Here is a 72,089-nt window from a genome sequence, read left to right on the forward strand (position 1 = left end):
AAGAATGCCAAGAAAAATGATGAGAAAGACACCAAGAAATATAAGTCTTCCAGACTCTATAATATATCTCTCTAGATACAGATTTACGAGCCTGTAACATAGTATTAATCACAGAGTCAGAGAAACCTCTTTGACCAAGAATCAAGCGTTCAATCTCCATACCTTTAAATTTAAGGATTTGAGATCCTGATGGAAAAAAGGACCTTGCGACAGAAGGTCTGGTCTTAGCGGAAGAGTCCATGGATGGCAAGAGGCCATCCCGACAAGATCCGCATACCAAAACCTGTGAGGCCATGCCGGAGCTACCAGCAGAACAAACGAGCATTCCTTCAGAATCTTGGAGATTACTCTTGGAAGAAGAACTAGAGGCGGAAAGATATAGGCAGGTTGATACTTCCAAGGAAGTGATAATGCATCCACTGCTTCCGCCTGAGGATCCCGGGATCTGGACAGATACCTGGGAAGTTTCTTGTTTAGATGAGAAGCCATCAGATCTATTTCTGGAAGCTCCCACAAGAAATACCTCTGGGTGAAGAGACCATTCGCCCGGATGCAACGTTTGGCGACTGAGATAATCCGCTTCCCAATTGTCTATACCTGGGATATGAACTGCAGAGATTAGACAGGAGCTGGATTCCGCCCAAACCAGAATTCGAGATACTTCTTTCATAGCCAGAGGACTGTGAGTCCCTCCTAGATGATTGATGTATGCCACAGTTGTGACATTGTCTGTCTGAAAACAAATGAACAATTCTTCAGAAGAGGCCAAGACTGAAGAGCTCTGAAAATTGCACGGAGTTCCAAAATATTGATCGGTAATCTCACCTCCTGAGATTCCCAAACTCCTTGTGCCATCAGAGATCCCCACACAGCTCCCCAACCTGTAAGACTTGCATCTGTTGAAATTACAGTCCAGGTCGGAAGAACAAAAGAAGCCCCCTGAATTAAACGATGGTGATCTGTCCACCACGTTAGAGAGTGTCGTACAATCGGTTTTAAAGATATTAATTGAGATATCTTTGTGTAATCCTTGCACCATTGATTCAGCATACAGAGCTGAAGAGGTCGCATGTGAAAACGAGCAAAGGGGATCGCGTCCGATGCAGCAGTCATAAGACCTAGAATTTCCATGCATAAGGCTACCGAAGGGAATGATTGTGACTGAAGGTTTCGACAAGCTGAAATCAATTTTAGACGTCTCTTGTCTGTCAAAGACAGAGTCATGGACACTGAATCTATCTGGAAACCCAGAAAGGTTACCCTTGTCTGAGGAATCAATGAACTTTTTAGTGAATTGATCCTCCAACCATGATCTTGAAGAAACAACACAAGTCGATTCGTATGAGATTCTGCTAAATGTAAAGACTGAGCAAGTACCAAGATATCGTCCAAATAAGGAAATACCACAATACCCTGTTCTCTGATTACAGACAGAAGGGCACCGAGAACCTTTGTAAAAATTCTTGGAGCTGTAGCTAGGTCAAAACGGCAGAGCCACAAACTGGTAATGCTTGTCCAGAAAAGAGAATCTCAGGAACTGATAATGATCTGGATGTATCGGAATATGCAGATATGCATCCTGTAAATCTATTGTGGACATATAATGCCCTTGCTGAACAAAAGGCAAGATAGTCCTTACAGTTACCATTTTGAACGTTGGTATCCTTACATAACGATTCAATATTTTTAGATCCAGAACTGGTCTGAAGGAATTCTCCTTCTTTGGTACAATGAAGAGATTCGAATAAAACCCCAGCCCCTGTTCCAGAACTGGAACTGGCATAATTACTCCAGCCAACTCTAGATCTGAAACACATTTCAGAAATGCTTGAGCTTTCACTGGATTTACTGGGAAAGAAAAAAATCTCTTTGCAGGAGGTCTCATCTTGAAACCAATTCTGTACCCTTCTGAAACAATGTTCTGAATCCAAAGATTGTGAACAGAATTGATCCAAATTTCTTTGAGAAAACGTAACCTGCCCCCTACCAGCTGAGCTGGAATGAGGGCCGCACCTTCATGTGGACTTAGAAGCAGGCTTTGCCTTTCTGGCTGGCTTGGATTTATTCCAGATTGGAGATGGTTTCCAAACTGAAACTGCTCCTGAGGATGAAGGATCAGGTGTTTGTTCTTTGTTGAAACGAAAGGAACGAAAACGATTATTAGCCCTGTTTTTACCCTTAGATTTTTTATCCTGTGGTAAAAAAGTTCCTTTCCCACCAGTAACAGTTGAAATAATAGAATCCAACTGAGAACCAAATAATTTGTTACCCTGGAAAGAAATGGAAAGTAGAGTCGATTTAGAAGACATATCAGCATTCCAAGTTTTAAGCCATAAAGCTCTTCTAGCTAAAATAGCTAGAGACATAAACCTGACATCAACTCTGATATCAAAAATGGCATCACAGATAAAATTATTAGCATGTTGAAGAAGAATAATAATATTATGAGAATCATGATCTGTTACTTGTTGCGCTAAAGTTTCCAACTAAAAAGTTGAAGCTGCAGCAACATCAGCCAATGATATAGCAGGTCTAAGAAGATTACCTGAACACAGATAAGCTTTTCTTAGAAAGGATTCAATTTTCCTATCTAAAGGATCCTTAAACGAAGTACCATCTGACGTAGGAATAGTAGTACGTTTAGCAAGGGTAGAAATAGCCCCATCAACTCTAGGGATTTTGTCCCAAAATTCTAATCTGTCAGACGGCACAGGATATAATTGCTTAAAACGTTTAGAAGGAGTAAATGAATTACCCAATTTATTCCATTCTCTGGAAATTACTTCAGAAATAGCACCAGGAACAGGAAAAACTTCTGGAATAACCACAGGAGATTTAAAAACCTTATCTAAACGTTTAGATTTAGTATCAAGAGGACCAGAATCCTCAATTTCTAAAGCAATTAGTACTTCTTTAAGTAAAGAACGAATAAATTCCATTTTAAATAAATATGAAGATTTATCAGCATCAACCTCTGAGACAGAATCCTCTGAACCAGAAGAGTCATTAGAATCAGAATGATGTTCATTTAAAAATTCATCTGTATAAAGAGACGTTTTAACCTTTTAAAGCCGTTATGCCGTTCCATTCCGTCATAATTAGACTGGGCTTTAAAGCCGTTATGACGGAATGGAACGTCATAACTAACGGCTGTCCTGAAGCCTTCTGTGCTTCAGGGATTTAATCGCGGTCTGGAGGGCGTTCCTAGGATTGTAGGGACGCCCCCCAGATGCGATCCAATAATTGAAATCTCGCGATCGTATGCACGATCGCGTAGTTTCAATTTGTCTACATCGGAACAGTTGTTCCGATGTAGGCACTTTAACCCTGTCACGAAAGGGTTAAAAGATTTTTTATGTTTACTAGAAGGAGGAATAACAGACATAGCCTTCTTAATGGATTTAGAAACAAAATCTCTTATGTTATCAGGAACATTCTGAACATTAGATGTTGATGGAACTGCAACAGGTAATGGTACATTACTAAAGGAAATATTATCTGCATTAACAAGTTTGTCATGACAATTAATACAAACAACAGCTGGAGGAATAGCTACCAAAAGTTTACAGCAGATACACTTAGCTTTGGTAGTTCCAGCACCAGACAGCGATTTTCCTGAAGTATCTTCTGACTCAGATGCAACGTGAGACATCTTGCAATATGTAAGAGAAAAAACATATAAAGCAAAATTGATCAAATTCCTTAAATGACAGTTTCAGGAATGGGAAAAAATGCCAAGGAACAAGCTTCTAGACAAAAAGACGCCCATATTTTTTTTTTTTAGCGCCAAATAAGACGCCCACATTATTTGGCGCCTAAATGCTTTTGGCGCCAAAAATGACGCCACGTCCGGAACGCCGACATTTTTGGCGCAAAAGAACGTCAAAAAATGACACAACTTCCGGCGACACGTATGACGCCGGAAACAGGAAAGATTTTTTGCGCCAAAAAAGTCCGCGCCAAGAATGACGCAATAAAATGAAGCATTTTCAGCCCCCGCGAGCCTAACAGCCCACAGGGAAAAAAGTCAAATTTTTAAGGTAAGAAAAATATTTAATTCAAGTGCATTATCCCAAATATGAAACTGACTGTCTGAAAATAAGGAATGTTGAACATCCTGAGTCAAGGCAAATAAATGTTTGAATACATATATTTAGAACTTTATTAAAAAAGTGCCCAACCATAGCTTAGAGTGTCAAAGAAAATAAGACTTACTTACCCCAGGACACTCATCTACATGTTTGTAGAAAGCCAAACCAGTACTGAAACGAAAATCAGCAGAGGTAATGATATATATATATATATAAAAATATAAATATAAGAGTATATCGTCGATTGAAAAGGGAGGTAAGAGATGAATCTCTACGACCGATAACAGAGAACCTATGAAATAGACCCCGTAGAAGGAGATCATTGAATTCAAACAGGCAATACTCTCCTCACATCCCTCTGACATTCACTGCACGCTGAGAGGAAAACCGGGCTCCAACCTGCTGCGGAGCGCATATCAACGTAGAATCTAGCACAAACTTACTTCACCACCTCCGTAGGAGGCAAAGTTTGTAAAACTGAATTGTGGGTGTGGTGAGGGGTGTATTTATAGGCATTTTAAGGTTTGGGAAACTTTGCCCCTCCTGTTAGGAATGTATATCCCATACGTCACTAGCTCATGGACTCTTGCTAATTACATGAAAGAAATAACCCACCCACCTAACTCAAACCTCAGTTTAACTTATAGCCAAGGGGTGAGGCGTAGAAGGAGAAAAAAAAATCATAAAGAGCAGGAAAAAAAAAAAAAAAAAGTATGCTTACCTGATAAATTTGTGTTTTTTTTTTTTAGACATGATGAGTCCACGGATCTCATCCTTACTTGTGGGATTATGCCTCCTGGTCAGCAGGAGGAGGCAAAGAGCACCACAGCAGAGCTGTTATATAGCTCCTCCCTCTCCAGTCATTCAACCAAAGTTAGGAAGAGAAAGGAAAAGCCAAGGTGCAGAGGTCTCTGAAGTTTACAAAAATGAATAACCTGTCTCAGAACAGGGTGGGCCGTGGACTCATCGTGTCTAAAAAGAAACAAATTTATCAGGTAAGCATAAATTTTCTTTTTTTAAAGACACGATGAGTCCACGGATTTCATCCTTACTTGTGGGATACAATACCAAAGCTAGAGTACACGGATGATAAGGGAGGGACAAGACTGGGAACCTAAACGGAAGGCACCACTGCTTTAAGAACCTGTCTCCCAAAAACAGCCTCAGCCAAAGGTATCAAATTTGTAAAATTTAGAAAAAAAGTGTGGAGAGGATCAAGTTGCAGCCTTACAAATCTGTTCAACAGCAGCATCATTTTTGAATGCCCATGAGGAAGCAACAGCCCTGGTGTAATGAGCCGTAACTCTTTCAGGAGGCTGCTGTCCAGCAGTCTCATAAACAAAACGGATTATACTCTTCAGCCAAAAAGAGGTAGCCATAGCTCTCTGACCCTTAAATTTTCCAGGAAAAAAAAATGACAAAGAGAAGATGATTGACGAAAGTCCTTAGTCGCTTGTAAGTAAAATTTTAAAGCACAGACTACGTCCAAATTGTGCAGAAGACGTTCCTTCTGAGGAGGAGGATTAGGACACAAGGAAGGAACAACAATCTCCTGATTAATGTTCTTGTCTGAAACAACCTTAGGAAGAAAAACAAATTTAGTACGTAACACCACTTTATCCAAAAGAAAAATAAGGTAAGGTGAATTATATTGTAATGCCGAAAGCTCAGACACTCTTCGAGCAGAAGAAATGGCAACAAGAAATAAAACCTTCCAAGATAACAACTTAATATCTATGGAATTCATAGGTTCAAACGGAACCCCTTAAAAGGACTTTAAGAACTAAATTCAAACTTCATGGAGGAGCAATTTGTTTAAACACAGGCCTGATTCTAATCAAAGCCTGACAAAAGGATTGAACATCTGCGACATCTGCCAGACGCTTGTGTAACAAAATAGATAAGGCAGAGATCTGACCCTTAAGGGAACTTGCTGATAAACCCTTCTCCAATCCTTCTTGGAGAAAAGACAAAATCCTGGGAATCTTACCTCTACTCCATGAGTAGCCCTTGGATTCACACCAAGATATTTACGCCATATCTTATGGTAAATCTTCCTAGTTACAGGTTTACGCGCTTGAATTAAAGTATCTATGATCGAATCAGAAAAACCCTCGCTTGGATAGGATTAAGTGTTCAATCTCCAAGCAGTCAGGGTGAAGGAAGGGTCCCTGAATGAGAAGGTCCTTCCTCAATGGAAGTTTCCAAGGTGGCAGGGGTGACATGTCCACCAGATCGGCCTACCAAATCCTGCGAGGCCACGCAGGAGCGATGAGGATCACTGATGCCTTCTCCTGTTTCCCCGGGTTATTGCTTGAATCAAACGGGGATATGCTAGGCTGAAGGACCAAGGAACTGCCCAGGCATCTATCAGTTTGGCCTGGGGGTCCCTGGACCCGTATCTCGGAAGCTTGGCATTCTGACGAGATGCCATGAGATCCAACTCCGGCCGACCCCCATTTGAGAATCAGGTTGGAGAATATTTCCTGATGGAGTTACCATTTCTCCTGGATGAAAAGTCTGCCTGCTCAGAAAATCCGCCTCCCAGTTGTCCACCCCTGGAATGTGGATCGCTGACAGATGGCAAGAATGGGCCTCGGCCCACTGGATTATCTTGGATACTTCGGTCATCGCTAAGGAACTCCTTGTTCCTCCCCGATGATTGCTGTAAGCCACTGTCATTATGTTGTCCGACTGGAATCTGATGAATTGGGCCGAAGAGCATTGAAGATCGCCCTCAGCTCTAGGATGTTGACGGGAAGGAGAGACTTTGGCCGAGTCCATACTCCCTGAGCCTTTAAAGAGCCCCAGACTGCTCCCCATCCTAAAAGGCTGGCGTCCGTTGTCACAATCACCCAAGGAGGTCTGCGAAAGCACGTCCCCTGGGATAGATGATCCAGAGACAACCACCATTGAAGAGAGTCCCTCGTCTCCTGTTCAAGGGTTATTCGAGGAGACAAATCCGTATAATCTCCATTCCACTGCCTGAGCATGCTTAACTGCAGAAGCCTGAGGTGACACTGAGCAAACGGTATGATGTCCATTACCGCCACCATCAATCCGATTGCCTCCATGCACTGAGCCACTGACGGTTGTACTGAAGGGCTCAACCTGAATCCAGAATCATTGATTTTCTGACCTCTGTTTTCCAGATTTACCTTCCACCCGTGAGTTCTCAGGAAGGATAGCACAATGTCGGTATGGGACCTTGTTTGCTGACAAGATGACGCCTGGATTAGAATATCGTCCAGATAAGGTGCCACCGCAATGCCCCGCAGTCTTAGAACCGCCAGCAGAGACCCCAGAAACTTTGAAAATTCTGGGTGCCGTGGCCAGGCCGAAAGGAAGAGCCACAAACTGAAAGTGTTTGTCCAGAAAGGCAAACCTCAGGAACATGTGATGATCTCTGTGGATAAGAACATGAAGATATGCATCCTGTCATAAACTGACCCTCCTGGATCAATGGTACGAATAGTTTCCATCTTGAAGGATGGAACTCTGAGAAACTTGTTTAGACTCTTGAGGTCTAAGATAGGTCTGAAGGTTCCCTCCTTTTTGGGAACTACAAACAGATTTGAATAAAAACCCTGCCCCTGTATCGGAACGGGACAAATTACTCCCATGTAAGAGAAGTCTCTTACACAATGTAAGAACACCTCTCATTTTATCTGGTCTGCAAATAATCTTGAAAGAAGAAATCTTCTTGGCGGGGGGGGGGGGGAAGAATTTCTGAACTCCAGTTTGTATCCCTGAAACACTATTTCTACAGCCCAGGGATCCTGAACATGTCGCACCCAAGCCTGAATGAAGGAAAGTCTGCCCCCTTCCAGATCCGGTCCCGGATCGGGGGCAAACCCTTCATGCTGACTTGGAACCAGCAGCAGGTTTCTTACTTTGTCGACCTTTCTGCTTAGTTCTTTTATCCTGATGGAGGAGATGATTTCCTTCAAGCAAGGTCCAAACAGGTTCTTTCCCTTGTAAGGAATAGCCAGAAGCTTAGACTTGGATGATACGTCCGCAGACCAAGGCTTCAACCATAAGGCTCTGCAGGCTAGGATAGAAAAACCTGAACTCTTAGCAGCCAATTTAGTAATTTGTAGAGAAGCATCTGTAATAAAAGAATTGGCTAAGTTCAGAGCTTTACCCCGATCCTGGATTTCTTCTAAAGAAGTCTCAGTCTTAAGAGACTCCGCAAGAGCATCAAACCAATAACCTGCCGCACTAGTGACCGTAGCAATGCATACAGCCGGTTGCAATAACAAACCCTGGTGAAAATAGATCTTTAAGTAAATCCTCCAACTTCTTGTCCATAGGGTCTTTGAAAGCACAACTATCCTCAATAGGATTAGTAGTTCGTTTGGCCAAGGTGGAAATATCCCCCTCCACCTTAGGAACCGTCTGCCAAGTTTCCCTGACAGCGTCAGCTATAGGGAACCTCTTCTTGAAAATGGGAGGAGAGAAGGGAATACCTGGTCTCTCCCATTCCTTAGAAATAATCTCCGAAGTTCGCTTAGGAACTGAAAAAACATCTGAGTGATGAGGAACTTCGAAGTATTTGTCCAACTTACTCGATTTCTCAGGAACGACCACTAGTGTGGAATCACAATCGTCCAAAGTCACTAAAACCTCCCTGAGTAACAAGCGGAGGTGTTCTAGTTTAAACTTGAAAACAACTTCAGAATCAGTCAAAGGTAAGGAACTCCCCAAGTCAGAAATTTCACCTTCCGATAGACCCTCCATACCCTCCAACTCACAGCCCTGGGAGGGTACGTCCAAGATTGCCACCATAGCATCAGAAACTTCATTGGCCACGTAGTTGTCCTTCCTTTTACGTTTGCCTTAAAGTATAGGAAAGGCAGATAACGCATCAGAAAGTGTAGATGACATTACTGCAGCTATGTCCTTTAACTTAACTGCAGCAGAAACTTAAGATGTACAGGGCACTGCTTGAGCGGGCGTTAAGGGTTGGGACGCTTGAGGAGAAAGCTGCGGCATACTCTGCATCTCATCGTTAGTCTCCTGAGAAGCATCCGCCTTAGACAATTTTTTATCATGAAAAAAATTTCTCAACACATGAGGGACAAAAAAAAACAAAAAAAAACAAAAAAAAAACCAGGAGGTTCCACATTGGCATTGAAACACACGGCACAAGTAACATTCTGGAAATCCTCTAAATCCATGATATAGAAAAAAAACAGTGCAAAGACTGAATTAAATAAAAAAAATATATAAACTGGCCCTTTAAATATTTAACCCACCACTCTTACTGTATTGAAAAAGTGTGCAAAAACAAAAACACCAGAAACTGGCCCTTTGATAAATCCTGAAGAATAACAGGATACTGTGCCTTTAAATAGTAAAAGCAACTATTTTACCAAGCTGGGTAAAAAACGCTTCACTTTTAAAAAATTTTTAACTCATTTGTCCCGCAAGAAAAAAAAACTGACACCTCTTCGACCTCAACAGCTCTGCTGAGGCGCCTACCTGCCACCCGGTCTTCAGACCGCTATTTCCAGCAAGTTTGAGGTCGGGTCTCAGAACGCTATCAACCGCTTGCTTATTACTCAACTATGCGGTTCCAGCGTAACACACGATGACCTGATCTTAGATATCGGAACTCTGGAACAGACAATCACATACACTGCACGGCTTCTCTAGACCCGACTGAAGTGTGCAAAAATTAGCCCCACCCTTTGTGACCGTCAAAATCTTTACGCAGCTTCTCGGTTAAGTGTAATAAAAATAACCGATAGCCCCAAACTTAGCCCAGTGCTGTCATTGGAGCCCATGAGATATAGAATATATATATATATATATATATATATATATATATATATATATATATATATATATATATATATATATATATATATATATATATATATATATATATATATATATATATATATATAGTGCAGAGTCCATTGTGAAATATGCCCCAGAATAACAAAAACTGCACTTACCTTGATGCTGTCCGACAGCAGGACAGCTCCAACAGGTTTCCCTCATATAGCCCTGTGGAAAAAGATAGGGCCTGAGTTAGTTCTTGCTTAGGCCATCATAAGGGCAGCATCACAGTATGGGAGGCGCAGTGAGAATTATGTCCACCAGTTCCCATTGCTCTAAAGCCACCAATAGCTCTACTGTAGAGACTGATATGGCTATGAATGACTGGAGTGGGAGGGAAGGGAGGAGCTATATAACAGCTGTGCTGTGGTACTCTTTGCCTACTCCTGCTGACCAGGAGGCATAAATCCCACAAGGATGAAATCCGTGGACTCATCGTGTTTTTAAAAATAATAATAAAAAAAAAAAAAAACGTTTTATAAAAAATAGCCCCCCCCACCAAAAAAAAAAAATTGAGTGGGCTTACGCCACAATGAAAGAAATTAATCAGGTAACGTTTTACATAAATTGTTATTTCATATAGATGGCAAGAGTCCACGAGCTGTTACTGATGGGATATAATACCCAAGATGTGGAAGTCCAATAATGGGTGGGATAAAAGAAAAACAGCTATTTTCGCTGAGAAATTAAACCCAAAAAGTAATTATTTTCTTAAATTGAGGTATGTGCGAGGTGGGCAGCGTATTTATAGGCTTTTGAGGTTTGCCTCAACCTGGTAGGAATGTATATCCCATCAGTAACAGCTTGTGGACTCTTGTCAGCTATATGAAATAAATCCGGCTCTGAAAAGAGCAGAATGGCACGAGCAGCTAATTACTTCTGCATATGGATCCTCCTGAAGGATCCGAATGCACATACCTAATAGCAAGTACCAAACTCCCATTTTGGGATTACCACACTGTCATAAGCAAAAACCTTATTCAAAAATCCAAAATCCACACACGACTGTTTCCTTTTTTTTTTTATTTTTCTAATTTCCCCTTCCTGCCTGCCTTACATACTATAAAAAAATAAAAAAATAAAATCAAAAGAAAACAAAAAAAACATTCTGAGCTCAAAAAACAAAAAAAAATAAAATATATATAATAAAATCTAAAATACAAAACAAATACAACAAAAACAAAAAACTCCAAGCTCGTGTCTTCCAAGAGTACAGGAATCTGAGCCAGAATAAAATTAATGAAAAGGCTGTTGTGAGGGGCAGCCGAGTCTCTCCGGAAAACAAGCTTCTCCAATAGAAAGAAACCTGCAAAGATAAAAACGCGAAAAAAAAAAAAAAAAAAACACAAAACAAAAAACAGCAGGATGTTCAGACATCACCCCCACCCACAAAGAGAGTAGACGGTGACCCAAGGACATCACTTAATATAGGAAACATTTCAAGAGTAGCCTGGATCCCCTGACCAACAATTGTACAGTTAAAAGGACCCAAACCAAACACCACCCCAGTCCCAAAACACCCTGAGAATCAGGGTGTTAAAAATTCCCCTCCAACCTTACCTAGCAGACCCCACTATCTATATATTATATAGAATGCTTTGAAACATGGGGAGAGGGCATAGGAGGAAGGGGGAGCACAAAGGGACCTCATCTGAAACATTCATAAAATTCTTTCCAGTCTTCATTTTTTTTTTTTTCTTTTGAGTTTTTGCCTTTTTTCAGGTCTTCCTAAAATTATATTTTTAGTAAGGAGAATACCATGACGTCACTCGAGCACGACCCCTGAAAGAAATAAGGCTAGTGTAAAAAAACACATCAGTATAGATAATTTTCCCATTTAGGAACCACCCATATAAGAAAATCTTACAAAATCAATCGTTTTTGAATTGTGGAACACCCATGAATTTAAGTGCCAAAGCACTGCAATGCTAAACCCTCTAATAAGATAAACTACCCCTTAAAATATAATATTTCCACTATATCTAGGTGCAGAGCAGATTGTCAGACCTGTATACGCGTCCCCTCGGTCTTGCGGTGAAGCCACTGTAAAAACGTGATCGAGAACTGTACGACGCGGTCCTTGCCCTATATCTTGCCCGTGGAAAGCCCCTGTCTGTAGAACTGATACCAGGTCTGTTGGTTCTCTTGGGTACCACCTGTGAAAGCAGACTTTGTACAATTCTTCTGTTTTTTCACCATACATACAAATATAATCACAAACATAACAGGATGGGCAAACAATGGGAAGTGGATCTAGATGAGAAAAAAAAGTTAGAAGTTTAATCAGTTCATTTAACTACACTTAGGCAACATTTTGATTCCGTTGTATTTTGTAGGGTTAAGGGAACATTTTTTTTACTGTTAAGGGTACTTGCAGAGAAGTTTATTCTAAAAAATACATTACCTTGATTTGTCGCCCTCTGAAGAGAGACTCATCCAGTGCCATAGATGTCCTAACAGATTCCTTATCTGAAAACTCTATATATGCAAATCTGAGAAAACAAAAGCATACTGGTATGTTGGGAACAAGATCATGCAACTAATAATCCTATACACAACACAGATAAAACCGCCAGAGATGTGTAAAATTCCATACCCCTTTGGATGACCTGTGAACTTGTCGCATAAAATGGTCACCCTGTTCACAGAGCCACAGCCATGAAAATGAGCCTCCAATTCCTCTGCTGTTGCACCATAGTCTACCTGCAAAATTTTGAGAGAAAAATGTACACAATAAAAATAAAAACCATTGGTTAATAGAGCTGCGCATCTTCACTTGTCTCACGATTCGATTCGATTATCATCGTAACGATTCGATACGATTCGATTCTACGATGCATCGCGATGCATCACGATTACTGCCTATGATTTTCATGATCTTGTTCTATTCCATATTTTATATATATATATATATATATATATATATATATATATATATATATATATATATATATTGTGTGTGTGTGTATATATAATAATCTTTTAAACAACTGTGTAAGATGGAAGAGCACTTATAAACATAATGCTACAATATGCACAGAAATGTATGTGTAGATTTATTTTACAAAGGAAAACCAGCAGCAGTGTACTCACTCAAACATTCTCACAGAGTACATGCAGACATCTGAAACCTGACCCAGAGAGCATTACCAATAGACCTCCTCTCACATGTTCCGGTCAGGAATTTTTATGACACCTATCCTAAAGAGCCGACAGCAGCCTCATGTAAACAGTGAATCTTTTCTTGTATTATAGATTCACTGTTTACTGTTGCGGTCTCTGCTGCATGTTTCCTCTGTCAGATCCCTAGCCCAAACGAGCATTTGAGGGTTGCTGTAAAACTTTTGACTTGCTGTATCTAATAGCAACCCTCAAATGCTCCTTTGGGCTAGGGGTCTGACAGAGAGGAAACATGCAGCAGAGACCGCAACAGTAAACAGTGAATCTATAATACAAGAAAAGATTCACTGTTTACATGAGGCTGCTGTCGGCTCTTTAGGATAGGTGTCATAAAAATTCCTGACCGGAACATGTGAGAGGAGGTCTATTGGTAATGCTCTCTGGGTCAGATATCTGCGCAGAGTGCACAGCAAGTCCTGATGTGGTGTAGCTGGGGGCTGTAACCAGATTAATCCTGACACAAATGCTGTCGGCTCGTCTGCTATGTGAGAGAGGCGGGGTCACGTGACGTTGCGCGATGATGTCACCCCTGAATCGATTCTGATCTGCACTGCATCGATGCAGCATCGTTAACAGGCTGCATCGCGATGCATCGCAGAATCGATTATTTTAGGCACCCCTATTGGTTAAGTTACTAGAATTTTAAAACACACGTTAAGAATGAATATGCACCTGATGCAGCCCACCCTATGGGTGAAAAACTCAATTACTTTGTCTATAGTAGACTATAAAAACGTGAACACACAACTTACATTTCCTACGTATATTGACCGGGCATCAGCCTCCATCTTCTCTTCAACAGACATGATGACTGGGCCAGCTAAAAAAATGAAAGAGTCAAACTGCAGTTCTAGTTTTGGTCATTCCACTCTTAGAATGGAGTTTAGTTACACTGTCAACATGGGGGGGGGGGGAGAAGGTACATGGTTTATAGTAGCGTTTTTAAAAGCTGCTACTGAGCATGAGCAAAAAACGCACACAGAATCAACACTTTACCTCTTAAAGGGCCATTAAGCAAATTTTATTTATAAAGAAAAAACTCTGCAATATACTTTATTTTGTCCCTTTAACTCCATTCTGAAGTTGTGAGCTTTTCAGTTCCTGTTTTGAATATATGTTCTGCACTTCCATTTCTCACAGCCATTGGTTACACACACTCTCTAGTGACCTATTTATAACTGTCCCCAATTGGCCACAGCAGAGAAGGCAACCTATGTTAAAACATGGCAGCTCCCATAGTTTTATAGACACTAAACATTTTACAAAATAAGTAAAGATTTAAACTGCTAATAAAGCTTTTAAAAAAATAAAAATCTACATGTTATTCAGACTAATCTTTTCTCTGAAAGCATCATTCTGTCCAGCATTAAGTGTTTAAAGGGACATGAAACAATTTTTTTCTCTCATGATTTAGAAAGAGCATGCAATTTTAAACAACTTTCTAATTTACTTCAATTAACTATTTTGCTTCATTCTCTTGATATCCTTTGCAGAAAAGCATATCTAGATAGACTCAGAAGCTGCTGATTGGTAGCTGCACATAGATGCCTTGTGTGATTGGCTCCCCCATGTGCATTGGTATTTCTTAAACAAGATATCTAAAACATGAAGCAAATTGGAATGATGTATAAAATAGTATTCTCTACTTGAATCATGAAAGAACACATTTACTACCCATTCCCCAGCTTTGCACAACCAGTTATATTAATATAGTTTATAACATTTAAAAATCTAAATGTCTGCCTGTTTCTAAGCCACAACAGACAGCCTCTTACCACATGCTTTTATATTAGCTTTTCACAAGAGACTGCTAGTTCATGTGGGTCATATAGATAACATTGTGCTCTCTCCCCTCTCCCGTGGAGTTGTGGCTGACACTGCACTTACTGGCTAACGTGCAAGTCAATAGAAAATAGCCATGTAATCAGGGGCTATCAAAAGAGGCTTAGATACAAGGTAATCACAGAGGAAAAAAGTATATTAATATAAACATGTTGGCTATGCAAAACTATGGAATAGGTAATGAAGGGATTACCTTTTGCTCTTGGTATCCTTTGTTGTAGGAGCAGCAACGCACTACTGTGAGTTAGCTGAACACATCAAGTGAGCCAATGACGAGAGGTATATGTGCAGCTACCTCACAGTAATTGCTGCTCCTGATCCTAAGTATGCGTTTCAGCAAAGGATGCAAGAGAATGAAATAAATTAGACGTAAAATTAAGTTTGTTTATAACTGTTTTATCTGAATCATGAAAGAAATTGTGAGTGTCGTGGTTCTTTAATGCTACAGAATACAAAGACCTTTTAGACAATAGTGTAGAGCTGCAACAGCTAATCAATTATGAAAATAGTTGTCAGCGAATCTCATAATTGATTAGTTGGTTTGCAATTAGTTGGTCTGTACATGACACCAGCTGCTTCACATGGAATTGGGTTTTATGGTTATGCACTTAGCCTAAAGGACGTCTACAGATGTTTACTTTTCACTTCTTCAGAACAGTATAAGTTAACTACTCCTGGCTCATGTGCAGAAATAATAGGAGTCATCATTTGGATTGTTTACATTAAATCATGTGATTTGGGGTTATGCTCTGCATGATATAGTGCAGAGCTTGTTATTTACACCCAGCACTAGATTAATGGGAGTTATTTGAATTGATGTGCACCATTATCTGTTTGCACAATTATTAGCGTATTGCTTGGTATTGCTGATTATATGTACTGTAAAAATAAATGTGTAAGGCTTTGTCCTGTTATTGATATATATTTTTAAATTATATATTTTTCCCTAACCTTATAGTTGGTTATTTACCATTGCATATAGATATTCAAGATATTTTTTTTTATGTTAGAATGAAGGCTAGGCTAACTTTGTTGAGAGGCCCCTTGTCAAGGTGGAACACACTTAGCATTGGTGAGGAGCTAACAAAGATAAATATCCCACCTTCGCAAAACCCTACTTATGCATCTCAGGTACCCCAACACCATCTGAGCGCCTCTTCTCTGCTGCAAGTAAAATAGCTTGTAAAAAAAAAAAAAAAAAAAAAAAAAAAAGAGAGAGCCAGCCTCAGCCAGAAGCAAGTAGTCAGGTTAACATTTTTGCATTTTAATGCAAAGTTTCTGGAAGAGTGAATAACAGTGTTATAAACAGCGAGTCTCTTTCCAGCTCTACCTCTTTTCAAACAGTTTGTGGTTTTGTTTTATTATAAAAATGTGTTCTGCTGCTTAAAAAATGAACAGTTGTGTAAATGTAAACTTTTAGTCTGAAGTTTATATTTGTAACACTTAGTATGTGAATTTTATTTTAAATATAGGAAACAATTATTGATTTTTTGTATCCGATTAATCGAAATAATAATCGGCCAATTAATCAATTGTGAAAATAATAGTTAGTTGCAGCCCTAATAGAGTGCTTCCACCTATTTGTGCAAGAGTTTGAGAAGACTGTTTCCTGTTCCAGCATAACTGTGCCCCTTCATATAAAGCAAGATCCATGAAGACCCGATATGGAGGAACTAGAGGCCTGTGCAGAGCCTCGACTTCAACCCAATTGAGCACCTTAGGGATAAATGGGAACTCAGATTGTGAGCCGGACCTTCTTATACAAGATCAGTACCCGACCTCACAAATGCTATTTTAGCTGAATGAGCACAAATTCTTATGTAACGCCTAGTTTGTTTTCAGACTAAAGCCCAGATTGGTTCCTCTAAATAAGGCAGATAGGTAAAGTTTGGCTATAGAAAACAATTTATAGTAAAAAATAATGTTTTAAAAGCATTTAATCTCAGCTGTTATAGCAACACAGCAGAAATGTCTTGTAGTTGCAAAGTGTTTGCTGTGCCCTAAACCCAGCAGATACCACAAAAGCTGCATTTCAGCCTTCCAGTATACAACATTTATTTCTAAGAACTTATTGAAGCTTCCACTACCATTCACTCAAGCTCTTCCTAAGTCACAAAATACTCACCATTTCCAGGAGGAGGGCTCATGTTCATCTGTTTCTCAACCTCATTCTGCAGCTCTTTCAGTTTCTCTGCCTCCTCTTCCATCTCCCTAACCCGTGCCTTGATTGCTTCTAACTCCTGTTCATGAAAAAGATTAAAGGACCAGTCAACACAGTAGATTTGCATAATCAACACATGCAAGGTAAGACAATGGAATAGCACTTAGGTCTGAACTTCAAATGAATAGTAGATTTTTTTTTCTGACAATTTTAAAAAGTGGTCTATTTCCACTGCTCCTGTACCATGTGACAGCCATCAGCCAATCACAAATGCATATACGCTTATTCTGTGAATTCTTGCACATGTTCAGTAGGAACTGGTGACTCAAAAAAGTTTAAATATAAAAAAAAAAAAAAAGACTGCACCTTTTTTTTTTTAATGGAAGTAGATTTGAAAGTTGTTTAAAATTGCATGCTCTATCTGAATACTACAAGTTTAATTTTGACTTGAGTGTCACTTTAATGAGTAAAGCACCCAAAACAAACATTTTAGTAACTTGCAGACAATTGTGGGACTATTATCCAGCTTATCAGCACCAGGCCCTCTGACTACAAATACATATAGAAAGATCAGTATCCTGCCAGGAACAAACAGCTCAGTGGCTTATTCTGTCCCAGTTACCACCTGGCAATTTGGGGCTGGTCTGACCTTGTTAGGTGGGATCAGAAATATACTTTAGGAAAGTTCTACTTTGTGAAAAGCACAATTGGGCTAAAAGAGGTTGCTCCTGGGTGGCAACTCGCCATAGAACAAGCTACTGAGCTGGTAGAGCGTTTTTCTTTCTGTATGCATTTGAATTACAACCCTGGGGAGATCCCCCTTAGGGTGATGGGGAAATCAGATATTGACTCCTTGCCCAATGTTCTTAGAGGGATATAGCTCCACCACACTGAACACACACTGACCTTGTTCATACCAGCCCCAAATGGTTCCTGACCTGTTCATATAACAGACCATCATGAGTAGGGACAAATACCATTTTAACAGTCAAGAACCTAAATATGCATAATCATACATAGTACGATAATTATAAAAAGAGCAAATATATGACAAGCTCATAAAGTGTAACATTCATATGCATGAATAGGAACTAACCAGAAAAAAATATAACCAAGATAGATAAGTTAGTTCCTATTCATGCATATGAATGTTACACTTTATGAGCTAGAGAACAGCTCTGTTTAAAAAGAACAGCCTAATGTGGAGCAGCACTGAAAAGTTAAAGTGCTAACAGTTCCTGTTCTTTCTGCGATGACATCTCAGACCACTCTATGTTCTGCCTTGGGGCCCCTCAATGAGGAGATAAAAATAAAAGAACAAAAAACATATACAGTGTATAACGTTAAAGGGACACTGAAACCAATATTTTTCTTTTGTGATTTCGATAGAGCATGCAATTTTAAGCAACTTTCTAATTCACTCCTATTATCAATTTTTCTTTGTTCTCTGCTATCTTCATTTGAAAAAGGTAATTGTTTTTTTGGTTCAGAACTCTGGATAGCACTTTTTTATTGTTGGATGAATTTATCCACCAATCAGCAAGGACAACCCAGGTTGTTCACCAAAAATGGGCCGGCATCTAAACTTACATTCTTGCATATCAAATAAAGATACCAAGAGAGTGAAGACAATTTGATAATCAGTAAATTAGAAAGTTGCTTAAAATTGCATGCTCTATCTGAATCACAAAAGAAAAAAAATGTGGGTTCAGTGTCCCTTTAAGTCTAATAAGGATACTAGTATAAGAGGTGAGGAGCACCCCAAAAATATATCTAAGAGGAGGCTGGATCAAGATTATAACTGTATAGAAAGTAGGGTTGCACCGATACCATTTTTTTATGGCTGAGTACAAGTACCGATACTTGTTTTCAAATACTCGCCGATACTTTTTTTATGTCATGTGACATACCAAACACAATACAGACTAATTATTTAAGATTCCTTCTTTATAATTATAAAAGGACTAATTCAAAAGACATTATGAAATAAAAAAGTTCACTGAACAGGTTTATAAATAAAAAATATTACAATAAAATATTAAATTTAAAGGGGTGATACAATTGGGTTGTAGGGCTGTTATATAACATCAATCTGACATTTGTATGGAGGTTTGACTCTAAGTTGAACAGTCTTTCACTTTCCTCACTACTGCATGGGGCAGAAAGATATTTTTGGGCCATTTTAGCCAGAGCTGGAAACCTGTTTATTAACTGCCCAGTACTTCAGGGGTTTGTCTGAACGAGGTACAGTGATCTCTCCTACAATAATACAAATAACAATTTGTATTGGCAGAACAGTAGTAAACAATTTTACTACTATTTTTAGTTTAGACTCCTCTCCAGTTTAAAATTAAATGGGAACATGCAGTTTGAAAAAAACTCCACAAGATAGCATATGGGTAGGAAGTGGAAGTATCGGTGCATTTGCACGAGTACAAGTACTCATGCAAATACTTGGTATCGGTACCGATACTAGTATCGGTATCTGTGCATCCCTAATAGAAAGTACTAGGTAAATGAAACAGAACTTATTACGACATATCAAGTTAATACTTAGTCACTGTAGAACATATTTCACACAGCTGACTGACAAATAACATCTAGTAAATAGCCATAAGCCACTAGCAAATGACCTGATTAAAGTAATAGTATGCAGTGAAATCTAAGGGGTATGACCCCCAGTATGGTACCAATAACCTGTATACCAGTCTATTCCAGTGCCCGAGTTATCTAATAACACACGAGAACATATATACGGAACATATTTCACACATATTATAAATTAAAGTTAGGCACAGAGTAATGTCACCTTGATGTGCATTTCGCTTCAGCTTCTTTAAAAGGCCTTTTGAAGAAGCTGAGGCAAAATGCGCATCAAGGCGACATTCTGTGCATAACGTTAATTTATAATATATGTGTGAAAAATGTTCCACATATTTTTAGTATATATGTTCTCATAAGTTTAGATAATTTGGGGACTGGTACACAGGTTATTGGTACCGTTTATGAGCTTGGCAGTAGCTCATGATTTACTCTCCTCTTTGGGATTTCCGTGTGCTGGACACTACCTACCTATTTTATCAGAATATACACTTCAGGAAAGTTACCCTTTGTGAAAAGCACCATAAGGCTAACTTGCCATAAAACTAGCTAACGAGCTGTTCGTTCCAGGTACATCGTTTCTTTCTGTACGAAACTCTGACTGCCCTTTAAAAACATTTTTAAAAGTGAAGTCTCCACTGCTCTATTGGTAGACACAAGCATGATGAGACAGACACACAGAGTGTTCGGGGATGCTACTGAGAGCTTTTATCACTCATGTTCAGCTTTCTGGCCTGCTGTGTTGCAACTCTAGTAGACCTTCCCCGATATAGGCCTCCCTGCCAATCTGACCTGCTGGATCCTAGACGCTGGGATGAGTCCAAGGAAGGGCCTGCTGGGAACAGTCAAAGTACTCACAACTCAAGGGCCATTCTCACCCAGACCACTCTAATGGTGACTGTCAGATTTCCAGTGGAACCAACCAGACATCACATCCCCAGCCAAACCTGCTTTCCAGAAAAGCTGTATTATACCACTAGATAACCCTTAACAGTAAAAATGCTCCTGTAGTCCCAATGGCTGCACTTACATTTGCACTAAAATGCAGCAAGAAGGTAGCTGTAACTTGAAATGAATGAAAAGGACATAAAGGCTTTGGGAGAGCTTTACACCGGGCCCCCATTCAATTCCCAATAGTCTTCCTACACGAACACATGACTGGCCCTGATTGACCATGGACACTGCCTCAGTTGGCTAAAAAGGATGGACGTACCATTATGTCACTAGGGTCCTTAAGACCTGGGGTTTTTTCCACAATGTAATTGTATACCCATTTAAAGGAAGGAGTTAAACAACTTGACATCCCACCCCCCTTACACACTTAAAAAAATAAATTAAAAAAAAAAAAAAAAAAAAAAAAAAAAGCATGCCACTACAGCCAGAAAACTACATGCTCTATCTACCCTGCTCTGTGTGTTTAACCCCTGCAAAGGGGTTAAATACAGTAAAAGTTCACCATGGCACCTCAGTGCACTGCTGGTCACGAGCAGACCTTGTAGCGTTGATAACAGGTGAAATAATCAGCTGGATTAGTAAACATGGTTATTTGACCTGCTTTCATCCAAGTAATCTTAAAAACCTGGCCTGTTGGGGAGGCCTGAGGACATGTTTGATAAACAGAGCATGTGATTGTTCCAGCTATTATAGCCTTATAAGAAATCATGAAAATCTGGCCTGTCAGGAGGTATTTAAGAACTAGAGTTGAGACACTGCTTTGCAGGACATGGCATCTATGTGTGTATTCTGCTCCTAAAAGGCTCACTAGTCAGTTCCTACTCAACAGCACCAATGCACTATGGCTCCCAAGTGTGACCATGTTTAACCCTTGCAGAAGCTATAAAAAATAACCGAAAAGCATTTGTACAATTAGGGATGCACCGAAATTTCGGAAAAACGGTTTTAAAATCATTTGGGGGAAAAAGTCATTTTCGGTTTTCGGCCAAGGGCATCCTGAATTTTTGATTTCGGTCTAGAATTTTCATTTCAGTGCATCCCTATGTACAATGATAAAAAAACTCTTTCACTGAGGCAATCTTATTGCTGCATTATGCTATTAATTTAATACAGAGCTACCAGAAGTCGTAATCTTGGATGCTGAAGACCAGGTTAGGTCAGGGTTGATATATTTTAGTTGTAGGGGCCAGACATATATATACATACACACACACACCCAGTGTGACATTCTAGGGACCATGGCTCCTACAATTTGAAGAATCCTAAAATTACATTACACTGGCATTGCCTAAAGGAAGAGCCAAGAGAACCCCTTTTTAAACTCAGAAAACTGGTGCTGTTCTAGGACACCAAAAGCAGCCTAAATATCGCAATCACTCTTGCATATTTAGGGGTAGATTTACCAAGCCCCTACGGCAGCAAGTTCTCGCAAGAACTTGCTCGCCGTGATTTATCAAGCAGCGGTCACTAGACCGCTGCTTCCCTAAGCTATTCGCCACCTCTAAACTGGCGAAATTCAATCTCCTCGGTCGAGTACGACCGAGGAGATTGACAGCTCCTGCCCGCACATGATTGGCTGTGCGCGGGCAGGGGGCGGGATTGCACGCGAGCACAAAATTGCGCTCGTGTGCCATGCCAAATACCTGCGGGTAAATTCACCCCGCACAGGCGAGCTGAGGCGTACAGGGGCGCATATACGCGCCCCTGTACGCCACAGCTATAATAAATCTAGCCCTTAGTTGTCAGTGTTAAAGTGATGGTAAACTTTACAAACTTTTAAAATCAGGTCCTTAATCTACGTGATTTTGGAGGGACTTTAATTGATCACTTCTAATGAAGATGCGCTGTAATGTACTTTTTAATCTAGCCGTTCCATTCAAATACTCCACAGGTTGCCCACTTCCAAAACTCATTTTGTGAGCTTGCAGTTTGAACTGTTATCTAATTTGCCCTCTAGCTGTACACTGATTGGTGAACAGTTCAAACCCTTTAGCTCACAGAAATACATTTGTTTTGAAGTGTGCAGTCAGAGCATGCGGTATTAAAATGTAAGTTACAGCGCATCTTTATTAGAAGTGATCAATTAAAGTCCCTCTAAAATATCACAGATTCTGGCCCCCAATTTTAAAACATAACGTTTACCATCACTTTAAAGGAAAAGTCAACACCTAAATTATTGTTTAAAAAGATAGATAACGTCTTTACTACCCATTCCCTAGCTTTACATAACCAACTTTGTTATATTTACAGTTTATAAAACATTTAAAACTCTAAATGTATGCCTGTTTCTAAGCCACTGCAGACAGCCTCTTGACACATGCATTTTATTAGCTTTTCATATCTGAGCCACATAGATAAGACTGCTCTCTCCAGTGGAGTTGTGCATGACAATGCACTAATTGGCTAAAATGCAAGTCAACAGATATGACATAGCCATATGATCAGGGGTGCTGTCAAAAGAGGTTTAGATACAAGGTACTGAAGAGGTTAAAAGTATATGGCTGTGCAAAACTGGGGAATGGGTAAAAGTGATAATCTTTTTAAACAACATTTCTGGAGTAGGCTGTTTCTTTACGGGGTAGCTGAATCATCCAAACTACAGCAATCATTGTTCTGTAATATTGGAGATACAATTGCTGTATTACTTTATATAATATTGACTTGGGGGGGGGGGGGGTGAAGAGACCCTCTTTGTTTGAGCTGGCAAATATTTATAACCCTACACAATGGTCCGCTATCCACAGCTTCGGGACCACGACGCTACATATTCATTGATGCACCAAAACTAACGACCCCATAGAACCCTGAGACAGCGAACAATCTAAAAGCAAATTCAGCCATTTCTGAAGGCTTCTGGTACACTGCGTGTTAGCTCACGTGCCTCCTCAATATTACCGTCACAGGCAATAATCTCACTGCATCCAGGTGCTTACCGGGTCCTCGATCACAGGAACTCCGCCGATCTCCCCGGGATCCTCCTCTTCTAGCTCCTCTTCTTCCAACTCCTCGAGACCTCCAGACCCCGCGCCTCCAGGAGTGCCCCGTACCCCAGATCTCCTCGCAGCCAACCTTCGGATAGCGGCACTACCTCGGCTCCGCCTGCCCGGTCCCAAAAGCTCTAAGTCCAGATCGTGACCCATCGGATCGTCACCCCCCGCTTCTTGACCCACATCGCTGGTCTCGGCACCGCTTCTCAAACCGTTTTCATAGTCCGAGCCTCGCATCCCTGCAACCGAAGACAACGCAGCCATCTTGTGCCGAGACTAAACACCAGGCCGCAAGAAACACCCTTTAAAAATGAGAAAGGCCTAGTATTAGGTGCTAAATGTGCCACTCAAAATGGAGCAGCCGCTGGTTGGCTAGTTTTGCGCTTATTGTTTCCTATGGCGCCAGAGACAAGTTCCGTTTTTCAGGTGTTCCTTGATTGGAGTTTCAGGGTTGTGCATCAGCGAGAGGCAGGGCCACTGTGGACACGCCCACAATTTTGCCTGCTGGTTTAAAATGACTGTTTTAAAGCGGTTACCTCATGATTCTATTTTCCTTCCTGCCAAAAAGGTTCATTTGAAATTTTGAATATCATTTATATTCTTGTTCTATGTCAAAAACATATCGACAAAAAAACAGCAGCATCTAGGTTTTATAGTTGCCTTTTTTTTCCACCAGTGTCAACCTGGAATTGTAGAGAAAAACTTAACAGAAATAGAGACTTGTTTTATTTACCTATCTACACTATATATATTTTTAGTAGACAACCCAAGGTAATGACCTAGGCCCTTTTTGGTTTATCTCATGCCACTACTTGGCAGCCAAATGAGATTAAAAAATAATTTTTTTCACAATTTGTTAAATTCTCACTGAAATTATTTACACACAACTACAGCACTGCTGAGCAGTCATAAGACAAATGGTTGTAAAAGCTTCTCTAGAGCCCCCTTTGTTCAGAAACAGCAGAGATGCATGGCTTTGCCATTGTTTTTAGCAATTAGAAAGTGGTTAATTGCAGCTGTGCACCACACTTATAAAATTCCAGGTAGCGAAGAGGTTAATAAGGTAGCGTGTACAACTAATTTTAGATGTAGAGTAGAGATTACCTTCCCACCCGACACCTCCCACCCCAATATCTACCTGATCCCTCCAAAACAGCTCAAATCCCTCCCTCATCTCTCACTGGTCACCACTGGCACCTCCTACCATAGCCAAAAAGTCACATACTCATCCTCAGCCCTGGCATATAGTGATGGGAAGTTCGGTTCATTTAGATGAATCGGTTCATTTCGGACAGTTCGATTAACTGAACCGATTCATGAACCGATTCATGAACCGATTCATCAGTTCACTTGAGCATGTGATGCAGAGCTGCAGATTCTCTTACTGCAGACTCTCTGCCCACTGATCCGATGTTTGAATCATTAACCCTTACAGAAGCAGCAGGTCTCAACCTTATATTTATTTATAAGCCATACAGAGTTTTGGTTTATAAATATAAGGTTGAGACCTGCTACTTTTGTAAGGGTTAATTTAGGTGCAGTTGCACTTCACAAAATTGGAGTCACCCACCTAAATGGACATACAAAGGTTATTCATGAAAGTGAAGTGTTAAATCTTTAAAAACACAAAATGCACAGAAATGAAGGATATAAACAATTTACCATCTCACTGATTTAATTCAACACATTTATTTCTGTCACAACTGTTAAAAGTACAAGTCTAAGAATAAGAAACATTTATTATTTTAACAACAAAACGAACCCAGCCAGTACACAACACAGACTGCAGTTAGGACCGCATTACACCATTCTTTACAGCTATGGCATCGCTCACTTCATATACACATAACCGCTCTCTGCTTCCGAGCACAATATAAGATTATCATCAACTCTCGGTAACCATTTTTAAGGCGTGACTCGTGCATTTACACTAAATCTAAAGCAAAGGCACCGTTATTTAGTGTGTGGCACAACTTTTATTTCTTTTTGCCTTAAAAAATTTAAGCCGCTTTTCTTCAGACTTCCAATGCGCGTCTTTTATAATCAATACGGTCCCCAGTTCTGTAGTATAAGTTAGTTACACTGCGATGTGAATAACAGAGACTTTAGAAGTTAAAAACTCCCCAAAATGAATAAACACGCCCTGTTACATACGTCACGAACAGGGTCTTCTATTTGAATCAGTGTACTGTTAGCTAACTGGTTTGCAATGAATCTGTCTGTTAACAGTACACTGAGTCGTTTGCTAACAGTTCACTTCTTTTGAATCAGTGAACTGTTAACAGACTGATTCATTGCAGACGAGTTAGCTAACAGTACACTGATTGAACAACACTGGTAATACGATCCTAGAGTGAGATTCTGCTGTGTGATTCATTAAAGGAGGAGTTAGCAGAGCAGAACTCACTCTAGGATCGTATTACCAGGGCTGCTGATGACTCAGGAACTGAACTGTTTCAAACGAATCAGTTCAGTCTGATGTACTGATTCATTCAGTTCAGTGAAAAGATCCGGTTCAAATGAACGATTCGTTCATGAACCGGACATCACTACTGGCATATACTCCTCTGACACACTACAAACGTAGATGTTCCTGCACTGCTGAGCGACATTGGAGAAAATCCTGTTGTTCAGGTGGCGTCCTTTATTACTAATTTATCTTTAACTCCTACTATTCTGCCCTTAACCCTCTCCAAGCAGGACTACTTCTCTACTCTTATCTCTACTCTTTCTTCAAACCCAAAACGTCTGTTCTCCACTTTTAACACCTTTATCCTCCCACCTCCTATTTCCACTTCTCTCTCAACTTAAGATTTTGCCAAACACTTCACCAACAAAATAGATTTCATCAGAAACTAAATCATCTCCCAACACACTACTAGTCTCCAACCACCTCAACCAATAACTGTTGTCCGAAACCCGCAAAGTTTTTTTTTTGCTGCTACTGAGGAAGAAGTTTCTGCCCTTATATCCTCCTCTCACCTCACTACCTGTCCCCTTTAATTTCTCCCTCATGCCTTAAACATGCACTAATCACGCCTATCCTCAAAAAATCTTCTCTTGATCCATCATCTCCATCCAACTACCAGCCTATTTCCCTACTCCCCCTCGCCTCAAAACTTCTGGAAAGTCTTGTACATACACATTTATCACATTTCCTCACATTAAACTCCCCCCTTGATCTATTGCAATCTGAATTTCGCTCACAACTCTCTACAGAGACTGCAATAATTAAAGGGACACTGAACCCATTTTTTTTCTTTTGTGATTCAGATAGAGCATGCAATTTTAACCCCTTAACGACTGACGACGTGCAGGGTACGTCCTCTAAAAAATGTCAGTTAACGACCAAGGACGTACCCTGCACGTCCTCAGTCTGGAAAGCAGCTGGAAGCGATCCTGCTCGCTTCCAGCTGCTTTCCGGTTATTGCAGTGATGCCTCGACATCGAGGCATCCTGCAATAACACTTTCTGGCCATCCGATGCAGAGAGAGCCACTCTGTGGCCCTCTCTGCACCGGACATCGATGGCCGGTATCGTTGGTGGGTGGGAGCCGACTTGGGAGGCGGGTGGGCGGCCATTGGTGATCTCTGTAAGGTTGAGGGGGGCGGGATCGGAGGCGCGCACGGGCGCGCGCGCGTGCACGGGGGGTGGCGGGCGGGCGCGTGCATGGGGCGGGAGCGGGTGGGAACCGCTACACTACAGAAAAAGTTAGGAGTAAAAGTGTAATTAAAAATTAAATAAACATTTTTTTAAAAAAGCATCTAAGCGATCTGGAAGGGTGGGAGGTTGGTATTGGGGGGGGGGGGGGGGGGGGAAGCTACACTACAGAAAAGGGACATTTTTTTTAATAAAAAAACATATTTTCACTAAAATGGGTACTGGCAGACAGCTGCCAGTACCCAAGATGGCGCACATTAAGTCAGAGGGGGAGGGTTAGAGAGCTGTTGGGTGGGGGATCAGTGAGGTTGAGGACTAAGGTGGATCCTACACAGAAGCATATGTAAATATGCTAAAAAAATGCACAAAAAAGCCCAAATTTTCCTTTTATTTTAGTACTGGCAGAGTTTCTGCCAGTACTTAAGATGGCGGGGACATTTGTGGGGTAGGGGAGGGAAGAGAGATGTTTGGGAGGGATCAGGGGGTCTGATGTTTCAGGTGGGAGGCTGATCTCTACACTAAAGCTAAAATTAACCCTGCAAGCTCCCTACAAGCTACCTAATTAACCCCTTCACTGCTAGCCATAATACACGTGTGATGCGCAGCGCCATTTAGCAGCATTCTAATTACCAAAAAGCAACGCCAAAGTCATATATGTCTGCTATTTCTAAACAAAGGGGATCCCAGAGAAGCATTTACAACCATTTGTGCCATAATTGCACAAGCTGTTTGTAAATGATTTCAGTGAGAAACCTAAAATTGTGAAAAACTTAACGTTTTTTTTAATTTGATCGCATTTGGCGGTGAAATGGTGGCATGAAATATACCAAAATGGGCCTAGATCAATACTTGGGGTTGTCTACTACACTACACTAAAGCTAAAAATACCCCAAAAAGCTCCTTACATGCTCCCTAATTAACCCCTTCACTGCTGGGCATAATACAGGTGTGGTGCGCAGTGGCATTTAGCGGCCTTCTAATTACCAAAAAGCAATGCCAAAGCCATATATGTCTGCTATTTCTGAACAAAGGGGATCCAGAGAAGAATTTACAACCATTTATGCCATAATTGCACAAGCAGTTTGTAAATAATTTCAGTGAGAAACTGAAAGTTTGTGAAAAAATTTGTGAAAAAGTGAACGATTTTTTGTATTTTATCGCATTTGGCGGTGAAATGGTGGCATGAAATATACCAAAATGGGCCTAGATCAATACTTTGGGATGTCTTCTAAAAAAAAATATATATATGTCAATGGATATTCAGGGATTCCTGAAAGATATCAGTGTCCCAATGTAACTAGCGCTAATTTTGAAAAAAAAAATGGTTTGAAAATAGCAAAGTGCTACTTGTATTTATGGCCCTATAAGTTACAAAAAAAGCAAAGAAGATGTAAACATTGGGTATTTCTAAACTCAGGACAAAATTTAGAAACTATTTAGCATGGGTGTTTTTTGGTGGTTGTAGATATGTAACAGATTTTGGGGTTCAAAGTTAGAAAAAAGTGTGTTTTTTTTCCATTTTTTCCTCATATTTTATAAATTTTTTTATAGTAAATGATAAGATATGATGAAAATAATGGTATTTTTAGAAAGTCCATTTAATGGCGAGAAAAACGGTATATAATATGTGTGGGTACAGTAAATGAGTAAGAGGAAAATTTCAGCTAAACACAAACACCGCAGAAATGTAAAAATAGCCTTGGTCCCAAACGGACAGAAAATGGAAAAGTGCTCTGGTCACTAAGGGGTTAAGCAACTTTCTAATTTACTTCTATTATCAAATTTTCTTAATTCTCTTGGTATCTTTATTTGAAATGCAAGAATGTAAGTTTAGATACCGGCCCATTTTTGGTGAACAACCAAACCTGGATTGTTCTTGCCGATTGGTGGATAAATTCACTCACCAATAAACAAGTGATGTCCATGGTTCTGAACCCCAAAAATAGCTTAAATGCCTTATTTTTCAAATACAAATAGCAAGAGAACAAAGAAAAAATAATAATAGGAGTAAATGAGAAAGTTGCTTAAAATTGCGTGCTCTATCTGAATCATGAAATAAAAAATTTGGGTTCAGTGTCCCTTTAAGGTTACTAATTACCTAATTACAGCAAAATCTAAAAGGCCACTTTTCTTTGTTAAAGGGACAGTCAAGTCCAAAATAAACTTTCCAATTCACTTTTATCACCCATTTTGCTTTGTTCTCTTGGTATTCTTAGTTGAAATCTAAACCTAGGAGGTTCATATGCTAATTTCTTGGACCTTAAAGGCCACCTCTAATCTGAATGCATTTTGACAGTTTTTCACCACTAGAGGGCATTAATTCATGTGTGTCATATAGATAACATTGTGCTCATGCACGTGGAGTTACCTATGGGATTAAGCACTGATTGGCTAAAATGCAAGTCTATCAAAATAACTGAAATAAGGGAGCAGTCTGCAGAGGCTTAGATACAAGGTAATTACAGAGGTAACAAGTATATTAATATAACCGTGTTTGTTATGCAAAACTAGGGAATGGGTAATAAAGGGATTATCTATATTTTTAAACAATAAAAATTCTGGTGTTGACTGTCTCTTTAATCCTTCTTTATCTGTTTGCAGCCTTTGACACAGTTGACCACACTCTCTTGCTTCAAACCCTCCAATTTTTCTGCATCTGTGACACAGCTCTCTCGTGGTTCTCCTTTTACCTGTCTAACTGGACCTTTAGTTTAACCTTCTCTGACCCTTTACCACTTTCTGTTGGGGTACCGCAAGGCTCTGTCCATGGTTCCATTCTCTTCTCAATTTATACATCATCCATAGGTTCCTTAATACAGTCCCATTGGTTTCAATACCATTTGTATGCTGATGATACCCGCATCTACATCTCTGCACCAGACCTATCCCCTTTCTTACTAACTTGTGTCACTGTCTTTCTAATATTTCATCCTGAATGTCCTCTTAATACCTTAAGCTAACTCTCTCAAAAACTGAGCTCCTTATCCCCCCCATTCCAAAATCCCAACCCCTTCCCCAACTTTCTCAGTTGATAATAACATCATTATCCAACCCTGCATGCCCAATGTCTTGCCGCCTCCACCTCAAAAACCTCTCCAAATTTCGCCACTTCCTCACACAAGACACAACTAAGAATTTAATTCACTCTCTAATCATTTCCCGCCTTGACTATTGCAACTCCATCTTCTCCGGTCTCCCTAGCTGCCAATCTAAAATAAATGCCTCTGCCAGGCTGATCTTCCTTACACGTCTCTCCTCATCTGCTGCACCTCTCTGCCAGTCCCTTCACTGGCTTCCTCTAACCTCCAGAATAATAAAGCATAACATCCTGACTAACTTTTAAAGCTCTTAACTCACTGATTCGCCCTATATCGTCCTCCTGTTTCCTTTGCTCTGCACATGACCTTCTCTCCTCCTCTTATTAACTCCTCAAACTCCTGTCTACAAGACTTATGCAGACTGGCCCCTATTTGGCGCTAATCTCTACAACGGAACTGCTGAACACACATATATATGATGGGCACTGTACAGCGCTGCGGAATCTGTTGGCGCTCTACAAATAACCGATAATAATAATAATCTATACTATTTTTTTTTTTTTTTTGCCACTGCCTGGGGGGTAAAAGGGAGGGGCGCCCTGCCGATCCCCTGGCATCCACCCCAAGTAAACCTTAGGGAACAAGTTTTACAGCTGGCAGTACTCAGTTTGTAGGGTTTTGGGTTTATATAGATTTTAGATATATAAAAAATTAAAAAATCTGTAGTGTAGTAATCTCCTTTTCCTTTCCATAGTGTATGGAACCCATCCCTCCCCCTCCCTCACTAAGCATTTATTTTTCTGTAGCTTAGGAAATCCCCCCTTTCTCCGATGCCCAAGCCACCCTCCTACGGCAGCATCACAAGCCAATGCAAAAAGTGACAGAGTGTCACTGTTTGCATCAGTAACGTACCTTCATATGGTAAAGGGAGCACGATCAGCGCTCCCTTACCATATGAAGGCATATACCTTCTGCCTCTGGCTGCAGTCCTAGCTATCAAAGCTGACAGCCAAGACCGCAGCATGAGGCAGAACTTGATGTAGTAACTAGTCCAATAGGCTTAAGGACCATTATCATTAAAGGGACAGTCTAGTCAAAATTAAACTTTCACGATTCAGATAGGGAATGGAATTTTTTTTTATATATATATTTATTTATGTTTGGTGGAATGATCCAATTACAGATTAATCCTGCCATATAAAGCCGGCAAGAAAATTACATAAGAAAGAAAAAGGATATGCTCAAATTCGTAAACCATTTGAGAGACAAAATGAGAAAAAAAAAATACATTAAAAAAGCTGACAGGATTATACATTAAATCTACTTATGTAAACATTAATCCACCATTTTTGATGGTTTCAATTCCTGTAAAAGAAAAATAATTACTATTACAAGTTAATAGTTATGACCAGGGGGGGGGATAGGAAAGAGAGAAAGAAGAAAAAAAAAAAAAAAAAAAAGGAAAAAAGAAGGGGGGGGGGGGGGGGGTGAGAAGAAAAAAAAAAAAGGGAAAAAGAAAAATGTCCCCTCTCCTCTTCCCGGGGAATCCCTAACTTTTCCATTCTACTTGGGAAGTTACCAGGCATCCAGTATTACCAAGTCTGTATTCCTGAAAGGGTAAATTAATTTATCTATCTCTGAGGGTGGAAAGGATTTAATAAATGCTGCCCATTTCTGAAAGAACTTTCTTACGTCTTCCTCCTCATTAAGATTTATCTCTGTCTGTTCTAAAATGCATTGTTTCTTTAAACAATTCTTGATCTCTGGGATACTGGGAGTTAATTTTCCTTTCCATTTTTTAAAAATTAAATAGCGGGTAGCAAGAATAGAAAGGATGATTATTTTCCTATTAATTTGTGCTACTTCTACATCGGGCTGAAGAAACACTATGGGGGGTAGTTATCATCGTGTCAACTTTCCTGCCTTCGCCGGCCCAATACGCCCGCCTAAGCTCGCCTACCTTCGCTGCCGCGGACCTGAAAAAATACGCCTAAGTTATCAAATAAAGCTGTCAAAAAGCCGCGGGGCGATGAGCAGCGGACTGTGAGAGTTATCACTCTTCCGATCTCGCTGCTCTTCGGCTTTTTCACAGCTTTATTGCTAGCCTGTCACTAAGCACTCACACTAAACTGCACTGTTCTACCCCCTATACCGGCGCCCCCGGAGCACCCCGCAACTAAATAAAGTTACTAACCACTAAACCGCCGCTCCTAGACCCTGCCGCAACTCTGCTAAATGTATTAACCCCTAAACCGCCGCTCCTAGACCCTGCCGCAACTCTGCTAAATGTATTAACCCCTAAACTGCCACTCCTAGACCCTGCAGCAACTCTGCTAAATGTATTAACCCCTAAACCGCCACTCCTAGACCCTGCCGCAACTCTGATAAATGTATTAACCCCTAAACCGCCGCACCCTGACACTGCTGCCACCTACATTATATCTAGTAACCCCTATCCTGCCCCCCCTATACGGTCGCCCTCTGTAATAAAGTTATTAACCCCTATCCTGCCGATCCCGCACCTCGCCACAAATAAATAGTTTAAACCCCTAAACCGCCGCACCCTGACACTGCTGCCACCTACATTATACCTAGTAACCCCTATCCTGCCCCCCCCATACGGTCGCCCTCTGTAATAAAGTTATTAACCCCTATCCTGCCGATCCCGCACCTCGCCGCAAATAAATAAATAGTTTAACCCCTAAACCGCCGCTCCCTGAACCCGCCGCAACCTATCTTAAATTTATTAACCCCTATCCTGCCCCCCCCCACACCGTCGCCACCTATAATAAATTTATTAACCCCTATCCTGCCCCCCACTACACCGCCGCCACTGTAATAAATTTATTAACCCCTAAACCTAAGTCTAACACTAACCCTAACACCCCCCTAACTTAAATATTAATTAAATAAATCTAAATAATATTTATATTATTAACTAAATTAATCCTATTTAAAACTAAATACTTACCTATAAAATAAACCCTAATATACCTACAATATAAATAATAATTATATTGTAGCTATCTTAGGATTTATTTTTATTTTATAGGTAACTTTCAATTTATTTTAACTAGGTACAATAGCTATTAAATAGTTATTAACTATTTAATAGCTTACCTATCTAAAATAAAGAGAAATTTACCTGTAAAATAAAAACTAACCTAAGTTACAATTACATCTAACACTACACTATACTTTCATAAATGATTCCTATTTAAAACTAAATACTTACCTGTAAAATAAACCCTAAGATAGCTACAATGTAATTCATAATTACATTGTAGCTATTTTAGGATTTATATTTATTTTACAGGTAACTTTGTATTTACTTTAGCTAGTTAGAATAGTTATTAAATAGTTATTAACTATTTAATAACTACCTAGCTAAAAGAAATACAAAATTTCCTGTAAAATAAATCCTAACCTAAGTTACAATTAAACCCTACACTATCATTAAATTAATTAAATAAATTAACTACAATTAAATACAATTACATAAACTAACTAAAGTACAAAAAATAAAAAAAGCTAAACAAAGCCCCCCAAAATAAAAACATTCCCTACCCTATTCTATATTAAAAAAGTTCAAAGCTCTTTTACCTTACCAGCCCTTAAAAGGGGTATGATCAGCCAATAGAATGCGATCTCAATCTGATTGGCTGATTCAATCAGCCAATCAGATTTTTCCTACCTTAATTCCGATTGGCTGATAGAATCCTATCAGCCAATCGGAATTGAAGGGACGCCATCTTGGATGACGTCCCTTAAAGGAGCCTTCATTCGTCGTTAGTCCGTCGGGGAAGAAGGATGTTCCGCGTCGGCGGGATGAAGATCGATCCTGAAGCAAGAAGATTGAAGACCCCGCTTGGAAGATGACATCGCCCGGATGGAAGATGATCTTCAGCGCCGCTTGGAAGATGACATCGGCCGGATGGAAGACTTCTTCAGCGCCGCTTGGAGGATCACTTCATCGGATGGAAGATTTCTTCAGCGCCCCTTGGAGGATCACTTCTGGCGCTCCGGATTTCCTCTTCAGTTCCATCGGTGGCTCGGCTGAGTGAAGACGACTCAAGGTAGGATGATCTTCAGGGGATTAGTGTTAGGTTATTTTAGGGGGGGGTTTGGGTTAGATTAGGGGTATGTGGGTGGTGGGTTTTAATGTTGGGGGGGGGTTGTATTTTTCTTTTACAGGCAAAAGAGCAGTTTTCTTTGGGGCATGCCCCACAAAAGGCCCTTTTAAGGGCTGGTAAGGTAAAAGAGCTTTGAACTTTTTTAATGTAGAATAGGGTAGAGAATGTTTTTATTTTGGGGGGCTTTGTTATTTTATTAGGGGGCTTAGATTAGGTGTAATTAGCTTAAAATTGTAATATTTTTTAAATGTTTGTAACTTATGTTTTTTATTTTTAGTAACTTAGCTTTTTTATTTTTTGTACTTTAGTTCGTTTATGTAATTGTATTTAATTGTAGTTATTTGTAGTTAATTAATTTAATTAATTTAATGATAGTGTAGTGTTAGGTTTAATTGTAACTTAGGTTAGGATTTATTTTACAGGTAATTTTGTATTTCTTTTAGCTAGGTAGTTATTAAATAGTTAATAACTATTTAATAACTATTCTAACTAGCTAAAATAAATACAAAGTTACCTGTAAAATAAATATAAATCCTAAAATAGCTACAATGTAATTATTAATTACATTGTAGCTATCTTAGGGTTTATTTTACAGGTAAGTATTTAGTTTTAAATAGGAATAATTTATTTAAGTATAGTGTAGTGTTAGATGTAATTGTAACTTAGGTTAGTTTTTATTTTACAGGTTAATTTCTCTTTATTTTAGCTAGGTAAGCTATTAAATAGTTAATAACTATTTAATAGCTATGGTACCTAGTTAAAATAAATTGAAATTTGCCTGTAAAATAAAAATAAATCCTAAGATAGCTACAATATAATTATTATTTATATTGTAGCTATATTAGGGTTTATTTTAAAGGTAAGTATTTAGTTTTAAATAGGATTAATTTAGTTCATAATAGAAATATTATTTAGATTTATTTAATTAATATTTAAGTTAGGGGGTGTTAGGGTTAATTAGACTTAGGTTTAGGGGTTAAAAAATTTATTACAGTGGTGGCGGTGTAGTGGGGGGCAGGATAGGGGTTAATAACTTTATTATAGGTGGCGACGGTATAGGGGGGGCAGGATAGGGGTTAATAACTTTATTATAGAGGGCGGCGGTATAGGGGGGGCAGGGTAGGGGTTACTAGGTATAATGTAGGTGGCAGTGGGCTCCGGCAGCGGCGGTTTAGGGGTTAATACATATATTATAGTTGCGGTGGGCTCCGGGAGCGGCGGTTTAGGGGTTAATATGTATAGAGTAGCTTGCGGTGGGCTCCGGGAGCGGCGGTTTAGGTGGGAATAACTTTATTTAGTTGCGGCGGTGTAGGGGGGCAGATTAGTGGTGTTTAGACTCGGGGTACGTGTTAGGGTGTTAGGTGTAGACAGCTCCCATAGGAATCAATGGGATATCTGGCAGCAGCGAACTTGTACTTTCGCTATGGTCAGACTCCCATTGATTCCTATGGGATCCGCCGCCTCCAGGGTGGCGGTTTGAAAACCAGGTACGCTGGGCCGTAAAAGTGCCGAGCGTACCTGCTAGTTTTTTGATAACGAGCAAAAGTAGTCAGATTGTGCCGCACGTGTGTGCGGAACATCTGGAGTGACTTAAGAATCGATCTGTGTCGGACTGAGTCCGGCGGATCGAAGTTTACGTCACAAAATTTTACTTTTGCCGGTCTTTAGCCTTTGATAACTAAGGCGATTCAGCCTCACCACAAATACGCTGCGGAATTCCAGCGTATTTGAGGTTGACGACTTGATAACTACCCCCCTATATATTTTAATGATAGGACCAGAGGGGAAACACCCAAGGAACTATTAATCCAATACTCTAATCTTTGCCAGGTCTGTCTTATCCTTGGGCAGTCCCAGATCATATGCGCCAGATTTGCTGAGGGAAGCGAACACTTGGGGCATTTGTTGAAGTGAGGATTTCGATATCTAATACCTTTGTCTGGGGTATAATATGTCATAAATAATAGTTTGATGTGTGCTTCTCTCCATGAAGAAGAGAGCGTGGCTTGCGTGACCATGGAAATAGACTGTTGAATGAGAGCCGGGTCAAGGTTACCATGGGGAATCACTACCCGCCATTTGGAAGATATCTTTTCCAAATTAAGGGAACCATTAATTGAGATAAGGCTTTGGTATACTGTGGAGATTGACATACAACCATTCTTCACTAGCACCAGCCAATTTTCTAGCCTGCCCAAAGTCCAATTCCATCCGTACTGCCGCATAAGTTCTGTTACAAAGTGTCTTACTTGGAGATAAGCAAAAAAATCTTTCTGGGGAAGATTAAATTCTACTCTGAGTGATTCAAAAGTTTTAACACATTTCCTCTCTTTATCTAAGAGACAAAGGATGTTATCTAGACCAGAATTATGCCATCTTCGAAAAAGTGGCGACTGAAGCCCTGCTAGAAATTGGGGGTTGCCCATTAATGGCATGTATTTAGACACTCTGTTTTCTACCGCCATACATTTGCAAAGCCGCCACCAGGCATAAATCGGGTTAGCGATAGATCTAAATTTTCTCACCTCCCTTGGGAGAGAGCTGTGATTACAATGAATTAATGCTACGGGATAGAAGGGATAGGTGACATTTTGATCTAAATCATTGTTTGTGACATAGTCACTAGAGTGTATCCAATCGGTAACTATGCGTGCAAGAAAAGCATAATTATAGGTTCGGAGATCTGGGAGCGCCATGCCCCCATACCTCCTGGGGAGCAATAGTTTAGATAAGGCTATTCTGGGTTTTTTATGCTGCCAAATAAAACCTCTAAGTGCCGTATTAAGTGACCTAATGTCTTTTGCTTTCAACATTAATGGGATATTTTGAAGGACATAGAGAACTTTGGGGAGGAGAATCATTTTGTAAATAGCAATACGACCCGAGATAGATAATGGAAGATTTTTCCAATTTAACAGGCTATCTCTGACTTTATTTAAGACTGGAAGAATATTTAATCTATACCAAGAGTCAGGATTAGAGGAAATTGACATGCCCAAGTATTTAAAGGACTGAGACACTTCTTTAAAGGGTGAGTTCTTGAGTGAGTCTTTAGTTTGTTTAATCCAGAGGAGCTCCGACTTTGAGGTGTTTATCTTGTATCCCGAAAAGGACCCGAATTGGTCAATAATTGCCAAAAGCTTAGGTATATTCACTTTGGTGTTCATTATATAGATCAGAATGTCATCAGCGTACAAAGCAATTTTTAACTCTTTTTTACAAACCTTGATACCTTCCAGTTGCTGTCTAATTAGGATAGCTAGGGGTTCAATAGCTACGTCGAAGAGGAGAGGAGAGAGAGGGCACCCCTGTCTTGTTCCCCTCTTTAAGCCGATTTATGCGGAAGTCATGCCATTTACTATTAATTTCGTGGAGGCTTTGCCGTATAATTTGTCAATGAATTCAGGAAACTTACCTCTGAAACCAAATTGTAGAAGGGAGAACAGGAGGTGATCAAGATGAACTGAATCAAATGCCTTTTCGGCATCGATTGCGAGAATAGCTGAGTCAGAAATGCCCTCCCTCTCCCCGGTGCCCCATTCCTCTGAATTTTTGAAGTAATCAATAGTGACAAAGACTTCCCTTATTTTTGCAGAAGAGTTTCTCTTAGACAAAAATCCTGCTTGGTCCTTATTGATAATACCAGTAAGAAGCACTTGCAATCTTTGTGCTAGGATAGAAGTCAGTAATTTGTAATCTATGTTCAGTAGAGCTATCGGTCTGTAAGACTCTTTCTTATCCGGATCTTTCCCCTGTTTTAGTATAAGGGAAGTGTATGAAGCCGCAAAATAAGGGGATACCGGTTTGCCCTGAATATAAATGTCATTAAAAAGCCTCGTTAAATGTGGGACGAGTCGTGGGGACAAAATTTTATAAAATTCATTTGGAAGGGCATCGGGACCTGGGGCTTTATTTAGGGGAAGCTGCTGGATAGCTCTACTGACTTCTAATTCAGATATGGGAGAATTTAAGGTTTCAGATAGCTCAGGGGTTAAAACTGGGTGGCTAATTTTATCCCAGAATTCCTCCCTCTGATCAACATTTGATTTCCTCAAAGAATATAGCTCTTGATAGTATTCTGTGAAAACTCCTAAGATCTCCTCCGACGATGTAACTGTTTTATCTCCATTTTGAATAGTATCAATCGTGGATGACCCTTTGTCCCCTTTAATGAGGTTAGCCAGGAGTTTCCCTGATTTATTACCGTATCTGTACATCTTGGCCTGAAATTTTAATTCTTTCTGTGTGGTCCTATGGATAAGGAAGGTATCTCTTTCCTTCTTGGCTTGTGAATACCTTGTCCAAGTTTCTGCTGACCTGTGTAATAAGTAGCGATTATACGCATTAGAAACGGCCTTTACCACTTCCTTTTCTCGCAATTTATAGCTCTTAGTCCTAGATATGCTGTATGCGAGGATTTCTCCCCTAAGAACTGCCTTGGCAGTTTCCCAGAAGAGCGCTGATTGATTTAGATGTTCATGATTAAAATGAGAATATTCCTCAAATTTGAGATTGAGCCAATTTTTAAATTTATAATCTGAGGCCAAGAATTTAGGAAAGTGGAATCGAAGCCTATCCGAAGAGAAATCCCCAAGCTGAAAATCCAAAAATATGGGAGCATGATCGGATATGCAGATAGGCAGTATGCCTGAGGTTACACCTTGCTTCACGAGTCTTTCATCTAAGAGGAAAAGATCTATACTGGACAGAGTCTTATGTGCCATGGAGAGACAAGTAAATTCACTACAATCCGGGTTTTGAACTCTCCATATATCTCTTATCCTAAGGTTCCGAGTGATCCTTTTAAACATTTTAGTTTCCAAATTATCTTTTTTTGTTTTGGGCGCATCAGGGTTCTGTCGACACCTATCCAAGGGGTAATGCGGAGCCATGTTGAAATCCCCACCTAATATTATATAGCCTTCAGCATAAGAGAGAATTTTAGCTTGAATTGATTCCCAAAATTCGTAGTTATATCTATTCGGGGCATATATATTGCAAAGCGTATAAAGAGTTTTAGCTAGTTTAATTTTGACCATCAGGAATTTCCCCTCTGTGTCCGTATTTATGTCCAATATTTCATAATTCAACTTTTTCCCTAATAAAATTGCTACTCCACCTTTCCTTCCTACACTGGGAGAGGCAAGGACTTCCTTAACCCATGCGCATTTAAGCTTTAGTACTTCCTCTATTTTTAAGTGTGTTTCTTGAAAGAAGGCAATCTTTGTATTGAGTTTCCTCAGATGCGATATTATTAATTTCCGCTTGATCGGGGATGTGATGCCTCCTATGTTCCATGATACCAACTTGAAGCTACCTGCCATATTGCTTATTTAAATTTGGAAAGCGCAGGAAGGAGGAGGAGAGAGAGAAAAAAAGCTGAAAAGTCTTGAAACAACATAATTTTTGAATCTTGAATATAGATGGGTTGATTTTTTCGAAAAAATTGTAGTAACATAATTTTATCTTGGAAGTTTAGGACCCTAGCAATGATGGGTCTAGGCTTGGTGGTTTCTTTACCCACTAAAGGCCATCCTAACCTGTGTGCCCTCTCGAGTACAATCTGTGGCTGAGACTGTGGTACTTGTAAAAGCTGTGGTAAGGTAATGGTTAAAAATTTATTAAGGTCCTCAAACTGCCTTTCCTCTGGGACCCCGATTACCCTTATGTTGTTCCGCCTTGAGTGGTTTTCTAAGTCTTCTAATTTGTCTTGTGTTTTTACCCAGTTAGATAGGGAGGCTTCCAATTTAGTGTTTTGGGCTAACGTGAGATCCTCAAGATCAGAGATCCTTTGCTCTGCCTCTGATAGTCTGCATGAGAATTGTCTAAATTCATTGGTCAATAATGATATATCTTGCTTAATTTCAGTCCTAAGACTGTCAAATTTGGGAGCCAGGGCTTCTATAATACTTGCCACCAAGGCTTGAGTATCAAGCACCTCGCTTGGGGGTGGAGGATTAGTGATCGCTGGATGTACCTCCACAGAGGTCTCTAGCGTGGTCTTATTTTTTCTGTCTCTATGTCGAGCCGCCATAGCTGAAGGTGGGGTTTTAGATTGCGTGTTAAGGAATTTATCCATGTGCAGGTGCCCTAAGTGACAGTTAATACGTGGTGAGCGAAGTGAATTCTGCTAGTGGAGAAGATAAGAAGGACCCCCTTAGAACCACCAAGGGGGTGAGCTGAGTGAAGGAATAAGCCGTGAAATAGGTCATGCAAAATTGTGCTCTTAATTGTGACGTGGGAAAGAGAAAAAAAAAAAAAGGGGGGGAGGGGGAGGAAAAAACGAGAGTGAGAGGTGAGGGGGGGGGGGGTGAAGTGCAAGGTGGTGGGATAAGTCAGTTATGGAGGCTAACAGGGAGAAATTATTAATTTGACCAGAACGCTAATTAGTAAATAGTGAATTCAGAACCTGGGTGTTACCCCAGCGTGATCCGCGAGGCAGAGTCCCTTATTTAACCCTTAATACAAATTGCAGGGAGAAAGCTCCTGCTCCTTAGCTGTGCAAGACAAAGAAATGATTAACATGTACATTGCGATTCAAAAGCAAGAGCAAAAAGAACAGAGGGTTTAGCTTAAGTACAAGATCTATACATATTAATACATTGACACAGTGAAATTGGGAGAAAACCAGCTACTAGGTATTATATGCCTATGTGGATAACAGGATATTAAGCATCCCAGAGGGAGAGAAACAGCAACAGTTCAGAGTTTCTGTTGTTGTGGTTATATTAAAGTATCTAGAAGTCTTTCTATTAAAGAGAGATTTTATAACCAAAAGGGAGCAACTTGCATTGCTCAGCAAAACACCATTCAGAACTTTTTTCTGTGTGGTAAGGGAGGCTTTCACCTTCACAATATACAAAGTTGATGGCAGATAGGATATATGTATGACTTCAATCCACACAAAAATAAAGTCAGCTTATTCCTCCTGACTTTCAGTACTGACCATAACATGCAGGCAGAAAAAAGTATTCAAAGAGCTGTTGCAGCAGAAGTTGAGATTTAAATCCAGTAGGATACAAGGAACTGTAGACAGGGGACCATATATGTACTATTTAGCCCAGCTTATAAGGGTATACTCCAAACCGGACAGGTGCTGAGTTAACAGAAACATTACTGATTATTATTAAAGTCTTGCAAAGTTCCTCAACTCCGGTGAAATTATGGTAAAGGGCCAAGCAGCAATTAGAAAGTCATGCATATACTCACAATACTGAGGATTCGCTGGTCGCCGGAAAGTTTTTATGTTGCAAAAAGCCGGGTGCAACCTCTGCAGCTTGGCTCCGGTAAGCTGCTGGACTTGATCCAATAACGCCTTCTTGTGCTCTGAACTGACAGCGGCAAAGACCCCCCTCACGCAGCCTCGGTGGGAGGGGAGTTGCCTGAAAAGAGCAAACGGTACCTCCAGCCCACGGGGCCTCCGGCGTTAAACTGCTGACCAGCTAATCCAGCAAGACCAAGGCTCCCTGAGCCAGAACCGACCTCCTCACCTACACCAACTGTGCGGGGGAGGGAGAGTAGATAGCCCGGTCACCAGGGACCGCCTCCAGCCACCAGGGGCCACAGGTTCTTGAGTCTCCCACGATGTTGGTTCCTCTCCGCCGGGTAAATGTTGAAGTAAATGACCAGTGAGCGCACCTCTAGGTCAATCTTTCCATATAATAATTTATGGCGGTGGTTCACTCCCCTCTCGCAGCATCGGTGGGAGGGGGGGAAAAGAAGACACTTACAGTGGTGTTATTGCTTTAATTCTTTTTCTTCAGCCTAGCTTCCCCCTATGGCAGTTAGGGATAGTCACAAAAGTCCCATAAAGTTGCTGCAATGGCAGCCCAGTGCGATGGATAAGCACTGCTGGAGCACCGGTAGCGAAGATATATGCTCAGCTAGCCACCCAAGGTCAAGGGTATTAGGCATGGGAAATCTCTGCCAACGGCTCTTGCTGGAAGTCAGAGAGAGAGAGAGTTGACGTGACCTTCCTCCTTGACTCCTCCCCTGGAACTCAGGGAATGGAATTTTAAACAACTTTCCAATTTACATTTATCATCAAATTTGCTTTGTTCTCTTGGTATTCTTTGTTGAAAGCTAAACCTAGGTAGGCACATATGGTAATTTCTAACCCTTGAAGGCTGCCCCTTATTTCAATGCATTTGGCAGTTTTTCACAGCTAGAGGGCGTTAGTTCACGTGTGCCATACAGATAACATTGTGACCACGCCCTTGGAGTTACAAATTAGAGGGCGCTTATTGGCTAAATGCAAGTCTGTCAAAGGAACTGAAATAAGGGGGCAGTCTGCAAAGGCTTAGATACAAGGTAATCACAGAGGTAAAAAGTATATTAATATAACCATGTTGGCTGTGCAAAACAGGGGAATGGGTAATAAAGGGATTATCTATCTTTTTAAACATTAACAATTCTGGAGTAGACTGTGCCTTTAAAAGAATAAATAAAGACATGCTCTAATCCATTACAACATGTAATTGCTATCGACCCTAGACTAGGGGTTAAACATACAGTAGAAATACCTCTTAGGACTTGCAGAGCACTACTGGGCCTGAGCAAAAATAACTACTGGAAAGTCTCTCTGTGTCCCAAGTGGTACTTCTGTGTCTTTAACCCCTTAACGACCAGTGTCGTACCCTATGACAAATTAAAGGTCCTAGTCGCTGTCATAGTCACTTGGCATTTCAGCTTGATCAAAATGCCATGTGACTCTGACCGTGACCATCAAAGGTCATTGTCGCTGTTGCTGTCATAGTCACTTGGCATTTCAGCTTGATCAAAAATGCCATGTGATTCTGACCGTTACCACGACCATCAAAGGTCATTGTTGATGTTGCTGTCATAGTCACTTGGCATTTCAGCTTGATCAAAAATGCCATGTGACTCTGACCGTGACCATGACCATCAAAGATCATTGTCGCTGTCAGTCACTTGGCATTTCAGCTTGATCAAAAATGCCTTGTGACTCACCGTGACCGCGACCAATAAACTTTCATTGTCAGAGTCACTTAGCATTTTCCTTACAAAAAATGCCTTGTGCTTATGTCTGTGACCAAGAGAGGTCACTGTTGCTGTCAGATTGCCTTTTTTCTCCTTCAAAATACTTGATATTTTTGAAAACAAAAAATACCACTGTAATAACTGTTCCTTGAAAACATATAATATGCTTTCATTTACTAGGTTTGCCAGATCCTGTATATTAGTGTGAGGGTGAAGGGAGTTGTGTGGAACTCGGTATGCAGGAATAGAGACAAAGGACAAAGAAAGTATTTTCTTGTGAATAATTTACTGAAGCAAAATTATAAACAACAATATTCTGGAGTATGGGAAAAGGGAATAGAATGCCCAAGTTATAATAGGTACAAGCCTTTCAACAAGCACAGACTACCTAGCGGGTACTGTTGGTAAGGATTCGGCTTTAAGGATGCAGATAGACATATACAGGAATCAGGGCAGAGATGATTAGTTTCAGGAGCAAAGTAAGCATACGCAGGTATCACAGCAGAGATGCTTGGCTTTAGGAGCAAGGTAGGCATACGGCGGTATCACAGCAGATATGCTTGGCTTCAGGAGCAAGGTAAGCATATGCAGGTATCACAGCAGAAATGCTTGGCTTCAGGAGCAAGGTAAGCATACGCAGGTATCATAGCAGAGATGCAAAGTCTCAGGAACAGGGTAAGCATACACGGGTATCATAGCAGAGATGCTTGGTCTTATGAGCTAGAATACACTGAATAGGCAATAATAGGCAGAATGAAGGTTTAGCTGGGTTTATATAGGGACTCCCACACCTGAGTCCTCCAGGTGGGAGTTCCTGTAATCAGTGCTTTGGCCCTTTAAGTTTCCGCGATGCGCGGCTGCGCGCGATTAGGAAATTGTAGGTGCAGTTGAAGCAGACAGGTCTCAGCGTCCCACGTGTAGAGATGCCAAGACGGAGCGCAGCACACTTATTGCCTGGGGAGACCGGGTCTTCCAAACCTGGTAAGAATCCCGACAATTAGCCAGCTGGCTGTAAAATATATATATATTTTTTAAATCCTTCATTCACTGTGTTGTTCGTCAGTCACTGTGTCGTTAGAGTCACTGTGGGATGCACTAATTTATGTGGCAGAAACTGCAGCTGATTCAATCAGAAGCGCTAGTTTCACAGTTGAGCCCTGAGACTAGCGCTGCTGATTGTAGGTTCTGAGGATAAATTGTCACGATTCCAGTGCTCTGTGTGCCCTGAGCAGGACTTTAATCTTGTGTCTAACGCCTTTGCAGGGGTTAAAAACATAGCATTAACGCGTCGCTAGTTTTAAAATTACATTTTCTAAATGTGTTAGAGGTTATCATTTTAACACTGTAAGAGCCAATAAGAGACACCTAAACAATAGCTGATGCCCTAAACTGCATCTATCTGTATCACAGTAACACCCTACGCAGTCTGTATCCCTACACTATTAACTACTAAGGTGCAAGCTCCCCACCAAAAATGAGCCATTAACCACCATGTACACTGATCGAATAACCCTTCAAACGCCAAACCCCCAGTGCAATTAACCAATTATGTGCCATGTACCCCCAACTGAAATTAACCCTTAAACTGGAAGTAGTCTAACATATTAACCCTTAAACAGCCAGAACCCCAGCACCATTAACCCATAAACCTTCAGAACCCCAAATTCATTAAACCATGAGCTAATTAACACCAACAGCACTACTTGAGTGCTTAAAGGGCCACTAAACCCAAAATCTTTCTTTCATGATTCAGATAGAGAATAGAAATGTAAACAAAATTACAATTTACTTCCATAATTTATTTTGGTTCATTTTTTAAATATCCTTATTTGAATAAAAAGCAATGTACATGGTGAGCCAATCACATGATGCTTCTATGTGCAGCAACCAATCATCAGCTATGAGCATATCTAGATATGCTTTTCATCAAAGAATATCAAGAGAATAAAACAAATTAGATAATATAAGTAAATTAGAAATATGTTTAACATTGCATTATCTTTCTAAATCATAAAAGAAAAAATGTGGGTGGCATGTCCCTTTAAGTAGACTATTTCCAGTTGCTGTAAAAGATTACTTCAGCTTTTTTTTGAGCATTGCGTGTGGTATAGAATGATCCATTACTATGGACAGCCACATAGATTAGTGCATCCCATGCTCAGTATTCAAAGTAGACTTGTGCATGGCCGAAAAATTATTTTCGGTTCGGATCGATTCGGATGTTTTCAAATTTTGGTTCGGATCGATTTGAATTCGGAAAAATTCGAATGAATTCGTTTCGGATTCAAATAAATTCGGCTGGATTCGGTTCGATTCGGAAATTCGGTATGTGTTAGGTGGGATGTGCTGTGTATTAGACTAGTATTATGTACTGTATATTAGGTGTAACCCATAGCAGTGATATAACCGAAAATACTGTACAATACTAGTGTAATCCATGGCCATCCGAATGTAACGAATAAATCTGAACTAATTCGGATTTATTCGGTACTACCGTAATTCAGAAATTCAAATCGATCCGAATCTCCGAATTTAACAAATTCGTCCGAATTTCGATTCGGAACAAATCGAAATGCACATGTCTAATTCAAAGCTTTATTTTCACTATGGGGACAAGACAACAGTTAAAATGTTAACTCTTGACTTGTCATTACCTCACTTTACACAATCCTTAACAATCTACTACACACAATCCCTATATGGATATGCACTGTTGCTTTTTACAAAGTGACTTTTGGAACTCTGTAAATACTTTTTTCTATCTTGCTAGCATGCATAGTAAAATGCTTATGTATAGCAGAAAAAGAAATAGATAAAAAAAAAAAAAAATGCACTTTTAAGTAGAAATATTTGGTTCCCCCTTTTTTCTGTAACAAACTGAAAATGTATATTTGTAGGTGCAACAATAAACTCTATAATCTTGCTGCATTTAATGAAAATCGGAAAAGAAACAAAATGACAAATTCCCTCCGTTTTATGAATGATGGCCTCTATTTTATGGATGTTGTAAACCAGCATTCACTGAGTATTCTCAGTATAAATAAAGTAATTTCATCCTTTTTTCAACACAATCTTAGCTGAGGGAGAGAAGCAAACATCTCACTACAATGCCTAAAAAAAGGAAATTTATGCTTACCTGATAAATTTATTTCTTTTACGATATGACGAGTCCACGGATTTCATCCTTACTTATGGGATTACGCCTCCTGTTTAGCAGGAAGTGGCAAAGAGCACCACAGCAGAGCTGTATATATAGCTCCTCCCTTCCCTCCCCCTCCAGTCATTCGACTGAAGTTAGGAAGAGAAAGGAAAAGCCAAAGGTGCAGAGGTGACTGAAGTTTAACAAAAATAAATACCTGTCTTAGAAATGACAGGGTGGGCCATGGACTCGTCATATCGTAAAATAAATAAATTTATCAGGTAAACATAAATTTCCTTTTCTTTTACAAGATATGACGAGTCCACGGATTTCATGCCTACTTATGGGATACAATACCAAAGCTATAGGACACGGATGAAAGGGAGGAACAAGACAGGAACCTAAACGGAAAGCACCACTGCTTGAAGAACCTTTCTCCCAAAACCAGCTTCAGAAGAAGCAAAAGTGTAAAATTTGGAAAAAGTGTGAAGAGACGACCAAGTTGCAGCCTTGCAAATCTGTTCAACAGAAGCATCGTTTTTAAATGCCCATGAGGAAGCCACAGCCCTAGTAGAATGAGCCGTAATTCTTTCAGGAGGCTGCTGTCCAGCAGTCTCATATGCCAGACGGATGATACTCTTCAGTTAAAAAGAAAGAGAGGTAGCAGTAGCTTTTTGGCCCCTACGCTTTCCAGAAAAAACAACAAATAATGAAGATGATTGACGAAATTCCTTAGTCGCCTGCAAGTAAAACTTCAGGGCACGAACTGCGTCCAAGTTATGCAACAGACGCTCCTTCTTAGAAGAAGGATTAGGACATAATGAAGGAACAACAATTTCCTGATTAATATTCTTATTAGAAACAACCTTAGATAGGAAACCAGGTTTGGTACGTAAAACCACCTTATCAGAATGAAAGATAAGATAATGCGAGTCACATTGTAACGCTGAAAGCTCAGAAACTCTACGAGCAGAAGAAATAGCAACCAAAAATAAAACTTTCCAAGATAACAACTTAATATCTATGGAATGCATGGGTTCAAACGGAACCCCTTGAAGAACATTAAGAACTAAATTCAAACTCCAGGGTGGAGCAATTGGTCTAAACATAGGCTTAATTCTGGTTAGAGCCTGACAAAAAGACTGAACGTCTGGAACATCTGCCAAACGTTTGTGTAGCAAAATTGACAAAGCAGAGATTTGTCCCTTTAAGGAACTCGCTGATAACCATTTCTCCAATCCTTCTTGGAGAAAAGACAGAATCTTGGGAATCCTAACTCTACTCCATGAGTAGCCCTTGGATTCACACCAATAAAATATTTGCGCCATATCTTATGGTAGATCTTTCTAGTAACAGGCTTACGTGCCTGAATCAAAGTATCAATGACTGAATCAGAGAACCCCCGCTTAGATAAAATCAAGCGTTCAATCTCCAAGCAGTCAGTTGCAGAGAAACTAGATTTGGGTGTTGGAAAGGTCCCTGAATGAGAAGATCCTGCCTCAATGGAAGCTTCCACGGCGGCAGAGAGGACATGTCCACTAGATCGGCATACCAAGTCCTGTGAGGCCACGCAGGCGCGATCAGAATTACTGAAGCCCTCTCCTGTTTGATCCAAGCAATCACCCGGGGAAGGAGAGAAAACAGTGGAAACACATAAGCTAGGTTGAACGACCAAGGCACTGCCAAGACATCTATCAGTTCAGCCTGAGGATCCCTTGACCTGGATCCGTATCTCGGGAGCTTGGCATTCTGACGAGACGCCATCAGATCCAATTCCGGTCTGCCCCATCTGAGAATCAGGGTGGCAAAGACCTCCGGATGGAGTTCCCACTCCCCCGGATGAAACGTCTGTCTGCTTAAAAAGTCCGCTTCCCAGTTGTCAACTCCTGGGATGTAGATTGCTGACAGATAACAAGAGTGAGCCTCCGCCCACCGAATTATCTTGGATACTTCTGTCATCGCTAAGGAACTTCTTGTTCCTCCCTGATGATTGATGTAAGCCACAGTCGTGATGTTGTCCGACTGAAAACGGATGAATTTGGCCGAAGCCAACTGAGGCCAAGCCTGGAGCGCATTGAATAATGCTCTCAATTCCAGAATATTGATTGGAAGTAGAGACTCTGACCACCCTGAGCCTTCAGGGAATTCCAGACTTCACCCCAACCTAGTAGGTTGGCGTCCGTTGTCACTATCACCCATGAGGTTCTGCGGAAGCACGTCCCTTGGGACAGATGATCCGGCGACAACCACCAAAGAAGAGAGTCTCTTGTCTCCTGATCCAGATCTATCTGAGGAGACAAATTTGCATAATCTCCATTCCACTGCCTGAGCATGTTCAGTTGTAGCGGTCTGAGATGAAAACGAGCAAACGGAATGATGTCCATTGCCGCCACCATCAATCCAATTACCTCCATGCACTGAGCCACTGATGGCCGAGGATTGGACTGAAGGGCTCGGCATGTATTCAGAATCTTTAACTTTCTGACCTCTGACAAGAAAGAAATTTTTCATGGATATGGAATCTATTAGAGTTCCCAGGAAGGGAACCCTGGTCTGTGGAATTAATTAACTTGTTTCTAGATTCACCTTCCACCCGTGAGTCCCCAGAAAGGACAGAACCATGTCTGTATGAGACTTTGTCAGATGGTAAGACGACGCCTGGATCAGAATATCGTCTAGATAAGGCACCACTGCAATACCCCGCGGCTTGAGAACAGCCAGAAGGGACCCTAGAACCTTTGTGAAGATCCTGGGTGCTGTGGCCAACCCGAAGGGAAGAGCCATGAACTGAAAATGTTTGTCCAGGAAGGCAAACCTTAGGAACTGATGATGATCCTTGTGGATAGGAATATGAAGGTATGCATCCATCAAGTCCACGGTAGTCATATATTGACCCTCCTGGATCAATGGCAGAATTGTTCGAATAGTCTCCATTTTGAAGGATGAGACTCTGAGAAACTTGTTTAGACTCTTGAGATCTAAAATGGGTCTGAACATTCCCTCTTTTTTTGGGAACCACGAAAAGATTTGAGTAAAACCCCTGCCCCTGTTCCAGTATTGGAATGGGACGAATTACTCCCATAGTAGAGAGGTCTTTTACACAACATAAGAACACCTCTCTTTTTATCTGGTCTACAGACAATCGTGAAAGAAGGAACCTCCCCCTTGGGAGAGAATTTTTGAATTCCAGTTGATACCCTTGGGACACGATTTCCAGTGTCCAGGGGTCCTGAACATCTCTTACCCAAGCCTGGGCAAAAAGAGAAAGTCTGCCCCCTACTAGATCCAGTCCCGGATCGGGGGCCGCCCCTTCATGCTGTCTTGGGAGCAGCAGCGGGCTTCTTGGTTTGTTTACCTTTGTTCCAAGCCTGGTTGGGTCTCCAGACGGCCTTGGCTTGTGCAAAATTCCCTTCCTGTTTAGTGGCAGAAGAAGCGGGGACTCCTTTGAAGTTCAGAAAGGAAAGAAAGTTATTTTGTTTACCCCTCAGTTTAGCTGCTTTATCCTGAGATAGGAGATGACCCTTACCTCTCGTAATGTCAGAAATTATATCTTTCAAGTCAGGCCCGAATCCCTTTGAAAGGAATAGCCAAAATCTTTGACTTAGATGACACATCAGCAGACCAAGACTTTAACCATAACGCTCTATGTGCTAAAATGGCAAATCCGGCATTCTTAGCCGCCAACTTGGCAATCTGAAAGGCGGCGTCCGTAATAAAAGAATTAGCCAGCTTAAGAGCCTTAATTCTATCTAAAATTTCCTCTAAAGGAGTCTCAGTCTTAAGAGACTCTTCTAAGGCGTCAAACCAGAAAGCCGCCGCAGTGGTAACTGGTACAATGTAGGCTGTCGGTTGTAAAAGGAAACCCTGATGAGTAAATAACATTTTTAGAAGACCCTCCAATTTCTTATCCATAGGGTCTTTGAAGGCACAACTGTCTTCAATAGGAATAGTTGTACGCTTAGCCAGGGTAGATATAGGTCCCTCCACCTTAGGGACTATTTGCCAAGAGTCCCGAACAATGTCAGATATGGGATACATTTTCTTAAAATTAGGAGAAGGTGAGAACGGGATACCCGGTCTTTCCCATTCCCGTTTAATAATATCCGAGATTCTTTTAGGAACCGGAAAAACATCAGAATAAGCAGGCACTTCTAAGTATTTGTCCATCTTAAACAATTTCTCTGGTGGTATCACAATAGAGTCACAGTCATCCAGAGTCGCTAAAACATCCCGAAGCAACAGGCGGAGGTGTTCCAGCTTAAATCTAAAGGACATGACGTCCGAGTCCGTCTGAGGTAACATTTCCGGAATCAGAAAGTTCCCCCTCAGACAGAAGTTCCCTGACAATCAAATCAGATCCCTGTGAGGGTACATCGGAAATAGCCAACAAAGCATCAGAGGTCGCAGTATTCAAATTGACTTCTGTCCTGCTGCGTTTGTCCTGTAACACTGGCAACTTATATAAAACCTCTGTAAGGGTAGATGACATAACTGCAGCCATATCCTGCAGAGTAAATGAAGTAGACGCGGTTGAAGAACCCGGCGTCGCTTGGGTGGGCATTAAAGGTTGTGACGCTTGGGGAGAAAGTAGCGGCATACCCTGATTCTCATCAGACTGAGAAGCATCCTTAGGCACACTTTCCTTAAAGAAAATCCACTCTTTACATTGTAAGGCCCTTTCAGTACATGAGGGACAAAAAAAAAAAGAGGGGGTTCCACAATGGCATCTAAACACATAGAACAAGTAGTTTCCTCAAGTTCAGACATGTTAAACAGACTAGCAATAGCAATAATAGCCGTTCTTTACTTGAAATATTGAGCTCTGATGTCAAATTACATAGACAAAATTTTTGAATTAAAAAACGTACTGCGCCTTTAAATAATAAAAGCACAACAATTTTTCTGTTATCTCCAAAACAACGTTTGCAGCAATAAAAACAATCCTTATGTGTCCAAAATAGTCTAACAATATTGCACCAATTTGCTTAGATATGTTATATATCAATTTAACTCGATTTTATTAGTTATAACAACTTTATCTTGATTCAGGCCCCTGCACCTCGCCACAGCTCTGCTGCGGCGCCTACCTGCCCCCAGAATATTTAGAATCTGCTGCAGTAGCTCCTAAGCCTCTTCGTTAGGCAAAATAACTTTGGCCCTACCGGAGCTCAGGACCTTGCTGACTATCCGATCCGGATGATACTGTGTGGCTGAGCGAGTGAAATTAGGCCCCGCCCACCGTGGGCGTAACTCTAGCCTTACAGAGACCCACATGGGTAGTTGGTTAAAAACAAACATGTCGGCTCTCAAAATCAAATATCCCCCTCTTACATACACAAGAAACAAACATGATGCTCAATTACAAAACGTAACTTTCTCTCTCAGGAACGTTATCATATGACAAAGCCAGCCCTTAGCCAGCAACCGCATCTCCCAGCGTTTAGCCCACACTTAATATCCTAAATGAAGTCCTCAGACATATTTAGCAATCAACATAAAGGGAATTCCAGGTACACCACTTCTATACATATAGTGCCTACTGATTACCCCTCCCCAGATAGAGAATAATGTCAGCCTGTTCTGATGCATCAAGTCTCTCCAGAAGCAAATGACTGAACAAACCTCAATGCTGCTTGTAGCATGAAACGGTTCTCCACACCAGGGACGTGCATTCATTAGAGGCAGGTGAGGCAGTGCCTCCCCTGGCCAATGTGGGAATTACATCTAATTTTTAATTAAAAAAAAAAAAAAAAAATTTTTTTTTTTTTTTTTTTTTTTTTTTAAACATATGAAAGGTGACCCCCTCTACCCCCCCCACCCCTCCACCAAATTATGCTTATTATTGCAATTTTTATTGTTTCCTAACTTTACTACATTGCATTCATAATAACATAACATAACAGACTAATCCATTCATATTGCACAAGAAGGTAAGAGGCCAGCTGTCCTTCCATTGCGCAATATGAATGTATTAGTCTGTTATGTTATGGGCTGCTTTAGAGACTGCCACCCAGTGGGGAATAATACTAATGCAGCAGTCTCTAATGCAGCCCATAACTGCTCCCACCGGAGGCTAGCCTCGGGAGCCCTGAGTCCTGCCTGCCCGGCCGCTCAGCCAATCAGGCATCAGTATGTCTGAGTCTCTCTAGGCTGAGTTGCCGGGCGGGAAATTGTTGCGCAGCCGCATTGGTGGTCAGGTTGTGTCACGAGTCGCGAGTCCGGCGTCAGAGCAGAGATTGAAGACGACGGACCGGACGTGCTGCTGCAGTTCTCCCAGTCTCTGTTGTCAGGAGTCTCAGTGCCTTATAGGTTAGTAATAATAGCAGCTGGTGCAATGTTAACTGTAAAACGAACTTGTTACTGTAAAACGAACAGTTATTGTCTCCTATCCTTTTTATTACAATTTTTGTGGCCTTTCTGCAACAAAACACCTCAAACTTGTAATTTGGATGAATTTCCTCAATGTAACCAGCAAGTTGGAACAAGTTAATAGCGAAATCGCCATTTTAAGTATGACAGTGATTTAAAAGCTGATCTTTTGTTACCTCATAGTCTGCATCAGAATCATATTTATTTTATCTTTTTATTTGTAGACAGAAAAAACAACAAAATAATAATTTTGGATTTGTGGGAATAATTTGGCTAGTTGCTCTAAAGAAGACATGACTTTACTTGCCCAACTCCTCATTACATATTACAAATATTTGTCCGTTACCTGCTGTAAATGCAGGCATAGATTTTTTTTCCTATGCTTATTACTGCCTGAAGACATGATGGTGTTCATTTACTGTTCAACTAATTAATGAGTAATTGTACTACTAGCAGAATGTAATCTATTTTTTATAGTACTGAAATTTAAAATACACTACTATTATCCAGAATAGAGTACTACTACTTAGGCGCAGTAGGCAACTGTATATGGGCATCTGGACAGATAGGACCACCTGTCTAGCCTGTCTAGTAGTAATGTATTTATGTAATCTGTTATCTGATATTTGAGTTGTAGCCAATTGGACAATTTCTGTGCTGCATTAGAGCCTTTTTGGCCTTCTGTTAAAAATATACTTAAAAACAAATAAGTGGGGATGTTAGTGGCATAATTCACCTGAAGTGGTATGAGGCCCCTAAATAATCTGTGCCTAGGGGTGCACAATATGTAATTATGCCCATTAACTGTAATTGAGAATTTTTTTTTATTCTAGATTTTTACCTTTTAAAATGGTATTATAAAATCCTAAAATATATCTCTCATTTGAGTCAGTTATATAATACATGCTTAAAATAATTTATTCTACATTGTGTATTGATGCATCACACAGCCATCTGTCAGGCATTGGGCTAAGCATTCCTTATAAACCATACTTCAGCTGTCAAATTTAGTAGGATGACTAAGATGTATGTTTATTAAATGTTTTCTGAAAAAGTCTGAACAGTTCTGCTTCATTAGACACCAAACCTCTCATTCACCAGTAGAGCATTACAGTGAGGCCTGACTCAGGAATGTCCCTGAAGTGACACACTTATTGCGCAGACTCTGCATACTTGGATGTGTTTTTTTATTTACTTATACTATTTATCAATGTGCACTACTACAGAAGAGAACCTGCACGCAGTATTTAACAAGCAGTGGTAATCAGACCGCTGTTTTCCTAACCTTTCACCACCTCTAAAGTGGCGAATTTCAATCTCCCCGGTATAGTCTGACCGGGGAGATTAACAGCTCCTGCCCGCTGTGCGCAGGCAGGGGCAGGATTGCACGCAAGCGCAAAATAACGCTCGTGATCAGTGCTGAATTCAGGAGAATTCAGCCCGCCAGAGGCGAGCTGCGGTGGACAGGGGTGCGTATTGCACCCCTGTCCGCCTCAGCTTGATAAGTCGCCCCCTATATATCCCCTTATATATCTTCTGTTGAAGTCTAAAAAAAACTTCTTTTTAAAGGGACAGTCAAAATCATATTTATTTTCTGAATTATGAACCTTTATTTTTGACTAGACTGTTCCTTTAAATATGTGTATTAAAAGTATGTTGTGGCATTATATATATATATATATATATATATATATATATATATATATATATATATATATATATATATATATTAAATTTTGTTTGGAAATCTCCAGTAGTTTACATTGTGTTTAATGGAATTAATAAAGGTGAAGATAACACATTTAATAACAGGGTTAAAGGGACATGAAACCCAAATATTTTCGTTCATGATTCAGATAGAGCAATTGATTTTAAACAACTTTCCAATTTACTTCTATTATCTAATATGTTTTGTTCTCTTGGTATCTTTTGTTTGCTCAGGAGCTGCCGATTGGTGGCTGCACATATCTGCCCTCATGTTATTTGCTCACCCAATGTGTTCAGCTAGTTCCCAGTAGTGCATTGCTTCTCCTTTAAAAAAGGGTGAAAAGAGAGTGAAGCAAATTAGATCATTAAAATAAGTCAATTGGAAAGTTATTTAAAATTGTATTCTCTATCTGAATCAGGATTTTTTTTTCATGAGTACTGACTTGCAACTGTGGTGATGATGAATGCAGAGAAATTGGACATAGAAGAAAACACAGGATCTGTCTATTTAAAGGGACAGTCAAGTCCAAAAAAAACTTGCATGTTTCAAATAGGGCATGTAATTTTAAACAACTTTCCAATTTACTTTTATCACCAATTTTGCTTTGTTCTCTTGGTATTCTTAGTTGAAAGCTAAACCTAGTAGGTTCATATGCTAATTTCTTAGACCTTGAAGGCCGCCTCTAATCTAAATGCATTTTGATTGTTTTTCACCACTAGAGGGCATTAGTTCACGTTTTTCATATAGATAACATTGAGCTCATGCACGTGAATTTACCATGGAGACAGTTCTAATTGGCTAACATGCAAGCCTGTCAAAAGAACTGAAATAAGGGGGCAGTCTGCAGAGGCTTAGATACAAGGTAATTACATTTATTCAAAATAGTAATATTTGTAGTGGTGCCAACGTATGCCCTTTGTATATCTAATTGTTATGAATTTCAACAAAGGATATCTGGTTTTCTTCATTCTTTTGATATCCTTTGTTGAAATTCATATCTAAATATGCTCAGTAGCTTCTAAGCATATTTATATATGCTTTTCAACAAAGGATATCTGATTTCCTTCATTCTTTTGATATCCTTTGTTGAAAATCATATCTAAATATGCTCATAGCTACTGAGCATATTTAGATATGCTTTTCAACAAAGGATATCAAAAGAATGAAGGAAATCAGATATCCTTTGTTGAAATTCATATCTAAATATGCTCAGTATCTACTGAGCATATTTAGATATGCTTTTCAACAAAGGATATCAAAAGAATGAAGAAAACCAGATATCCTTTGTTGAAAATCATATCTAAATATGCTCAGTAGATACTGAATGGTGGCTGCATATAGATATTGGCTCGCCCATGTGCAATTGCTATTTCTTCAACAAAGGATATCTAAAGAATGAAGGCGTATCCGATTCCTAGACACTGCCTCACCAGCCTCTGAAGTCACCGCACATCACTGCTCCACACTGAAGATGTTTCTTTACACTACCTTCAACTGCTCTGTGGTAACCAGCATGGATCTTAGATAATTTTTGCTAAGATCATCAACATCAGGGCAGAAAAATAAAATGTCTCCACTCCTCTTGGGAAGTTATAGACTGACAATTTCTCCCTAAGGAAAATAGTACTTACTGGCACCATTTTAAAATAAAAAACTTCTTGATTGAAGAATCTAAACTAACACCTCACTTTACCTCTTCCTATCACTAACACAGGCAAAGAGAATGACTGGGGGGAGGGAAGGGAGGAGCTATATATATATACAGCTCTGCTGTGGTGCTCTTTGCCACTTCCTGCTAAACAGGAGGCATAATCCCATAAGTAAGGATGAAATCCGTGGACTCGTCATATCTTGTAAAAGAAAATAAATTCCCCAATTCTAAACACATTTATTAGAACACATAACAAGTAAGGATGGAATCAGGGTGTACAATATACATAACATGTACATGCAGCAGAAACTACATTTAAACAGACAAAGGAGAAGTCAACAGCCTTAAATAAATATGTAATAAAAAAACTTTTTTTTATTTCTTTGCATTTAGCTTTATCACTTCATCAAGAAGTTAATCGGGACAAAAAAGAAATGATTACAACTTTATTTACATACTAGGCAATAAGCCTGCCCAGAGGGCAGTCTATGTTGAAAAAAATACAAACCCCCAAGCTAAATTTACAAAAAATAAAAAAAAGGAAAATGACAGAAAAAAATAAACAAAGCCATCCAAAATAAAAAAATTAAAACTAAACCAATAGCCCTATAAAAATAACCCCCCTCAAAATAAAAACACCCCCTAATCTAATATTAAACTACCAATAGCCCTTAAAAGGGCATTTTGTAGGCCATTGCCCTAAGTTAAATAGCTTTTTTATACCTCTAATAAATACTAAGTTCCCCCTAACAGTAAAAAACCCCCACCCACCAAACCCCCCAAAATAAAAAAAAACCTAACACTAAAAAAAAACTAAACTACCCATTGCCCCTAAAGGGGTATTTGTATGGGCATTGCCCTTAAAAGTGCAGAGCGAGCAGATGTGTTTGTCTGTGGCTCTGCTACCAATATAACATTTAACAGTAATTTAATTAGATTTTATACCCTATAACTCAACTCTGGAGTTCAATCCCTATAAGGAAGAAAACAAACTATCTAAATCTTTAATTGAACAAGGCTTCAAGCATCTTATATGACTTCTGCTAAGGATAGATCTAACTGACTTCCCACGTGGCGGTGGGGAGCGCTTGGTATATGGTTATAACCTTACTTTGGGTCCACTACTGCACCATCAAATATGGCGGACTTCTCAGAACTACTACAGGCTAGAGAAAATGATGCAGAAAATTGACTGCAACTTCTATGATCTGAAGCTCGCACTGCGGGAGCAACGTGGAGAAGCGAATCAGCCTCCATCTAAAATGGCGACTGCCACGGACCTCAATGAGGGTGATGAAACCACACGGCCCAAGAATGGAATGCCAACACCAGTACTGGATCTTTCCGCACAAGTTATATGTAAGGTTCCAGAGAGGAGCCTTGCGGCTGAGAAAGGGGACACACACTACCCCCCAGAGAACTTGATCCCGGACTTCACATCGGCTATGGATGTCCTGCAGTGGGTCCCTGACATTGAGAGCGGTGTGCTTGCAGTGCTAGGAGAGAAGGACATATGTAACCCGTCCACTATTGTAGGGCCTTTGCAAGGTACTCTCTGTTTAGCAGGGGGGTTGCGGATGAAATTGAATGTGACCGCAGATGTTCAACCCTGGAGCCCAAAATTGCTGGGAGTCTTTAATGACAGGGACAATGACTTGGGGCATGATGTCCTGGTGGAACTTTACTTCAGGCACATTAGCAGAATCGAAGTCGGCTAATTACTAATCATGCCCTTTGTCAGAGTCCTGAATGAAGTCCTGATAGCCGGAAGAATTGGAAACTGTACTTTCTCACATATCTAGCACTCAGCGAATAGTTGCACACATGTATTTTGTTCTTTTTTGTTGGGACGTCTGTTCTGTCCCCTACATTTATTTAGTGGGTCACAATGTTTTAATATTAAGGTTGGGATAGCAGTCGAGTTGTCTTTACTTAGGCTGACTCATTGCGTTGTCTCATGTGTGAAAATTTCTGCTATTCTGACATTGCCTTTGATTTTAGTCTACATGAGGTTTTTTTTTTTTCTTTCTTTTTTTGTATAGAGGAAGTGCATCTTATATTGTAGACATTAATGTGTATGCTATTAGGGTACAAGTGTTATGTTCTGGATGTCTATTTTAATTTACATAATAAGTTTGATGCTATTTGGGAGTAAATACAGTTGTCAACTTAATATTAGGTTCACTCCTATGGTTCCTTATATCTATGTATCAGCATACCCTTTGACCCTATTTAACCTAAGGGATGACATGGTTTCTCCTCCTGCGGTGAGCCTTTAGCATTACACTCTGGGAGCCGCTTGTGGCCGAGGTGGCTCAACGGAGAGTCATACGCATTGATCCTGATGTAGGGGTAGAACGTATCCCATAAGGTAAAGCAAACTGGGCGCATTATTCATTCAAGGGTTGTCTCATTTCCAGCTATGATATAGACAAATACATCTATAAGTACACTTTAAGGTAATAGTTTGATAAGAATATGGGATGTATAACAATTTATTGCTTATATCAACTAAATGTCTATTAACACTTTTTGAGTAGGACTATGTACAGAAATTCCTTACAGCCTCGCTTAGTTAGGGTGGCCAAGCCCACACTTTAGCCCCACTCTATTCAGCATCAGAAGGCATATGGTATGATGCTGGCTCTGGCTCTTATATTATGATTTTTTATATATACTTTATTATATATGTAGGTAACTTCGCCTTGGCTTCTAACCTTAGTTTTAAATGCCATTCCCCCTCCCCTGGGTACTGCACTGTATAGGTGTAATTCCGTAACTGACAGCTGAAGTCTCAAAATGGACTCATTATAAGATTACGTTTAACATTTTTTGTCTGAGACTATATGTATACATGCATTGTAAAAGCCAAAGGGTCTAATAGGCTGTTGAACGTATATAAAATATCTCTACCTATTGTTACTCTTGAGAAATGTAAGTAATGGATCTGTACTGTTTATATTTGAACTTTCTCCCCCCCCCCCCCCGGGCTAATGTGAGGCTCTGGGGGGTAACATTAGCCTTTCATCTAATTTGGTGAATTTTCTCGGCTGTATTAATCCACCACCTTCACGTCTCTAAATCATGCCCATAAGTGGCTATATATCATCATATTTCCCTCCAGCACTAAAAGCTATTAAGGATAGGTCCGAAAGTGACCTATAGTGTTAGACAGGAGGTATATAAAACTAAAAAAAAACGAGGTTTCTTGACTAAATATGTTTTGGTTGAAATGTAACTCAATTTGCTTAAATCTTTATCATGTTTTATAATCGGGAAATGGTTGTATATATGACAGAACATATATTTTGTTTTAATGTGATGTGTAAATACCTCAATAAAAATCTTTGATTACAAAAAAAAAAGTGCATTCAGCTCTTTTACTGCCCTTAAAAGGGCAATCATCTCTTTTTCTAGCCCAAAAAACCCTAATCTAAAAAAAAAAAACACCCCAAAAATTTAAATAAAAAACCCTAAGCCCCAAATAGGTACTTACTGTTCCTGAAGTCCGTCAGAGGTCTTCTTCCAGACGGATCCATCATCTTCGATCTTCATCCGGAGTGAAGGCGGCGTGGAGCGGAGGTGCAGAGCTGTGTTCCCGATGCCTGGATCCTCGGCGGCGGCGGCGGCGTTGCGCAGCGGCATGGAGGCTCCTCTTAATCTGATGTCCGTCGTAAATTGAAGATTGAATGCAAGGTACTGCAATCAATTAGGGGTAACTTGCATTCCCTATTGGCTGAAATTTTAAAATCAGCCAATAAGATTTCAGTAGCTCTCATCCTATTGGCTGATTTAAAAAATTTCAGCCAATAGGAATGCAAGGTACCCCAATAAATATGAGGTACCTTGCATTCAATTTTCATTGTGCGGCGGATGATCGCATGAAACGGAGCCTCCACGCTGCCAAAGACTACCGCCGCTAAGGATCGCCACATCTGGGAACACCGCTTCACACCGCCTTCGCTGTGGATGAAGATAGAAGATGATGGACCCGCCTGGAAGAAGACCTTCTCCGTCGGACTTCAGGAACTGTGAGTACCTATTTGCGGGCTTTATTGTTAGGATTTTTTTTGGGGGGGGGGTTAGATTAGGGTTTTTTGGGCAATTGAAAAAGAGCTGAATGCCCTTTTAAGGGCAGTGAAAAAGAGCTGAATGCCCTTTTAAGGGCAATACCCATACAATGGGTAGTTAAGTTTTTTAGTGTTAGGTTTTTTTATTTTGGGGGGTTTGGTGGGTGGGGTTTTTTTTTTTTACTCTTAGAGGGGGGGATGCGTGTGCAACTGGCGACACCGATGGACGCGTTACAAATGCGATTATAGTATAGATATCTACACAGAACTGAGACATAAACATCATGTAATAAATTATTGTACAATGATTACCACATGGTTTTATTGTCCAAAAAAATAAAGAATGCTGCTTAGCTCTAAAAGTGTGCACACAGAACTGAGAATGAGAAGAGGTGGGATCTCATTAAAATAAACAGAATGCAAGTCAGGTCACACCCCAGTACAGTGCAATGTATGCTGGAATGTGTAGTTTACAGCTCAATTTACTTTTTTTGTTTTGTTTTTCCTATGCAAAACGGACCATGCATTTAACATAGCAAGTATCACACAAATATAATGTACCTTTTTATTTGCAGAAACAAAGTTCCCTTTAGCCGTAAAATAAAGTTTTATGCTATCCCCATGACATCACGTCATCCAGCCCTCAAATGTGGGCCGTCTAAGGTTTATCCTACTTGCCAATCGGATGGCGAGTATTTGCATGAAATTAAAATACTTTTGCATCATTCAACGCATGCGCAATAGGATTTTCTTAGTCTTGCATGCGCATATTGCGGCACAGAAGCCGACATGACCGACACCAGAATAAAAATAACGTATGTGCATATTAAAGTTTAATCAATGCGATAGGTATTCCAGCTATTCTACTGTCAAATGTATTTCAATGATAGCGGTCCAGTATTGCTTCGCTATCTGCAATATCCGCTGTGAATATTTCCACAATATATTACATATGACTCTGCAATGTAATTGTTAATGGAATAAAAATTCAATAGATGCATTTATTTTTTTCCGTTTCAAAAAGAATATTATACATAATAAAATGAATGCTAGTTATTGATATTTAATTCAGAGTAACCTTCTGCAATGTCTATTATGTAACATATAAAACCATAAACAAAGTTTTAACGTTTGTATGCAACTCTATATGTGTAAATATATAAATAAATTTGGTATAATCATTTTTTTAAAGTTTTATATATGTATACATCCTATTGCATTATGATTGCATATTAACATGTGTATAATTTTAATTAGTATATATATATCCAATATATTCTATTTGTAATAGCATTAAAATTCAATTTAATTGATTTATATATAGATCATATTAATATATTGTGAATGTGACTACTAATCCAAATCTTTTAAACATCCGTATTAAAATATATAATTTTTAGGGTTAAGGATTGAAATCAATATATGATTTGTAAAAATCATATATTTTGCTCGTCCATCATAGGGAGATTCTATGTTCTATTACATAATTACACCGCAACAAATTATAATGCCCAAACAGTAGTAATTTCAATTGCATTGTATGTTACAGTGTATATTTTTTTGCTCGTTAATTCTAGGGGATTTTCAAAGCGATCACTTACTTACGTTTACTGCGCAGCATAGTCTTCTGATGCAGTATCAATAGAGCGTGTATTCTTCCCCATAAGACGGTGACATATCCGATGATGTTGCACTAACTCGCGCATGCGCATTGCGTCTAGGAGTCACCATCTTTCAACTGGAGTTGTCCCCCCCCGGATTGGAAATCAGTAACGGCGACAACTCAGTGGGTTTGGAAAAATTAAATATTTCTAATAGTAATATATTAAAAACGCTACATATTTAATACATTGAAAAAAGTTTAATTGAAAGGTATACTATTATATAACACTATTCTATTTTTGACTACAGTGTCCCTTCAATGTTCACACACAGTGGTTTATGCTGCTTGTCATTTATAAGGTAACCACTGTGAGTGAAAATTAAGGACAAGAAAGCTGCAAAATGTACAAGGCTGAAGTTGGATAGTTTCTAATAAGTAACTGATATTATAAAAGGGTTAAAATCCTTTGTGCCTTTATGTGTGGATATATACAAGGAGTGAGCCTCTTCATGGGACAGACATGTTATCAGTCTTGTCCAACGCTCTTTATGGCAAACAAATTGGTGCCAACCTTGCCACTTTATATATTTTACCTTTTCTAAATAAGTAATTGGTATTTTAAAAGGGTTAAATTTATTTGGGTCACTCATTTCTGTGTAGATATATACAGGGCTTTAACCCCATTTATAGACATTTTTTCAGCTTGATCCAATGCTTTTGAAGGCAAACAATCTGGTGCCATCCTTGCCACTTCATATATTTTACCTTTTCTGAATAAGTAACTGGTATTTTAAAAGGGTTAAAATCCTTTGGGCCACTAATTGTTGTGTGGATACATACACTGCATGAAGCCCTTCATAGGATAAGCATGCGTTTAGTCTCGACCAATTATTTGTATAGCAAACAAACTTGTGCCAAACTTGCCATCTCTTATTTTTTACCTTTTCTGAATAAGTAACTGGTAATTTAGGGTTAAAATCCTTTGGGACACTCATTTATGTGTGGAATATACAAGGCATGAACTGTCAGCCTAGGGTTGCCACCTCGGCCTGGACACTTATGAGTTACACATGCTGCAGGGTATGCAGAGGGAAACATGCATTGTGCTGCTGGTCAGCACACAAATAGTAATCCTTGGCAGCACTATTCATGTTCCTCCTTGCACGTCCTGCAGCATGTGTAACTCATAAGTGTCCAGGAAAACATGGCTGAGGTGGCAACCCTATGTCAGCCTGGCACAACGCTCTTTATGGAAAACAAATTGGTGACAGCCTTGCCACTTCATATATTTTAACTTTTCTGAATAAGTGGTATTTTAAAAGGGTTAAAATCCTGTGGGCCACTCATTTCTGTGTGGATATATACAGGGCATGAGCCCCTTTATAGCACAGACAAGTTCTCAGCCTGGCCCAACGCTTTTTATGAAAAACAAACTGGTGCCAACCTTGTCAAATCACATATTTTACCTTTTCTAAATAAGTTATTGCTATTTTGAAAGGGTTTCTTTGCCATATACATCTTTGGGACAGTCTGAAAACACTTTGATTGTACAAAGGGGCTCACGCCCTATATAACCACACAGAAATGAGTGGGCCAAAGTATTTTTACCCTTTCAAAATACCAGTTACTTATTCAGAAAAGGTAAAATGTATGAGATGACAACGTTGGCACAAGTTTGTTTACTACAAAAAGATTTGGGCCAGGCTGAAAACATGTTTATCCTATGAAGGGGCTCACTCCTTGTATATGAAAGGGCTCACTCCTTGTATATATCATACCTCCCAACATTTCAAAATTCAAAAGAGGGACACCAAAGCGCCCCCCCCCCCCCCCCGCGGCAAAAAATTTAAATATGATGGGCGGGGCTTAAAAAATTATAAGACCAAAGTAATATAAATAAAATGAATAAAGTCATAGATTTTAATACACTTAGGCAGCAAATCAAACACAAGCTCAAACCACTGGTATGGCTATGTGAGCTATGTATTTAATTATCCTTTGCAAAGACATTGCTAAATATTTTTTATCTTAACTGGACATTTAATAATAAATTATTTAAAACTGCTCTGCATTCCCCATTAATATTCAAAATTCTGGCCTTTAAAGTCAGAAAAAATGCACAGTACCACACTACATAGCATACACTTACACATGCAGATACACACGCACACACACACACACTACATAGCATATACTTACACATGCAGATACACACACACACTACATAGCATACACTTACACAAGCAGATACACACGCACACACACTACATAGCATATACTTACACATGCAGATACACACACACACTACATAGCATACACTTACACATGCAGATACACACACACACTACATAGCATACACTTACACATGCAGATACACACACACACTACATAGCATACACTTATACATGCAGATACACACACACAGACACTACATAGCATACACTTATACATGCAGATACACACACACAGACACTACATAGCATACACTTACAGATGCAGATACACACACACTACATAGCATACACTTATACATGCAGATACACACACACACACACACTACATAGCATACACTTACACATGCAGATACACACACACACTACATAGCATACACTTACACATGCAGATACACACACACACTACATAGCATACACTTACACATGCAGATACACACACTACATAGCATACACTTACACATGCAGATACACACACTACATAGCATACACTTACACATGAAGATACACACACTACATAGCATACACTTACACATGAAGATACACACACACACACACACTACATAGCATACACATACAGGCAGATACACACACACATTACATAGCATACAGTTATACATGCAGCATACACTTATACATGCAGACACACACACACACTACATAGCATGCACTTATACATGCAGATACACACTTATACATACAGATACACATACACACTACATAGCTTACATTTATACATGCAGACACACACACACACGACATAGCATAAACTTATACAGCTACACACACACAGAGTTATAGATACAGATAGACACACACACTACATCATATATGGGTATCTGTAATTCATTGTATCGGGTCGGCAAGCACATTAGCTGTCAGGCTGCGGCTGCCACTGTTTGTTACCCTGGTATTAGCACTGCTCATTGTATAAAACTGAAGGCATGCTAGTATTATCACCAGGAGTTAGACATCATCGCTACCAGAGGTAGGTTAGAGAGGTCATCATTACCCATGGTCAGAGTGTATACAGCCTTCTTACTCCTGTTAACCCACACACCATTCCTTTTCCACAGGGAATCTAACAGGTATCTAACTGTGAGAGCAAAGCCAGCTGCTTCTGAGTATGGGGCAAAACGGGACAGATGGCTAGCAACCCGGGACAGGGGGACAGACCCCTAAAATCGGGACTGTCCCGCGAAAATCGGGACAGTTGGGGGGTATGTAGATATCCACACAGTAATGAGGGCCCAAAGGATTTTAACCCTTTTAAAATATCTGATTCCTTTTTAGAAAAAGGTAAAATATATGAGGTGGCAAGGTTGTCACCAGTTTGTTTGCATCAAAAAGCGTTGGGCCAGGGTGAGAACATGTTTATTCTATGGAGAGGTTCACGCCCTGTATATACAGGGAGTGCAGAATTATTAGGCAAATGAGTATTTTGACCACATCATCCTCTTTATGCATGTTGTCTTACTCCAAGCTGTATAGGCTCGAAAGCCTACTACCAATTAAGCATATTAGGTTATGTGCATCTCTGTAATGAGAAGGGGTGTGGTCTAATGACATCAACACCCTATATCAGGTGTGCATAATTATTAGGCAACTTCCTTTCCTTTGGCAAAATGGGTCAAAAGAAGGACTTGACAGGCTCAGAAAAGTCAAAAATAATGAGATATCTTGCAGAGGGATGCAGCACTCTTAAGAAAAACCAAGGCGCAAAATAACTGCCCATGAACTGAGAAAAGTCAAGCGTGCAGCTGCCAAGATGCCACTTGCCACCAGTTTGGCCATATTTCAGAGCTGCAACATCACTGGAGTGCCCAAAAGCACAAGGTGTGCAATACTCAGAGACATGGCCAAGGTAAGAAAGGCTGAAAGACGACCACCACTGAACAAGACACACAAGCTGAAACGTCAAGACTGGGCCAAGAAATATCTCAAGACTGATTTTTCTAAGGTTTTATGGACTGATGAAATGAGAGTGAGTCTTGATGGGCCAGATGGATGGGCCCGTGGCTGGATTGGTAAAGGGCAGAGAGCTCCAGTCCGACTCAGACGCCAGCAAGGTGGAGGTGGAGTACTGGTTTGGGCTGGTATCATCAAAAATGAGCTTGTGGGGCCTTTTCGGGTTGAGGATGGAGTCAAGCTCAACTCCCAGTCCTACTGCCAGTTTCTGGAAGACACCTTCTTCAAGCAGTGGTACAGGAAGAAGTCTGCATCCTTCAAGAAAAACACGATTTTCATGCAGGACAATGCTCCATCACACGCGTCCAAGTACTCCACAGCGTGGCTGGCAAGAAAAGGTATAAAAGAAGAAAATCTAATGACATGGCCTCCTTGTTCACCTGATCTGAACCCCATTGAGAACCTGTGGTCCATCATCAAATGTGAGATTTACAAGGAGGGAAAACAGTACACCTCTCTGAACAGTGTCTGGGAGGCTGTGGTTGCTGCTGCACGCAATGTTGATGGTGAACAGATCAAAACACTGACAGAATCCATGGATGGCAGGCTTTTGAGTGTCCTTGCAAAGAAAGGTGGCTATATTGGTCACTGATTTGTTTTTGTTTTGTTTTTGAATGTCAGAAATGTATATTTGTGAATGTTGAGATGTTATATTGGTTTCACTGGTAAAAATAAATAATTGAAATGGGTATATATTTGTTTTTTGTTAAGTTGCCTAATAATTATGCACAGTAAAAGTCACCTGCACACACAGATATCCCCCTAAAATAGCTAAAACTAAAAACAAACTAAAAAATACTTCCAAAAATATTCAGCTTTGATATTAATGAGTTTTTTGGGTTCATTGAGAACATGGTTGTTGTTCAATAATAAAATGAATCCTCAAAAATACAACTTGCCTAATAATTCTGCACTCCCTGTATTTACAAAGAAGTGAGTGGTCCAAAGGATTTTAACCCTTTTAAAATACTAGTTACTTATTCAGACATTTAAAAATATATGAGATGGCAACGTTGGCACCAGTTTGTTTGCTACAAAAAGCGTTGGGCCAGGCTGAGAACATATTTATCCTATGAAGGGGCTCACGCCCGGGAGTGGCCCAAAGTAAAGAGTGGCCCAAAGGATTTGAAGCCATTTGAAATACCAGTTATTTATGTAGAAATGGTCAAATATATGAAGTGGCAAGGTTGGCAATAGTTTTTTTTTGCCATAGAAACCATTGGGCCAGGCTGAAAACATGTTTATCCTATGTAGGGCTTCACGCTGCGTATGTATCCACGCAGAAATTAATGGCCCAAAGGATTTGAACCCTTTTAAAAACATAATTTATGTAAGAACTTACCTGATAAATTAATTTCTTTCATATTAGCAAGAGTCCATGAGCTAGTGACGTATGGGATATACATTCCTACCAGGAGGGGCAAAGTTTCCCAAACCTCAAAATGCCTATAAATACACCCCTCACCACACCCACAAATCAGTTTAACGCATAGCCAAGAAGTGGGGTGACAAGAAAAAAGTGCGAAAGCATAAAAAATAAGGAATTGGAATAATTGTGCTTTATACAAAAAAAATCATAACCACCACAAAAAAGGGTGGGCCTCATGGACTCTTGCTAATATGAAAGAAATTAATTTATCAGCTAAGTTCTTACATAAATTATGTTTTCTTTCATGTAATTAGCAAGAGTCCATGAGCTAGTGACGTATGGGATAATGACTACCCAAGATGTGGATCTTCCACGCAAGAGTCACTAGAGAGGGAGGGATAAAATAAAGACAGCCAATTCCGCTGAAAAATAATCCACACCCAAAATAAAGTTTAAATCTTATAATGAAAAAAACTGAAATTATAGGCAGAAGAATCAAACTGAAACAGCTGCCTGAAGTACTTTTCTACCAAAAACTGCTTCAGAAGAAGAAAACACATCAAAATGGTAGAATTTAGTAAAAGTATGCAAAGAAGACCAAGTTACTGCTTTGCAAATCTGATCAACCGAAGCTTCATTCCTAAACGCCCAGGAAGTAGAAACTGACCTAGTAGAATGAGCTGTAATCCTTTGAGGCAGAGTTTTACCCGACTCGACAAAAGCATGATGAAATAAAGATTTCAACCAAGATGCCAAAGAAATGGCAGAGGCCTTCTGACCTTTCCTAGAACCAGAAAAGATAACAAATAGACTAGAAGTCTTTCGGAAACTCTTAGTAGCTTCAACATAATATTTCAAAGCTCTAACTACATCCAAAGAATGCAATGATCTCTCCTTAGAATTCTTAGGATTAGGACATAATGAAGGAACCACAATTTCTCTACTAATGTTGTTAAAATTCACAACCTTAGGTAAAAATTTAAAAGAAGTTCGCAACACCGCCTTATCCTGATGAAAAATCAGAAAAGGAGACTCACAAGAAAGAGCAGATATTTCAGAAACTCTTCTAGCAGAAGAGATGGTCAAAAGAAACAAAAAACTTTCCAAGAAAGTAATTAATGTCCAATGAATGCATAGGTTCAAACAGAGGAGCTTGAAGAGCCCCCAGAACCAAATTCAAACTCCAAGGAGGAGAAATTGACTTAATGACAGGTTTTATACGAACCAAAGCTTGTACAAAACAATGAATATCAGGAAGATTAGCAATCTTTCTGTGAAAAAGAACAGAAAGAGCAGAGATTTGTCCTTTCAAGGAACTTGCAGACAAACCTTTATCCAAACCATCCTGAAGAAACTGAAAAAATTCTCGGAATTCTAAAAGAATGCCAGGAAAAATGATGAGAAAGACACCAAGACATATAAGTCTTCCAGACTCTATAATATATCTCCCTAGATACAGATTTACGAGCCTGTAACATAGTATTAATCACAGAGTCAGAGAAACCTCTTTGACTAAGAATCAAACGTTCAATCTCCATACCTTTAAATTTAAGGATTTGAGATCCTGATGGAAAAAAAAGGACCTTGCGACAGAAGGTCTGGTCTCAACGGAAGAGTCCACGGTTGGCAAGAGGCCATCCAGACAAAATCCGCATACCAAAACCTGTGAGGCCATGCTGGAGCCACCAGCAGAACAAACGAGCATTCCTTCAGAATCTTGGAGATTACTCTTGGAAGAAGAACTAGAGGCGGAAAGATATAGGCAGGATGATACTTCCAAGGAAGTGACAATGCACCACTGCTTCCGCTTGAGGATCCCTGGATCTGGACAGATACCTGGGAAGTTTCTTGTTTAGATGAGAAGCCATCAGATCTATTTCTGGAAGTCCCCATATTGAACAATCTGAAGAAATACCTCTGGGTGAAGAGACCATTCGCCCGGATGTAACGTTTGGCGACGGAGATAATCCGCTTCCCAATTGTCTATACCTGGGATATGAACCGCAGAAACTAGACAGGAGCTGGATTCCGCCCATAGCAGTATCCGAGATACTTCTTTCATAGCCAGAGGACTGTGAGTCCCTCCTTGATGATTGATGTATGCCACAGTTGTGACATTGTCTGTCTGAAAACAAATGAACGATTCTCTCTTTAGAAGAGGCCATGACTGAAGAGCTCTGAAAATTGCACGGAGTTCCAAAAATGTTGATTGGTAATCTCACCTCCTGAGATTCCCAAACCCCTTGTGCTGTCAGAAACCCCCATACAGCTCCCCAACCTGTCAGATTTGCATCTGTTGATCATAGTCTAGGTTGGAGGAACAAAAAGAAGCCCCCTGAACTATACGATGGTGATCTGTCCACCACGTCAGAGAGTGTCGAACAATCGGTTTTAAAGATAATAATTGAGATATCTTTGTAAAATCCCTGCACCACTAGTTCAGCATACAGAGCTGAAGAGGTCGCATGTGAAAACAAGCAAAGGGAATCGCGTCCAATGCAGCAGTCATAAGACCTAGAATTTCCATGCATAAGACTACCGAAGGGAATGATTGAGACTGAAGGTTTCGATAAGCTGAAACCAATTTCAGACGCCTCTTGTCCGTCAGAGACAGAATCAAGAACACTGAATCTATCAGGAAACCTAAAAAGGTTACCCTTGTCTGAGGAATCAAACGAACTTTAAGGTAAATTGATCCTCCAACCATGTTCTTGAAGAAACAACACTTAGAAAAGACTGGAAGGTTCTTTCTAGAGAAAATGAGCAAAGGGAATTGAATCCAATGCTGTGGTCATAAGACCTAAAACTTCTATGCATATATAGCAACTGAAGGAAATAATAGAGACTAAAGGTACCGATAGACGGAACCCAATAACATTATCCCTTGTCTGATAGAGACAAGGACAGTGACACAAACTATCTGGAAACCTAAAAAAGGTGACCCTTGTGTGAGGAATCAAGAGCTTTAGAAAAGAAGATCCTCTAACTATGTCCTGAAGAGTAAGTGAATCATATGAGATTCCGCATCCTCAGAAAATAATCTGAATGAAAACAGAAAAATGAAAATATGCATTTATTGTATCTAATGAAAACAAATAATGCTATCAAAGACCATAAAAAGGCCAAATAATTTGAATAAAACTTCAAAACCCGGTTCCTCAAAAGAAACTGGAAGAAACAGCCCAGAAGATTCCAGGTCTGAGCAGCGCTTGAACCCCATGGGTGCCCAGCCATGCTTCAACAGTACCCAAAATACATAGGACAGAAACACAGTTAAAGAAAGTGTTAGCCTTGCTGGAATAAAATCAAAGAAATTTAGACAAAATAAATTTCAAAGAAGCCTTAACCTGCCCCTTACCAGCCAAGCTGGAATACGGCACGTACATCGCAAATTTAGGGAGCTGATTTCGAACTCCAAATATAGACATGTTACTTGGGAAAGAACTCTGGATTTTTTTTTTTATTTTTTTTTAAAAAAATCACAAAATTCTTTTAGCTAAAAAAGCTAAAGACATAGATTAACCCTCATTTGCGAAAATATTCAATAAAATGAAGACACAAATGAAATTATTAGCATGATAGTTCAGTTTAAAGGACCAGCCAATACAGTGGACTTGCATAATCAATAAATGCAAAACAACAAGACAAATACAACAGCACCTAGTCTAGTAAATGTTGTCCCTTAAACAATGCTAAAATAAATCATAATCTAATACTTGATCTTAAAGTAAACAGAGAAAATAAAGCAATTGCAATATCCAAATAAATCACAGGACCAAGCCTGAAACTAAATAATTTTCCATAAATAAGATACAGCTATCTAAAGGAAAATAAATACTATTTTGCTATAGAAACAATAGCATAATTAGTAGAATTAGAGATAGCCCCAATAAATTGGAGAACCCTCCAAATTAAGTTTAACTGCTGGCAAAGAATATAGTTTAAAACCTTTTTGAAAAAGGAATAAAAGAAAATTCTCAGCCTATTCCATTCCCTAGTACAGGGAATTGGAAAGAAAACCTCTAAAGAAATAAATAGGCAGAAATGATGTCAGCTAGTCTTAAAGAACTAGTTACCTTAATATCCAAAATAATCAACACCTTTTCAACAAAGAACAAATGTACTTTAATAATTGAAAAATAATAAAAAAGTAGATGTGTTAGTGTCAATATCTGATGAAGAAAATTTCTGAAAAAAATATCATCAGAGAAGGATAAATTAGTATGTTGTTGGTCATTTAAAACTTCAATAATTAAAAAAGAAGTGAAAAAGACCTAAAAATGTTATTAGAAGGCACGAAGTCAGACAAAGCCTTTAACATAGAATCAGAAAAATATTTCTTATAAGTCTTCTAAATATTTCTTGTAAGAAAAGAAAATATATAAAGCATAAATACTAATGGATTCCGCATGTAAAAGTATAACAAAATATCTTATTACAAACCATAGCTAAAGATAAACATTTATAACATTTAAAATAAATGAACT

The 72,089-nt window shown here is 39.8% G+C and overlaps 1 protein-coding gene across 1 annotated transcript; it reads right to left on the reverse strand.

Moving 5' to 3' along the window:
* Positions 1-10,944: 10,944 nt before the first annotated feature.
* PABPN1 (poly(A) binding protein nuclear 1) lies at positions 10,945-24,059 on the reverse strand. Its single transcript, XM_053702333.1, has 7 exons — positions 23,610-24,059; positions 17,086-17,200; positions 13,871-13,938; positions 12,535-12,641; positions 12,343-12,430; positions 11,946-12,094; positions 10,945-11,720 (listed from the first exon to the last, which is right to left on the reverse strand). Exons 1-7 carry the CDS (start codon positions 23,925-23,927, stop codon positions 11,681-11,683), a joined length of 885 nt encoding a protein of 294 aa, XP_053558308.1. The 5' UTR covers positions 23,928-24,059; the 3' UTR covers positions 10,945-11,680.
* Between the last annotated feature and the right edge of the window lie 48,030 nt (positions 24,060-72,089).

Source organism: Bombina bombina, chromosome 2, assembly GCF_027579735.1.
Source record: "Bombina bombina isolate aBomBom1 chromosome 2, aBomBom1.pri, whole genome shotgun sequence".
Taxonomy (NCBI): domain Eukaryota; kingdom Metazoa; phylum Chordata; class Amphibia; order Anura; family Bombinatoridae; genus Bombina; species Bombina bombina.

Excerpts from the sequence above, each read along its gene's own strand:
- PABPN1 (XM_053702333.1), bottom strand. The coding sequence starts at position 23,927 with ATGGCTGCGTTGTCTTCGGTTGCAGGGATGCGAGGCTCGGACTATGAA. Across the intron at positions 12,431-12,534 it reads TTCACAGGTCATCCAAAGGG|ATTTGCATATATAGAGTTTT; the intron begins GTATGGAATTTT and ends TTGTTTTCTCAG. Across the intron at positions 12,095-12,342 it reads TCAGAGGGCGACAAATCAAG|GTGGTACCCAAGAGAACCAA; the intron begins GTAATGTATTTT and ends CTGCTTTCACAG.